Source organism: Medicago sativa, chromosome 4 (genome assembly GCF_051527215.1).
Source record: "Medicago sativa cultivar Bolivia chromosome 4, Bolivia_mono, whole genome shotgun sequence".
Lineage (NCBI taxonomy): Eukaryota > Viridiplantae > Streptophyta > Magnoliopsida > Fabales > Fabaceae > Medicago > Medicago sativa.
The window spans coordinates 6,972,891-7,025,060 of record NC_140752.1 but is presented as its reverse complement, the minus strand read 5'-3'; the positions used below and the strand labels follow the sequence as shown (position 1 = coordinate 7,025,060).

General features: G+C 32.2%; 3 protein-coding genes and 3 pseudogenes across 5 annotated transcripts; 2 read left to right on the top strand and 4 right to left on the bottom strand.

Annotated features, from left to right (window-relative positions):
• Nucleotides 1–468: 468 nt before the first annotated feature.
• LOC146925882 (F-box protein At5g51380-like) lies at nt 469–2,495 on the top strand. The gene has a single exon (XM_085758304.1). It carries the CDS (start codon nt 632–634, stop codon nt 2,303–2,305), a length of 1,674 nt encoding a protein of 557 aa, XP_085614430.1. The 5' UTR covers nt 469–631; the 3' UTR covers nt 2,306–2,495.
• LOC146925881 (cinnamoyl-CoA reductase 1-like) lies at nt 2,479–6,514 on the bottom strand (annotated as a pseudogene). Its single transcript, XR_015033968.1, has 6 exons — nt 6,278–6,514; nt 4,597–4,766; nt 4,257–4,442; nt 3,962–4,124; nt 3,365–3,549; nt 2,479–2,788 (listed from the first exon to the last, which is right to left on the bottom strand). The product of XR_015033968.1 is annotated as a cinnamoyl-CoA reductase 1-like (transcript).
• A 3,958-nt stretch (nt 6,515–10,472) lies between these two features.
• Nucleotides 10,473–12,070, top strand: LOC146925880 (uncharacterized; annotated as a pseudogene).
• A 7,982-nt stretch (nt 12,071–20,052) lies between these two features.
• LOC146925879 (ethylene-responsive transcription factor ERF003-like) lies at nt 20,053–22,077 on the bottom strand. Its single transcript, XM_085758303.1, has 2 exons — nt 21,751–22,077; nt 20,053–20,988 (listed from the first exon to the last, which is right to left on the bottom strand). Exons 1-2 carry the CDS (start codon nt 21,831–21,833, stop codon nt 20,484–20,486), a joined length of 588 nt encoding a protein of 195 aa, XP_085614429.1. The 5' UTR covers nt 21,834–22,077; the 3' UTR covers nt 20,053–20,483.
• A 5,836-nt stretch (nt 22,078–27,913) lies between these two features.
• LOC146925878 (uncharacterized) lies at nt 27,914–30,514 on the bottom strand (annotated as a pseudogene).
• A 10,617-nt stretch (nt 30,515–41,131) lies between these two features.
• Nucleotides 41,132–48,029, bottom strand: LOC146925877 (ribonucleases P/MRP protein subunit POP1-like). 2 transcript variants are annotated; one of them, XM_085758302.1, is made up of 12 exons: nt 47,859–48,029; nt 46,544–46,701; nt 45,715–46,181; nt 45,469–45,565; nt 45,275–45,388; nt 44,946–45,191; nt 44,268–44,386; nt 43,677–44,174; nt 43,261–43,369; nt 42,571–43,151; nt 41,630–41,797; nt 41,132–41,511 (listed from the first exon to the last, which is right to left on the bottom strand). In XM_085758302.1, the coding sequence occupies exons 3-12, from the start codon at nt 46,170–46,172 to the stop codon at nt 41,313–41,315; spliced, it is 2,589 nt and encodes an 862-aa protein (XP_085614428.1). In that variant the 5' UTR covers nt 46,173–46,181; nt 46,544–46,701; nt 47,859–48,029; the 3' UTR covers nt 41,132–41,312. The 2 variants fall into 2 exon arrangements, with proteins under 2 accessions (XP_085614428.1, XP_085614427.1); XM_085758301.1 differs by lacking the exon at nt 46,544–46,701.
• Nucleotides 48,030–52,170: the final 4,141 nt, after the last annotated feature.

The following is a 52,170-nucleotide window of genomic DNA, read 5'->3' as shown; positions in this document are numbered from 1 at the left end:
AATATTTATTATCGGGTATAATTGGAAGAAACACTATATTGAAAATTAAATGTGACACCATTTTTCATTTTTGTTAAGAGTCATGTAACCCTTATTTTGAGATAAAATGTTATTTTTAAAAAGGTTGCTCATTGTAGGACAGAGTAAGTATATAATGTCATTAAATGAATGAAACTACTTCCAAATGAATTTTTCTTTCTTGAAATTACTTTGTACATATGTTTTCTAAGTTTTAAATTACTTTATGGAAAGCATGACCAGTTTTAAAGTTCTAGATGAATTCAATATTGTCGCCCCCATAGAAATCATGTGTTGCACATTCATAGGGCTCCATGTAAAAAAAACACATTTAAATTATGATTGTTCATATAAAAAATAGGGCATGTGGGGTTGATGATTATTTCATGGCACCACACCACATTGCAAAAAGTCTCAAAAGTGAATAATACAGATCACCTTAACATATGATTGATGATGCCTACCTAACAAGCAAAAGACTTTCTAGAATCTCATCATAATCCAAAACTTTCACTCAATGTGATTGGTTTATTGAGTTAATAAATGATTAAGCCATTACATTTGTTGATCATTCTCATCTTAACTTTTTAGATCAATATTTATTATATCAAATATGTTAGTGAAAGATTTTCCTCAAGAATGTTGGGAATCAATCTTCAAATTCCTTGGCCAAGGACATGATTTGGAATCTGTTTCTTTGGTCTGCAAGAAATTCCTTTCCATTACAAACCGAGTTAAATTCTCTCTAACAGTACATGATCCCACTGCTCCATTCCTTCCTCGGCTACTCTTGAGATTTTTAAGGCTCAAAGTCATAGATTTTAGCCACTTCAATGGTGAACTACAAGGCTTGCTTCATCAAGTTTCACAATCTGGGTTGGACCTTGATTTGATTAATCTTTCCAACCAGAGATCACTTCCTGTTGATGGATTGCAAGAGCTCGGTTCAAACATGATAAACTTGAGGGTTTTAATTTGCTCAAACATTGGCTTTCTTCGCGATAGCCATCTGGTAGTGATAGCTTATTGCTTTCCATTTCTTGAAGAGCTTGACATTAGCTTTCCTTTGGATTCTCAAGCATCTGATTTTGGATTACTTAGGCTGTCTTCCATGCTTGAGAATCTGCGCAAGATCAATCTTTCCGGTAATCACTTGATCACTGATAAATCACTTTTGTCTCTTTGCCAGAACTGCAGATCATTGGAAGAAATTTCATTCTTCCAATGCTTCAAGATATCCCAAGTTGGAATTGCTTCTGCTATCCGAATGAGACCAAGTTTGTCTTCCATTTCTTTTAACATCGAAAAGAAAAGAATACATGGACCTGGTTTGACACCCCTACCTATTAACTTGGATTTGATCAATTCATTCGTGAGCTTGAAGAGATTAAAAGCTATTGATTTGTCAAATTCTTTTATATCAGATGAGTTTCTTATCTCAGTCGCAAACACTGCTGCTGATTGTCTGAAAAAACTTGTCTTGCAAGACTGTTGCAATTTTACATTTTCAGGAATCGTTTATGTTTTATCCAAATGTCAATATGTTCAATTCTTAGATCTTCGAAAAGCCGACTTTCTAACTGATCAATGTATCGACAAGTTATCGATATTTCTTATTAACTTGACCTCTATAAACCTTAGCGGTTGTTGCCAGCTAACGAACTCAACCTTTTTCATACTCACAAGAAATTGTCCCTTGCTCCATGAGATCAAAATGGAGAGAACGTATATCGGTGTAGAAGGTGAGGAAGATTCCAACTTCATCTCGGATTGTTTCATCAACCGTCAAGTAAAAGCGGTTTATTTTGGTGATAATATTTTACTGAATGATGCAAGTTTAATCAAATTTTCTTCCATTTGCTCTGGTTTACAACTTCTTGACTTAAATGCATGTGAAGGTATCTCTGGAGAATGTATTGCTGAGGTTATGAAGAGTTGCTATGAGATAAGACATTTAAACCTTGCATATACAGGAATTGAAAAGTTTGAGATAAACTTTGAAGTTTCTCAATTGAAGGTGTTAAACTTGTCAGGATCAAGAATTGAAGATGAATCACTCTCAATAATCTCAAAGTGGTGCACTGGACTAATGTTATTGGACATTAAAAATTGTTGGTATGTTACAGCTAAGGGAGTAAGGGAAATAATAGAAAATTGCATTGCATTGAAAGAGTTAAATTTGAGGAATTGCAGTTTGGTGGATGGTGATTTTGTTTGTGGACTAATACATACAAGACCTTCCTTGAGAAAGATAATCACACCTTCTGGTGTTGATTTTTATGGTTGATTTTTCAATGTGACATATAACATGTCTTGTTTGTTATATGTTCTATATTATACTAATAAGTACCTTGCATGTGTAGATAGCATTTTTGTGATAAAAGAAGTTGAAAGTTGTGTGTTTATCTTTGTTTATGTGTTTTTATGTAATCCAAATCATGGAAGTATAAACAAGGAACATTTTGTTAGCATAAAAATTGATGTTATTTGGTAACTTAATCAAGTTTCAAGCATTGGTTTGAGAAGCACAAGAAAGTACATAAACTAAAAGACATTCACAAATCCATTCTAATATGGAGATGCTAAACAAGTAATCACATTTATTTAGGTTTGATATGGGACAGACTAAAATTATTCTGATTGAAGTAGTCCAGCCTCCTTATAGCTCTCAACAGAGTCAATGAGTGTTTCCTCCAATGGCCTGAATTTCCAACCCAAACTTTGCAGTTTCTCTGAGCTCAGCATTTTGTAATCATCCATCTCAATATAGCTGCCAGCAAGGAAAACTATAACATAAGATTATATAGGCAAGTAGCTATGAAACACTGACACATTCACCGGACACGGTACTGACACACTAACACCAATGATAATTTGATAAAATGGAAGTATTGAATGTAAAAACATGTGTCAGTACCGAGTCAATGCCGGACACACGAGACACTTTTAACCTGAAGTTTCGATGCTACAAAGCAATGGTTAAGATTTACACTGCAAGTACTCCATCGCGCAACATTACTTGCAGTTGTTTTCTTCCTCATTCTCATGACTCGACAATTTTCCTGATACAGTTATTGATATCTCACAAGAACTTGCTTAACAGGTTATCTCCTTTACATATACTCCTCATTAATTAATTAATGACTTCTTTAGTTTTCTGTTAATATCAAATTCTTTTCACGTTTCTTACATATTTATTATATATCTTGATAATACTCCCTCCGTCCCTATATGTAAGCACCCTTTGTCTCTAATAAAAGGGTGCTTACATATAGGGACGGAGGGACTATTAATATTTAATTAAACAGGTTGAATTATGACTACTACTTTAGAAACTGAAGCTTACTTCGTAGGGTACTTGTAGTTGGGATATCTTTAATCTCTCCACCAAATCTCGTGTGTTGATAGTGTGTGAAGTGCAAATGTATCTCCCATCTGCCTTGTGATTCTCATAAGCCAAAAGTATTGCATCAACTACGTCTCGCACATCAACAATCCAACGAAGCTTATTCTCCAATGAGTCATGGCCCTCTAAGAAAGACAAGATGAATAACATGAAAAATGATTTTAATATTTATATGAAATCTATAATGTATGAAATTAGTTAAACTACAATGGCAGGAAAACAAGTTATGCAGAGAAAAACCCCCATGAAGGGCATATTCATAATTCATGATCTATCTAGTTAGCAGCAGATAGCGTAACATAGCAGCCGAATCCCAAAACACGACTGCGGTGAAGTGGGTAGTGGTATGGCCATACACTTATAAAGGCTAAAAAATAGAAGAATGCACAAAATCAAACACCACTGTTACCTGACCAAGGATTTTATAGAAGTTATGTGGTTATCATTATCATGTAAAACAAGGAATTTTAACTCGCATTGTACAGTTCATAAACATGTATTTTTAATAAGAATTTGATAAGGCATATTAGTAAGTACCTTTTAAAATTTTGATGAGAGCCAAGCTACTTGAATTTGTGGTTGACTGTAAAATTGGTCCCAAAACAAGAGTAGGACAAATGGTTACCACGTTAAGTCCAGTTCTTTTCGCGAAATTGAAGGCCAGTTCTTCTGCTTCTGTCTTGGCATAACAATACCAGTTCTGCGTCACGTGCGAAGTATAAGCTTATTTGCATAACACAAAATTCTTTGATGATTGAAACATAACATATTTTGAAACTTAAGGCTAATGATACATTTATGTCATGTACAAATATAATAAAATCTTTGTGACCTGAGTGTTTTTGCAGTAGTCTTTATCAGACCAACAAGATTCATCTATTGCTTTATCTTTTGGTAAATTAGGGTTGATAGCAACAGCAGCTGCAGATGATACAAATACGACACGCTCCACATTAGCTTTGAGACAAGCTTCAAGTACATTAGCAGTTCCCTTCACTGCAGGCTCAATCACTTCCACCTGCAGATTAAGCTTCGAATACATTATTTGTCACTTCAGACTTTTTCGTGGATGTCGAGTTTGCTAACATGAACAATTTCGATGAAGGCAAAACTAGAACCACGCGGTGACATATCAAATTAGTCTGCATATAAGAGAACATTAGAAACGTTACCTCGGGATTAGGTACAACTGTTGAAGGTACAGGGCTAGCAACATGGAAAACTGCACTGCATCCAACAATTGCAGAGTAAACGGATTCGTAATCCAAGATATCTGCTTTGAAGAGTTTAAGATTCTCAGAAGCTTTCTCCAGTTTCAGCAAGTGTTCATATTTCAGACTACCTGCAGTTGTTAGACATGCACTTCAAATGAATCGCCACAACACTCATACCTCAAGAATAAGAGAATAGAGACATAACAACATCCTCTTCAACAATTGTATGCAAAATAGTTTACTAAGTAATTTGAAATTTTGCTAAAAAGTAGGTAATATAGAAATATGGTATGCAGTTTTCTGAAATGAGTGATTCACCTTCTCAGACAAAGTAGATAATATGAAGTATTAACTAATGATGAAAAATCAACAATTTATATTACATATACAAGTATAAAATGTTGTCTGTTTAAGATGTTTTGGTCTGAGTTGAGCTTTACATAACAATTGCAAGAGTCACTACAATTTATAGGTCTACCAACCTGTATGCAGTGCTCTGGACTTTTTGGAATGCTAGAAAACTAGTCAAAATTCTCTCCCAAGTTTTTAACTAGTGAGCAGATTATGGAAAAGTTGAAAACAAAACACAGAGTTCTCACTTCATTAGGATATATGAAGCACAGACACCTTTGGGATTAAATGTCTCCGTCTCCTACATGCGTTGGTGTCCAACATTCATACGACAAGTGTTCCAAAAAAAAAACATTCTTTGCTTCGACACACCTTAAACACTAATTGGACACATCTCAGATATATTTACAGGGATTAAAAATTTCTTTGCTTCAACAATCATACGACTATTTGGAATGCTAGTAACCAGTCAAAATTCTCTTCAAAGTTTTTAACTGCTGAGCAGATTTTTCACAAGGTCATATACAGGTCATGGAGTTGGTTGAAAATAAAATGCAAACGGTTCTCGCTTCTCTTATGATCTATCAAGCAAAAATACATTTAGGATTAGGTGTCTCGGTGTTTGACACTCGTACGACAAGTGTCCCAAAAAAACTTTGTATTCTTTGCTTCGACATACCTTAGAGTACTTCTTGGACATACCTTAGAACACTTCTTGGACACACATCACAGTAATTAGTTGGAGTATGTTTCCATAAATTCGTTTAGACGTTCTCTTGATCTCTAGTTTGCATCAAAATCGATAGTCACATAACAACTAAATTTGTTGTCAGTCTTCCATTTCATGAACTAATTTGTCATTTTGTAAATTTAGATGACCAAATTGATTTAGCGTTACAAATTTAAGCACAACGATATTGCAAATCCACAGAAGCATTTATACACTGAACCATAATTTCTGCATATGTTGGGGGATTGATATAACAGTAAGATCTTGGATAATTTTTTTTTGCTGTCTTATGTACTGGTAATGAATAATGATATAACATTACATCATCTAAATGTATCATTTGCTTCTGCTTACACCTTGTCCTTAAGCCTAGTTTCTTTCCATATATAGTAATGAAATTCTTTGCTTATTAAAATAAACTTATACAATATATACATATATAACATTAACAACTAACGAATGTATTAGAATATTTTTCAATAATAATAAACTAAGATATTTTTAATTAATTCTAAAAAAATTGAAAATTAATAGGAATGATGAGATGAGAAATAGTACCAGGTTCTCTAACAGTTCCATGGACAACGTAACCTTTGGAAAGAAGAAGCTTAACAAGCCATGATGCTACAAACCCTCCTGCTCCAGTTACACACACCTTCTTCTTGTTATTAACACCCCCACTTGTTTCCATTATCACCTCCTCTTTTGTTACTATCGAAAAATCTCAGTGGAACAAACACAACTCTAAATCCTTAAAATAAATAATTCATTCATTAACTTAACTCACTTAACAATAATAGTATGGCGTCAAAGAAAGAACAATTATATTATTCAGGAAAATTCCACTCATGTCATGTGATTCAGTGGTCCATGTCCATCCATGTTACGTGTACATTTTTATTTCTGAGCCATGTTAGGATAATAAATGGACAATTGTTTATAGCAAATCTAAAACGGCACTTCAATTATTTTTACTATTCCTAGAGAACTCATAAATGCTGAATAATTTAATAGAAATTATATTTTTGGATCAACTTTGTTTATATTCTCATTATATTATTCTTACTTTCTCTGTTGCTTTGATTAGGTACAAATATGAAATTGAGGTGCCCATTTTACGATAAACTTTTATGTATTTTTAGTGGACTTTGTCTTAATTGAAATGTCTACTTTATTGGTTAATATTTCAAAATTTATTAGTTGGGGATTAGAAAATGACATATAAGCTACTAATACGTTTTTTTTTTCCCAAAGCGAGTACACGGCGCCAATGGTAGCAACATCATCTTCTAAAATTTGTCCTATTTTTACGCATTTACATTTACGAACCAAAGATTTTTTATATTTATATGTATTGTATATATGGTTGTCCAATAAGTTGTTTAAAAAATGGATATTCAAAAAGCATTCCTTATAATTTAATGGTGGTCGTGACTGTTTGAATGGAATAAATATATGAATTTAATTCAAGTAAACCACTATTGAGTCCTCAAATGGTAAGTGTCTAACAATTTGAAACTCTAAACTTATGAAATATTAAATTGATGTCCCATATCATCTAAGGTCAGTTAAAATGTTTTCTTTGTTAAATCAACGTATTTGTTTTAAAAAAAAATATATTACAAAAGGAGAAGCATGAATCATAGAAATCGTCCACTTAATTAATTCACTATATGTTATGTTTGGTACCAAGAGAATAAGAAAGTGAAAAACTGTGGAAGGCAAAAGCTACAATTTCTTTACTTACATCAAATCTTCATGTCAAATATCTGAATAGATATGAAATCCTTAATTATCCTTAGAGGCCAATGAAGCATGGAAATTGGTACAAGAAATATTGCAAATAGATTGGTTTAGTGATTTCACTAATTTTGAAATGATCTCAAATTATGGTGAAGTTTGGAATTAAATGAAAGGGGGTGTATATAGAATTCTAGTTGAGGTGTGTAAAATGGGGTGATGAGGAGTCATCAAATACTAAAATTAGCAAGAAAATCCTCGAAAAAACTCTAAAAAACATCACATGATGAGTCATCAAATACTCATGCAGATCATATTATACATCGGTATAGTATGAATGACCGACGGAGACAATGTAATACGCCAAACCAAAACCAATTTTTTCATCTGCAAACATAAGATAGGAGATATATGGTACCTCTGTACCTGGTTTCATCAGTTCATACAAAGAACAAACAAGTAAGGAGACATTGTGTCCCCTTGATAAATACCACATTTTGGCATGAAGAAATTGGATTTAGCACCACCCACAAGCCATTCATTTGCACTAATGTCACACAATTCATAATGAAATTCACCATAGTTGGGGGAGACCAATTTACGTTATGAATAAACGACCATTTGATACAATCATATACCTTAGTATGATAAACTTTTGATTGCAAAATAGCCAATATTTCTTCTCATTTTAGCCATACTATGAAGCATCTCCTGAACAATAACAATATTCTCACTTATATTCCTCCTCGGTACAAAATCGGTGCAACATAGACTTCTGAGAAGGACATTCTAATACTACTTTCGTCCAACAAACTTAACTGTGGAGTTCTGATAATATATTTTACTAGTATTGATACATAATATATGGAACTTGGTATGTATAGGATTTGGTTCAGTGCGTATCACATCGAATATAATCATTCATCACTATATTATTACATAATGTGCCTCACGTTTTCTAAGAATAGCACTTTTTACTAACAAGCATAAAATTTCTAGAATTAGACTTCGAAATTTTCTTCTCTTGACATGGAGTTGGGTAGAAAAGTAGTAAATTTTATCAACATAAAATATTGAAGGGAAACTTCTTGAGATTCAGTGATTGACCACACAAATATTTTAGTAAGTATTGTTGTGTAGCAAGTGTGAGTTAAAAATCTCATATTGTTTAGAAAAGTGGAGGTTGAACAATATACAAGTGAAAAGATTCAACGTCTTCCAGTTTTAGGTTAAGATATGGTCTCAATATGCATAACTGGATTTGAAGTATAATTTAGGATGTAAAAGGACGTAACATTCGCTTACATGATGAATAGATCAGAATTGGCTGAATTGCATTAAATATGGTTTCTAATTATTGCATAGTTATTGCAAATGAGTATGTTGGGGAGTCTTAGGAGCGTTAGAACCAACGAGTTAAACAATCAAAACCAAACATCGCATCTCCACCCAAAGCTTTATAGTATCGAATATATGATTCAACTCTTTTATATATTTCATCTAATTCTTGGTTGATATTTGACTAATCACTCGCACTTAAATTCCAACAAAGTACTCATATATAAGCGGCAATTACCTTTGTCACCTATGTTGTGTTAAGTAAGCTCATCCATTTTACTTTCTTATTTGAGATATTAGTCAATATCTTAGCATCTTAGTTAGCTAAATTAAGACAAATATGCAAATCATCCTTGCTACTACTAGCCAATGAAGTGATTACTCAACTAATGATCTGAATCTTTGGGTTTTTATGTCATGTCATTAGGCTTATCAAGTTTTTACTTTTAAATGAATGTGGGAGACAAAATGACTTACCATAAATAATCATTAAGCATGAGGATCGATATAATAGTACAATTCTTTGTGCTACACTGCCCACCTTTCCAAAGATTTAAACTTAAAAAAGAAAAGTTAAATCAACATTGTATTACCCCTCAAAATAAAAATCTACATCGTATTAGAAAATAATGAAGCACATTTTAATGATTATGACAACCGTTATATTTTAACCCATATATCTTTATACTAACATTTTAGAGTTTTTAGAAATGCACCATTCCAAGATTTCTCTCCTCTAAAGATGTCCACCTCATCATAATCTTATTTGGCATTTGTTCCAAAAATCTCTCCTAATTTTTAATGCAATCTAAATAATAATAACTATTATTAAAAACCGTTTTTTAATATAATTATTAAATAATTATTGTTTCGATTAAGATTTATATGTTACATTAAAAATTTGGTACGTTACAAACAAATAATTATTAATATAATTAGTGTATCGATTAAGATTCATACGTTACCTTATTACATTAAAAATTTGAAACGTTACAATCAAATAATTATTAATATAATTAGTATTTTGATTAACATTTATACGTTACATTAAAAAATTTGCTGGTTACAAAATTATAATTAATATAATAACTAATAATTTGTAAGTTACTATTAGATTTTAATTGTTTTTTTTAGGGATATTAAATTTCAATTGTTATATAATTAACGTTTTGTCGGTTACATGAATAAATTATATTTTAAATTTTGGTCCGTTACACAATTACAATAACATACTAATTAAATTTTTTGGTTGGCAGTGATACTAATTAAAAATTTAATTATAGTATCCTTCAAAAAAATTAATTATAGTAATTAGTTTTTGAGGTTGTATAATTAATTTTTATTCGTTACAAAATATATTACTTAAAAATTTGCAAGATATTATTAAATTTCAAATGTTATGAAGTTAATTTTTTTTGTATGTTACATGAAATATAATACAATCATTTAATACATATTTTATAAAATTAAAGACGTTGTTAATATTAATTTTAAAACGGTTAAATTAATAACTAATTGATATTAACTGTTATGGTACTATTTTTCTATATAAATAGTAGCGCCTTGGGATACGAGTAAACAACAATCACAAATTATAGCTATTCTTCATCTGTTATCTGCTTCTTTAATATCTATATTCTGGTTGTTTCTGTAATTTTTTCTATTGGAAAGAAAGATGTCTATGAAACACGACTTCATCTTTGATGTTTCGCCAAGAAAACAGTCGTGGACATTGGTTGTGAGGGTTGTTCGTGCTTGGTTTGTTCAAGACTACAAAAATAAAAAAAACTACCATTTTCCTTGGATGTCTATGAAACACGACTTCATCTCTGATGTTTCGCCAAGAAAACAATCGTGGACATTGGTTGTGAGGGTTGTTCGTGCTTGGTTTGTTCAAGACTACAAAAATAAAATAAAAAAACTACCATTTTCCTTGGATGTCTATGAAACACGTCTTCATCTCTGATGTTTAGCCAAGAAAACAATCGTGGACATTGGTTGTGAGGGTTGTTCGTGCTTGGTTTGTTCAAGACTACAAAAATAAAAAAACTACCATTTTCCTTGGAGTCGGTTCTAATGGATCGAAAGGTTCTTTTTCGTATCGTTTTAATTTTTTTTGTATTTTTTTGTTTAAAGTATAGTGTTTTAATCTTTGTTATCTAAGGTGATCGAATTGGTATGTCTATACGAAAAACATTGATCTACAAGTTCAAGGATCAGCTCCAAGAGGGAATTGTGTTCACGATTTTCTCATTTGACGTTGCTTGCAACAGTAGTTCGTATAGACCATCACGCATCGAATACAAACTGAATTTCATAATCGACACAAAAATCAAACTCTCTGCAATATAACATTTTTATATAACATTAGGAAAAGGTATGTTTTTTTTAATATAACATTTTTGCACGATTCATTTATTGAATACATTTTTTTTATTAAATTATAATATTATAATATTATTAACAAATATTTTTTATTACAGCTTTCTTAGTGCAAATACAAATTTTCTTGCATCGAGATTGATCCAGTTACCAGATTCATCTCGCATACCTGTATATGAGGAGTTTCTCAAACTTACTCCTAGGACCAGTATTGAGGAGTTGAAGAATGTTAATAAGGTTTTTTGTTTTATTAGCGATCTATCTTGATAAAGTTTGTACGTCTTTTAGTATAATGTTATTTTGTATGGTGATGCAGGGCACCTCTTTTATTGTGTTGGGAAAAATTATTGAGATTATTGACAACACAATATTTTTTTATGCAACTAAAAGGTATATGTTGATTCTAGCATGTACTTTTGTGAAAAGTGTGATCGTCATATTGTGCGCGTCACGCCTAGGTATATGCTAACTTAAATTTGTTGATATTTTTAATTAGCGTAAAGCACTATCCTTAAGTTTGTTATTAACACATCAAACCGTTTGATGCAGGTTCAAAATCAAGATTCGAGTAGTTGATGACAGCGTAAGTGCACTTTTTGGTTTATATTTGATCGAGATGTTTCTGGATTGCTTAATAAATAATGTTCTAACATTATTGAGTCCAACAACATTGTTGTATGTATTTGTTCAACCTTTTTACAATACAAAGCTCTAATATTATATTTATTTTGGAAATGTATAATTGTACACAAACAATAATAACTAATGTATGATACTTTTATTCTTATGATATTTTGGCAGGGTGATCCATCTCATGATTTACCCAATGAGATTGCACAATTGGTTGGTACCGAGTCATTGACAATGGAATTACTATTTTCAATTGAATAAATTAATATTGTTATATGTATTGACCCTAAAATGAAAAAATATTTTAATTTTCAGATTATCAATTTACAATTTACTTGTGTTTTAAAATTACATAAATTATAAAATACATATAAAAATTAAAGGCCGTTTTTTAATTCAAATAATTTTCTTCTATGAAAATGAATTATATAACCTTAAAAACTAATTACTACATTTAAAATTATAATTAGTAGGTGATTGTAATTGTGTAACGAATCAAAATTCAAAATATAATTTATTCAAGTTATTTATTATAATTTTGTAACCTACCAAATTTTTAATATACCGTATAAATGTTAATCGAAACACCTATTACATTAATAATTATCTGAATGTAACCGACTTAGTATTTTATGAAAAAAATTATTTGAAATTAAAAACGGCTTTTGTATAATAATTACAATTTAGCATGACTTAATAATTAGGAGAATTTTTTGGAATACATGTCACTATTTTATCGCTCTCACAAAAATAGTTATATCCTTATAAAGTGTAACTTTTTTGTTCTCAATAAACGGTGATTTATTATTTCAATTTTAAATATGAAGATAAAGTACCAAATAATATCAAAAATTTGAAAAACTTATTTATTTGTAAACCCCATTAAAGAATTTTAAATAAAATGTATCCCGTGCTTGGCACGGGTTGTTATACTAGTATTTTACATGCCAAAAGATCTATCCCAGAACATTGAGTCCAATCAAATTTTATCCTCCACAATTGGGTCTCAGTATCTTTCGATGGTTTCTCAATAGGCTCTGAAAAATTACAATTATGAAAAAAGTTGATCGAAAGTTATCAACTGATCATAGTTTATACACAAAAAAAAAAAAAAAAAACTTACCGAGAGTTATCACTCAATCGGTTGAACAATTTGAGGGATCTATTAAACAACCATAAACCAAAGTAAACCCAAATCCTTACAACTTGAGCCAACCTAAATACACATTCGGTAATTATCTGCCATATCTACGTTTGAACATCCGATAGATAACTTCCAGACGTGTCATTAGGGGGCCTTAGATATTTGGGAGCTAAAGAGACCCTCATCTTTTAGCTGTTAGATTAATACAACGACTGAATTTGAGTTGGACCAATTTAATTACATAGTTGTAGAGGATGAAAGTTCAAGTCCAATTTGGTTTATAGAAGACAAGAACAAACAAAAAAACATTTTGGAACCCAATTTTGTCCTTGGAGTTTTTAGATCAAAATTTTGTCTTGACTAGGCTTATGCTTTCAAACTAACCTCAAAAAATAAAAAATAATGAACCATATATGAGCTTCTATAACATTGATTTGATTCTCTAGTACTTAATCCACATATGCTTGGACAAAAATAAGAAGAAAAAAAAATTCATAAAGTTAGAAAACGTGCACTTTATCTTGATATATCTCCAGCCACAATATTTGACACATTTTTTTATCTTATCCTTGATATTCTCTGTATGCATTTGGTGTCAAGCAAATTATATATACTTGAGAAGGTTACAAAGCGAAGGGACATAAGGGTCCTCAATGTTGGAAAACATGATCGTGATTGTAAGCATGGTCATGGAAGACACTTCCCATGCACATTAATTAAAGTTGTTAAAACAACTGTATTACATTTCCAATGTGACATAAAGTTCCATGTTTATTTAATTTGGAGAAAAGGGAAGAAAAAAAATGTACTAAAAGACATCCTATGTGTTTGTACTGCAAGTTTAGGCTTATTCTAGTAAGAAAATGTGTTCTAACAATGGACTTGATATTTCAATATTTTAAGGAAAATGCTCCTAAAAAGAGTTAACATTGTGAACCAATCAATCCGTTGATATTTTCTCATTTAAGTGTCAGATGGAGATGTTTTTTTGCTTGAATTGGATAAAAATAAAGTAGGATCTATACAATTGATGAAGTATCATTTAACTTAATTTTCAACTTTATGTTGGTCATTTATATATTTCTTTTTAACAAATTAGCCTTACATGTTCTAAAATGCTTATATTGAGTGCAGACTAATGACACGGGTTGGAATAGGCGCTAGACCAAAAATGCCTGTTGGGCGGTCTGATCTATTCTAATGCTAGGGTTTTACTATTTGTATAAAAAAAATGGGCTTAGACACAATTCTATACAAAATTAGGCCTAATGTTGAGAAGGCCAATGTTGCTAAGATTTGAGAGTGCATGTGACACAAATATGTTACCAATAAGATTTTTTTTTTTTTGAAGAAATGTTACCAATAAGATAAAGAGTATTACTTTTCCCACCCTATGTCTTTACTCGCGCGCCCTATTTTTTTCCAATTTTACCCCTTGTCCGGATTACGTTTTTCGGTTAAAATTGTTAGAATTTTGCAGATGTATCCGGATTATAAAATCCGGAATAGTTTTTTATCAGAATTTTTGCAATTTTAAGCTCTGCAATTCGTAAAATAAAATGCAAAAAATAGAAATAATAAGAAACAAACATAAAAACAACTCATTTTATTAATATATGAACAATACATTACAATAATTTTCAAGCTTTTTAAACTTATTACATAAGAGCCTAAATCTATTTCTAATCCTATCCTATTACCTAAGCTATACCAGTGGCTCCAACTCTAACTCCAGTCACTGATGGAGAGGAAAGAGGGTGGGAGGAAAGAAGATGGCGGGGAAGAAGAAAAATTGTTGTTGGGGAGACAGATGGGGCACATGTGCCTATAGGGAACAAGAGACCATGATGGTCAACATGACACCCAGGCAAACCCACCTCAGATTCAGACTGACCCCTACCCTATTGACCGATCATATGACCCCTGATGTATTTCCAAAGAGACCTCTTTCTATGAAAGGTCATCGATGGAAACACATCGTTGTAGAAGAGGAGAAGAGAAGAAAGAAGAAGGTGTGAGAAAATGGAGAAGAGGAGCATATTTATAGGGGAGGGGGGATAAAAAAACGGTGGGGAAGCCATCAATACCGGTCAAAAAATGTGTTTTTACACTTGACCACCACCCAAAACGTTTGAAAAACGTTTTCTTTGTGGTGCAGACCACCGACCTAAACTTCTGGTGCAGTCCGGAAGATATAATCCGGAATTCACATGCACTCCGGATTACGTATTCCGGAAAAAGGAAATAATGGGGTGTCCCAAAGTGAAACTTGGGACGTTGTGTATGGTGAGGGTTGGTTCGGATTGTATAATCCGGATTGCTTCAACATTGGATTCTTCTGTGTGGCCCGCATTGCACCGACAATTTTTGTGGTCCACAGCGCCCAAATGCCTCTATAAATAGGGGTCCCTGATTTCATTACAAGTAAACTACACCAGGGAAAAAAAATCATGGAATTCCCTGGCTTTGATCCGAACACTAAGCTAGCGGCAGTCTACTACAACGGTGGAACACCACCACATCTGTTTAGGATTCGCGACGATGTCACCCTCTCCGGGCTGAAGAGGTTCTTATGAACTCGATCATGTCGGTCTGCCGATCGTAACATGTCAGTTGACAGGCCGGCAGGATCGAGTTTAAAAGCTCCTCTTCGAACACCTTCCCAAAAGATTCATCATTTATGTTATTATGGTTTTTTTTAACTGTTTATTTGTCTTATGTTGCTTTTATTTATGTTATGTATCTTTGATCTATTTTTTTCCAAGGCATTCGCAATGAAAACGATCCAAATAAAGGGTCAGGTGAAGTTCAGACTATATAATCCGGAAGAACTGCATACATTCTGGATTGTATTTTCCGGAAACCCTCAATAACATCTTGGCCGGTGACGTTTCACCAAAGGTTAGGCCGGTTAGTGGAGTTTGAATGCATTTTTTTACGGTTTTGAATGTGTAACACGTTTTATTTGACTGTAATTAAGACCTATGACTTATATAAGGCTATAAAGAGGCATGGATCTTCAACATTTTCCTTCATTCTTCTTCACCTCCTTTCTTACATTTTCTTCAATTTTTTTAAGTTTTTTAGGTAGCTTTTAGGAGTGTTTGTGGTGTCATGGTCATTGTTGACCGCTCATACGACCCCTGCAATTGCTTTGCAGCTTATGCGGGGGTCGTATAACGGTCAATAGAGACCCTTGACATCAAAGAAAGACACAAAATATGCATATCGAATTGGTCCGGATTTTATAATCCGGAAACACTAACAATCTGGTTCAGAAAATGTAATCCGGACTAGGGGTATTTTTGGAATTTTTGCTGGGCGCGCGAGAATGCCATAGGGTGGGAAAAGTAACACTCTAAGATAAATGAATAAACAAACTATAAAAAAAATGGAAAAGTCCAAAATAGTAAATTCATCCATTATGTTATACAAGTTGTGATTTTTTATAGTTTAAAACTAAAAAATGTCTTCCTTCAAAAAAACTAAAAAATGTCTTTGCTATAGACGTGGATCGTGAAAAAGATATGATTCTCGTTGAAATGTAATTCACAAAGATGAAAAACAAAAACAAAAAATGTTCATCGCTATTATAAAATTGATCATTTTAACTTCAATGTTAGGTAGGAAAAAGATTAAAATGACAAATGAGATAAAAAATCAAAGACTTGATGAAATTATCATAAAAAATAGAAAAAGTTGAAGAAAAAAAAAGAAATAAAAAAAGTTTGTCTGGTATGCTATCAAACCAGCAAAAAGCAAGTTAGAAAATTATAGGAACGGCTAAGAGTGTTTTTGGCTCACTTGGTGGACTTTTTATTGATGACATTCACATGAATGACAATGAGTTTGATTTTTTTAGTGAATGAGTTTGAATCTTGAATCTTCATATTGCATGGGCATCCATAATAGAACATACAAATCACGTATTTTATTTACAACTACTTTTTTGCACAAGCACTTAATTATTTATACAATTTAATAATGTTACTTCTTCCATCTTAAATTATAAATTCTTTGACCATTTCACAAAGATTGAGAAATGTAACCAATTGTGTATGAGAATTATAAATTATGAGTAATTTTACAAAATTATCCTTTATTAATGATATTGAAAATATGAATTAAAGAATTAAAAGAAGAAAAACTAATAAATTGTTAAGCCTGTAATAGAAAAATATTATTAATGTTTCATTGTTATTGTAAGACAGTTTATACTTTGAGACAAAAAAATTCTTCAAACCGATTTATAATTTAAGACAGAGGAAGTAGTACATAATAAACATTCAATTTCCAGAGTTAAAGAGTCTTACACTTGATTAAATATAACCCGCCATTTTTTTTTTGTGGGGGAATTCCTCACCCAAATTTGACGAGTCAATGAGGCACAACAGGAGCGGGGAGTACTTTTCCATTCTCTGCTCTCGTCCTCACCATTTAAAACGCTCTCCCTCCTCATTCCCACCTTGGGAGTATTCTCTCTCCCTCTACGTCCACGCGGGAACACATAAATGTAAAAAAAAAATGTATTAAATGTCTATTATTTTCAATCAAATTAGTGTAAACAACGTTTAATAATCAAACAAATAAAAAATTAAGACATTATTTTGAGCCTTGTGACAACAAATATGGGATATAAAGTACTTCATTATACACATAAAAGTTAATTTAATAATATGCTCAAAGACCGATCCCCGCAGGTAGGGGTAAGATAGATCACATCCTCGTCTTCACTCCCACATGGAAAAATTTCTCCGCCTTCAAGGCCTCAAACGAGACAGTTCCCCTAGAATCTCCATTTACAAATACAAATTAACATCCATAAGTTTAAATAGAATAATATAATTTTGGTCTCCCTCAAAAAAAAAAAAAAAATATATATATATATATATATATATATATATATATATATATAATTTTGGTTATTTAGGTGTTGGCGGTGTTGTTCGCAACTACAATGGAGATTGGATAGCTGGTTTCTCTTACTATGAAGCTGGAGGTGATGCATTATTAGCTGACGTGCTATCCAGATAGATCTTGATTTTTCTATTATAAAAACTTATGTCAACATTATTTGTGAGAGTGATTGTTTGGAAGCAGTTGACATGATTACTGCTGGTCGTGATCATACCTTGCACACTTATGCTACTGACATCATTCATATTAGAGATGTTTTACATGAAAATGGACATACAACATTAATGCATGTTCAGGGAACAAAATATGTGTGCATATATTATGTTTAAGGAAGGATCACATGCAAGGTGATCCGCTCGTTGAAACTGTCATCCGCCTGATATGGAATCTCTCATTCCGAGAGATAAGTTTGTAACTTAATTTTGACTCTCCATCCTTTTCTTTTTCTTTTTGCTTCGTTACTTTGTAACACTAAAAAAAATATAGAAGAATATAATTAAAATATACATTTTAATATTAAAAATATGTGGGTCTTTGGAGAGAGAGAATGCTTATTAAAAGCTATTTTCTCTAATAAGCACTCATTTTAAGTACCAATTTGATATTCATGCTTATCGTGCAAGATAGAGATAATCTTAGTACAAAATGACCCTATAATTAGTTAGTACTTTTTTTAGAGAAATTAGTTAGTACATATTGACCCTCTTGTTAGTATATAATATAAATTTTCAGTAAACATAGCTCAAATCCTCCTTAACTTTTTTTTTTTCTCTCTCTCTCTGAAGTCTTTTTGTTTGGGCTGTGGAATAGAGAAAACTTCCCTCTTTTTAAGATTCTATGTGAAGTATAAGAGCATCTACAATGAAAACATTCATTTTTGGTATTTGAATAGATTTTATGTGTATATATCATTAATTTATAATTTTTTAATAATAATATCTAATAAGCATTCAATCGCTTGAATTTAAAACCCCACACAAAACGAAATCGATTAATCATCTATCAATAATTTTATATCATTATATTTTATTTTTCAATATTAAAAATGTGTGAGACCCACTGATAAAGGGAATGCTTAATGGAAACCTTCTCTCCCTTAAGCATTCAATTTTTCCCTAATGCTTGTGAAGGTAAGTACTATACCTCCATTGTGGATGATGGTCCCTAAATTCCACACATTTAAGCATTTGATAATTTTGTACCGTTGATCTTGATGACATTATTTGATTACAAGAAATTTAGATCCAACTAAAAGGGGAAAAGAGAGATACAATAGCAATGTTTATTGTCAAAAAAGCAATGCTTTATCATTATCCCTTGAAATTGGCATACTTAGTCCTAATTGGCAGTTACTGTATGTATATTCCTTGATGCAAGACCAAAGTACTTTTATGCATGTTTGGACAATAAACTATTAAGTGATCATCTTTTTCAAATTGTTGCCTTCTATGTTTCCTTCTCATCATAGCAGCGCCTACTACAACCAAAGTGCTGGTAGTGGCTTTATTACAACAAAGTGCTAACCATATATATTAAATAATTTGCCTTTTTATAACAAATGTTTGATAAATTCAAAAAGGAAAATGTTAATTTGTGTCTTTAGGGCACATGTTAAGAATGGATTACCTGTTATAACTGCGTGATGTAGATACAAATTTTGACCGTCCTGTTTTAATTAAAGATCCAGTTCGCTTAAATTATGATAGAATTTACTATAGTGTAATTTGTTTGATCCATGTAGTCGACCATACTTAATGACAAATGTTTAATAAATTCAAAAATGGATTCTATGCTATAACTGTGTGACGTAGATACAAACCTTGACCGTCCTGTCTTAATTAAAGATCGTGTTCGTTTAAATTTAATTTACTAATTGTGTGATTTGTGATGTCCAATCTAAAATTAATAGCTAAACTTCATTATTGTATGAATCCGATGGCTAATTTGATTAGTCCTTTTTTCTTCTTTCCTTCTTCTTTTTCTCTTTTTTTTTTTAATTGTCTTTCTTGACATATAATCCAAAGTTTATCTCTATAATAATGGTAAGAAACAATGTATAATAAAGAAATAAAAGCTAGGGATATCATATCTAACAACAAACATTGACCCCGCCACCATCCAACACTTTGTGAAGAATTTCGGACACCTTTAAGTAATATCAAATGTGAACAAAAACAAAAGCTAGAAAATTGTACTCTTTTGATACTAATTTTATATATCAGAGTTCATAATATGCATTATTTGTTACATCTTGATTCCACATGATCGTCAACTAAACGAACGTTTGAAACCACGGTGGCAACACTCTAGACGTGCGAATATAATGAAGCTACACACCGTAACTTTTACTTCAACGCACGTGAGAGCCTTTCTGCCGTGGAAACAAACACACAATAACGAGTGAAGTGAATTTCCAAAATTACTAAACCTTATACATTTATTACAGGTGAATTAGTACCCCCATACTACCACACTCTCTCAAAAAGGTGTCATGGAGAAATGATACATTTTCTTTTGATATGAACTTTGTTTTAGGCGAGTTGGGTCTCAGTGACTCTTCGTACCAGGGAAAGGCTTAAATGCTATATTATATTATATTATATTAGAAGTAGTCTAAGATGAACCAACAGAACAAAGCTCAATTGAACCATAATCAAGCAACTCTTGAATCATTTGTTCAATGTGATCATCTTCAAGAACAGGTTGAAATTGTTGATGAGAAACTTCAACTTGACCTTCAAACCCAACACAATTATTCCCTTCATCAAGCCATCTAATTAAACTAGTTTCACCACTTGTTCCACCCATGTCATTGCCATAGACAAAAGTGTTACTATTAATTGAAGAATTGAAACTTTGTGTTGAAACTTTTTGTGGCTCTTTTTGTGGTGGTTGTTGTTGTTTGGTCATTTGAAGAGAAAGAGAAGCCATGTGACACTTATTTAACTTTGCAGTTAAAGTTGCTGAAAGAAGCTTAGATGAAGAAGATTGTGGTCCATTTGGGTTGTATGGGAAATTGGTACGTGCTTTTGGTCCACACATTAACCTTGCTGCTTCATCATATGCTCTTGCTGCATCTTCTGCTGTTTCAAATGTTCCTAACCATATTCTTGTCTTCCTATAGTCCAAAAAAAAATATTCATCAATTTTCATAAACACCCTTTGTAATAATCATATAATCAAGTCAAGTGCATAAAATAATGTAATTTCTCCTAACTCAATTATAAGAAAAAAAATAACACAAATTAAGAAAAAATATTAACCTTGTTCAATTTTCTTGATGTGATCAAAAGGATATTTAGATTTTCTCAACTTATTTCATTGAAGAGTATTTTGGAAATAATAAAATTAAATAGAGTGTTGTACCAAAAAAAAATTAAATAGAGTGAAATTAGTTATATTTTGGTCTATCAAATATGACGATTTTTTACTTACGCTAAGAATTAAGAAACACATGAAAGAATTTTCACAAGCAACACATTAAGGCAATGTTTGGTTCCGTGCCAGAATGTAAAATATCGCGTCTCAGTGCAATGTTTACTGTGATTTTGTGAAACTGGATTTCCTAACTTCTATTTCACCGCACGGCTACGTTAAACCAAAAGCCAGACCGAACACATACTAAGAGGGAGAATTTTGTTGTAAGAAAAAAAAATCAATTTCCATAAATACCATTTCTAATAATCAAGTGATCAAGTTAATTAAGTGCTTGTGTGTGTGTGTGTGTGTTTATGTGTTATATATAATATTGTAGTAAATTACATTAACAATTAACACACACGTGAAAGAGTTTTTCACAAGTAAAATGAATGAGAAAATGTTATATTTTGATAAAGAAAGTGAAATGAAAGTGTTGAAGAGTGAAGGGAAAGTGAATTACAATAAAGGGTGACGAATTTCAGAGACCCAAGAACCCCAATGTCTTTGGCGTACACCTCTATAACGTTGTTGTGGTCTTGCCATGATGATGAAACAAAAAAACGTGTTTGTGAAGTGTGTCTTTGAGAATGAGAAACAAAAAAACGAAGAAGAATCAAAGAAATGTGACTTAAGTGAAGTGAAGGTGAAGCAGCTTTGCACATATTTATATTATGCTCTTTTTGCAGTAGTATTGTCCTTTTGTCAATTTATAATTAAAGGAAAATAATATTGGCCCACATAGTTGTGTTTTCACCCCTTTGTTGCAAATCAAAAAATAAAAGTTCTTGGATCTATCGATTGATCACTTTACTTACTTTATAGTAAGAAATGTCAATTACTACCTCAGTTGTTTAAGAGTTGTGATTTTACTTTTACACAAACATAAGAAAGTAAATTTTACTATTGTTTTTCATGACACTTTTGAGTTTTCACTATTTTTACTTCAATTGTTTTTAAATAAGTTTGTAAAAGGATTTCCACATAAATCAAATAAGTAATGAATGAATAATGGTAGCAATGTTACAAAATTGCTCTCGTTAACTAACTCTCAAACAATTGTTATAACTGCATAAGGAGCCCGCCGGATCGACGCACATCATTTGGACAAATACTTTAACTCTGGTACACGTCACCCCACCTAAGCACGCTCCCGTGCAATCAGACACCGACACGTGTCCTCTAATGGCTACCTAATGAGGCACTACACTTAACGAAGGCAGTTGTTCTCACACACATATATAAGGGTGACTTAGCTTCACCCCCAAGATATCGATTCACTTTTCTCACACTTTTACACATTCTATCTCATTTCCTATAGTGACTTGAGCGTTGGAGTGGTAACGTGCCTGCAGACACCTTTTGTCCTACCGTGAAGACTTTGTCGCTACCGTACTGGAGCACTCTCCGCCACCGTTGCCTCCATCAGTTCCTCACCGGAGAGATCACTCACAATGTTAATTTGGGTGGCATTGAAACAAATTAATTAATATTATATTAAAAATAAAATTTGCACGGTTTTTTTTTTGTTGCTAAAATGATACTTTAGAACCAAGTGAGTTTTATATTGTATATATTTCTCTTTTAATATAAATAATTAAATATATTAGAGAGAAAATAATAGTTCATATTGTATTAAACTTTAAATATAGAAATAAACTTTTTTTCTAAAAATGATGGTTGATTGAAAACAAACAGATGGACACATGATTAGAATAATTAATTATGAGTATACATAAATATCTATCATTGTTTTTCTCTTTTTAATTTTATTGATCTCTACTTACCCAAGAAGAGTCAAACTTCTGGTGTCTAAAAAACATATACGTACATGTTTTTACTTCTTTAATCTACACTTCGTTGATTGCTTAAAAATTAGAATTTCCTTGGAGATAGGAATATGAAGCTTGGCAATTGGCATGTGTGGGCTTACAAAGCCTCGAGGGAGCAAGAGAATTCAGACGGCTACCGCACCATTCATAATGTATCATCTAAGTGGAAACTCGGATCTACTAAATTAGATCTGATAATAAAATTGTAGATAAAGGGAATATTTCATTATCAAAACTACGGTTGAATTTAGCAGAAGAGACTTAATTCTCTCAATGTGATGAATTAAGATTCGAATTTCATACGAGAAATGAACACATATTTAATGTCTCATATATTTCGAATAGGATTACTTAGGATAGATAAAATTTAAAGATTTTTTTTGATTTCATTAAAGATGGTAAACAAAGTTTTTGACGACAAAAAATTATTAATAAAATTGATGGATATATTTTGGTATGGACCGGGTATTCTTTGCATGCAATTATGAAGATTAATCTTTCGAGCTGAATAGAACTCCAAAATGAAGAGGAGAAAAACACGGGGGGGGGGGGGGGGGGGGGGTGTTGAATTGTGTTGAACGTTTCTTCGTTTTCTCTAAAACTCAGAACACTTAAGTTCAGAAACTTGAAGAACAGCTTCTGAATTGGGTGATCAGAAGCGTATGCAGCGGAATAAAAACAGAGAGAAGGAAAGAAGAAAGACACAAGCAATTATACAGGTTCCTTCCACAAACCGGAAGTAGTTCTGCCCCCCTTGCACTTCCAAGGAGAGTTCACTAAAAATGTAATATCTGATTACAACTGCTCAATGCTAAAACTAGCAAGAGACTTCAAATGCTCAAGCACAACTTGCAAGAGTCTTCTTATGCTCAAGAACACAATCAAGAGACTTCTATGCTCAACCACAACTGCAAGAGACTTCTAACCAAACAAGATTACAAAGAAAAATGTTTGAGATTGAACACTTGATATACAATCAATGGTGTTCACAATACAAATCAGATAAGACTCATAAGACTTAAGAATTTCTAAGATATGAACTTGAAAAACAGAAATTCTAAGTGAACTTTTGGATGTGGAATGATTTCAACAGAGTTTTGACGCTTTCAAATTGTTGTTGAGTCTTGTATTATTGTCTCTGTTCTTCAAGTATTCACTCCTATTTATAGAGGTGTGAAAATGAACGTTGTAAGTGCCAGCACATCCAAAAAGAGTCGTTGTTGAAGCTTGATCTTTCACCAATGATCCTTTGCCTGATTTAGTTATTGTCCTATGAAGGATCAATTTCAAATCGATTCCAGTTGAGAGGGAACATTTCTGCAGGCTTGGTTGTATATTCAGAGCTGTTATCTTGTCTTGTAGCAGAGACACAAAACAGAGTAGTGGAGAAGGTGGTTGTACAGTTCGTACATAGTACAATGTCAACGCTCTTGTTCCTTTTGCAAGCAAGTGCCTTCAAATACTTTTGAAATGACCGTTGCAAAGTTCCACTAGTCTTCTGCCATCTTTAGACGAGTTTTAATCCATGAAACAACTCTTGAATCCTTGAATTCTGCAAATTCAGTTGATCTTCAGCTTCTGGTGAAAATAGCTTCTGATAAGGCAGCTTCTGATGAAAATAGCTTCTGATGCCGTTGTTAAACACATTTTGTTCCAACACAAAACAACAACAACAACAACAACAACCAAGCCTTATCCCACTAAGTGTGGTCGGCTACATTGATCAAATGACGCCATAGTGTTCTATCAAAAACCATATTTGGATCCAACTCATTGACCTCTAAATCTTTTTTAATGGTTTCTCTAATGGTTTTCTTAGGTCTTCCTCTACCTCTTTTAACCTGACTCTCCTCCATTTGATCTACTCTTCTTACAACAGCATCTACGGGTCTTCTCTCTACATGTCCAAACCATCTAAGCCTATTTTCTACCAACTTTCCTACTATAGGTGCTACCCCCACTCTCTCTCTAATGGTGTCATTCCTAATCCTATCCTGTCTAGTCTTACCACTCATCCAACACAACATCCGCATCTCCGCTACGCTTACTTTACTCTCGTGTTGGCTCTTAACCGTCCAACACTCCGTACCATACAACATTGCTGCATTCTGAGAGTTGAATTTGAATTTATGACCTATGAATCAGCCGAAAGAAATCTCTTACTGTTTTATTCAATTGCTCTTCGATAATTGATGGATAATTTGTGTCAATAACAAAATTTTCGAAAACATTAATCAAAATTCTTTGTGCAAATCGAGAAATGCTCGATGTAGCAAAAAAAGCACTTCACAACATTTTCACGATTGAGGTGGCAATTTGAGATTGTCTTATTATCACAAACAACCACCATGATTTGCATAAAGTCAAAGTTAAGTCATTTTGCAGTTTAGTATGACCAGAATGGGTTTCGCTATACATTTCGCGAACAAAAAGTTTGCTTGATTTAGCATTTCTCTCGATCGATGATAGATTAGACGAATGCAAATGCAATTGAATGTAGTTTACTCAATTCTTTCTCAACTCCACTAAGGTATACGAAGATCGTGAAGACATCAGAGACTCAATAAAACTAGACAATTGGGCAACTAACTCGTGTTTCATGTTTATAAAACCATTAACCGAAAAAAGTTGTGAGCATGTGGCCACGTTTCGAGGAGAGTTATACACAAGTGGATAGTATCAACAAAATATGCCGTAAAATGATGATTTTAAGTCAAACATATGACACGACATATCCTTCATAGCAGGAAAAATCACGTATTAACCGATTAAACAACTGAGCAATGCTAATTTTTGTAGGTCATGACCTTTTAGGTAGTATGACTAGTGTTTTCCTATTAATAATAGACTTGTACATTTTTTTTTAACACACAAATAATCAAACAAGATATTTACACATTTTTATCTCTTTATCTTTCTGTCTTTGACGACATTAAGGCAACTCAAGATAAAGATACTCACATAAAAAAAGGTTATCGAGGATATCAAAATACGAAAAGTTTTTGAATTTAAAATTGATTCTGAAGGAGTTTTATGTTGTGACAGTCGTTTTTTCTTTTCAATATTTTACGTGAGACTTGGATGAATGTTTATTTTGATAAAACAAAACCAACATTAGTAGAGGATTCCCATCCTAATAAGTATATCTACTTTTTTTCCCTACCCCAATGATAAAATAAAACAATAAAAGACAAATAACAAGCCTTTTAGAAACTCCAAAAAGTACAATGTTACAAAATCATTTTTTTAATATAACTACACAGTTAACTTTTATGAAAATGCTATGAAGAACATATACACGTATCTTAAAAAAAAATAGATGCATTTGTTACCGTTTATATTGAGGTGATTTGTATGAATCGTAGAATAACTTAGTTTTTTTTCTTAATGCAGGAAAAGTCAATAGGTATAGTCCTTTTCAAAAACAAATATTAAAGGATTTTTTTCAAGGAAAAATAAAAAAGGAATTGATAAAAGATAATAAATATTCTAAGTTATTCCGCGTACACTTCTAAGATCGTGATGGGGTCTCTAGGAAGAATGAAAAGACATTATAATATAATTAATTGGATAAACTAGTTTAGGAGCCAAATATATTATAATTGAAGTCATCACTTCACTTATGTCTGTCTATCTCGTTGACATATGGTAAATACTGTTTTTGTCAAGTTTAGCTGAAAGCTTTGCATTGCAACTAATATAGTAAAATTTTAAATTACTTAGCAGTAAATACATTTATATATCATTTACTATCATTTTAATAAAACACTCTAAAACGATTAGGTTCACAAGATGGATAGAGACTAAAACAAACTGCCGGCACTCATTTAGCATGCAAATGCACACACATATATTTTCAGATGGGTTTATAGGTTACACAAGTGGAAGGGTTTTGGTACAATTATTTTTTTAAAGTAACAAGTGGTATGCCAATTAGGGATCAGAATAGGTTAGGTTGGCTTACAGCTGCCTACGACCTAGTCTACAATGTGATAGATTAGGTCTTTTAAATAGAGAAGACTTAGGCAATTCTTAAAATCTATTTAGCAAAAAAGATCAGGTTACGAGCCATGAAAAAAAAAACATCTTTAACCTTTTAAACCGGACTACTTAAAAAATTTAATATTGATACATCAAAACTCCGTTTAAGGGTGGCAATGTACATCTACTAACCCACCATCCATTCATTTAATCATCAAATCTATCCACCTAAAATTAGTTTATGATTTGGACAATCCATCCATTCAAATATATTTTTTAGATTATATAGTAAATTCATTAAATACAAAATTTAAAACGAATATTTTGGACCCCCAACATGTGGGGACCACCCTTGCTCGACCTTGTAACCCCTCCCCAACGGACATAAGTCCTCCCCATATTGACCTCAGCTTGTGCCTCGATTTTTCATTGCTCGTCACCATTTGCCCATGTTCAAACCAACCATGATCATCCTCGAATCAAGCCCTTCTCAGCCCAGTCTTTTTCGCTTGCCCTCGACCTTCTCTTGCTCGACTTTGGCATCAAACTTGTGTCAAGTGCGGGCAATCCATGGATGAGCGAGTCTAGAGTGGGTGTATGTGGGGGCAAGGGAGATCCTTGTTTTGAGTGGAGGCGCAGATTGAGATCGAGTGGGGGCAATTTTTTTTTGAAATAGATAAAATGGAATATATTACTGAAAGCCTGAAGATTTCTGCACAAGGAGTGTCAAAACCTCATCTAAAAAAGTATCAATTACATGCAAATACCAAACGGGAAACAAAATTAACAGGACCAAACGAGAAAGCTACCTTGTTACATATAAATTCTCAAGCAAGGTAAAGGATTCAACCACCACGAATGGTAGGAAAACGCAAAATTAGGACGATTCGCTTTCAGTCACCAGTAAGATTGAAGCTTAACTTTATCTAACAATTGATTAAACGAAACTTCTTTTTGGTGAAAGACCCGAGCATTCCATTCAAGCCAAATCACCCACACACAAGATAGCCATATAAGATTAAAAGATGAGTGGTTGCTTTTGGAGAAGCCGTCTAAGGTGCCAAATTGATATAAATGGTATGGACATGTTCAGGAAACACTATGTGGTAACTAAGCCAATGAGAAATATCGTACCGAAGTTTACCAAAAAAATCACAAGAGAGGAATAAGTGTTTTGCATCTTTCAGCATGCCGCATCCACCCAGGCATAACTGAGCATTTGGAAATAAAATGTGTCTTTTAATTAGATTGTCCGTTGTTGGTAATCTATCAGGCAACAAGCGCCAAGCAAAAAGACTGACTTTCAGGTGCACTTGCTTGTTCCAAATTTTTGTCATGTGAGCAGCTGCCAAGTTGTTGTTGGTTGATGTCAACAAATGGTTATAAGCGGTACTTGTGACATTATAAATGTTGGAGGCATGTATGTGCCAAATCCACCTAGAAGAATGATTAGGATGCAAAACAATATTAGTTAAAACATCACAACATTCCCGCACCTTCTCCTCCTCTCACGCTAACAAACGACGTTGCCACTTCCAAGCTTCACCCTCTTCCCCCCACCCAAGAGAATACATTTCAGCCACCGTTGCCATTTTATTAGTAGCAAGATCAAAAAGGCGACCAAAATTATTTTTCAAAACTAACTCATCAATCCAAGGATCCCACCAAAATAATGTTTGGGCACCATCTCCTACCTCCCGTCCAACATTATCATCGAACCACCGCCCACCTCCCACACAAGCCCCATTTTTTATATTTATTAAATTATTCCGCCAAACTGAGTTAATCCTCCCCTCCTCTACGATTATACCTCCTACCTTCCCCGTATCTTGCTGCTAAAACTCTATACCACAAACTCCTATTATCAACCCGCATCCGCCAACACCGTTTACCAAGTAATGCCAAATTAAACTTCCGAATCGTCCGCACCCCCAAACTTTCATTCTCCCCCCCCCCCCCCCCCAAAAAAAAAAAAAACTAGATTCAATAGAGGAAATGATGCATGCGGGAGCTTTGAAGAAGCAAAGAAAGTAGACCGGAAGAGAGGACAAGACAGACTTTAGAAGAACTAAGCGGCCACCCAAAGATAGTTTTTTACTCTTCCACCCCGATAATCTAACTGGGGATAATTATCATTATAATTATTAAATAATTTTATTTTTTAACACAATGAAAATTTAGTTTTTGATATAACTTAAGAATGGGTTGAATAGGTATTCAACTATTCATCCATTGAAAGACGATATTTGATAGGTCGGATGATTTTTATTAAGGTGGTAAGAAACAAGCCAGTAACTTGATAAACTTGAAGATTCAAACCAAATCAATTAAATCAAATTGTTGGAGTGTTTGATTGATGAGAGAGAAAATGAAGAAGATAAAATTCTGCATTTTTTTTATGAAGCCATAACTTTTGCGATAACTTTCTAAGTTTTTGATAAATGAGGAAAGTGTTATATAAAATTAAGTTAAATGATAAATTGTAAAATTTTGCCTAATAAAATAGATAAAATTAACAAAGGTCTTCTACTGGATTTAAAAAAAGTAAAAAACTTCTCAATAAATTTATGAAACTTCCTTTATTAGCTATCATAATCTATCATGGACTAACTTATAATAATGCAGATCTTAATAGTTCGTTGAATGAAAACATAAGATCAAGAAGATTTACTCAAATATTAAAATAGATGTAGACTTAAACAGGTTTAATGTAGGCAAGACCAACTGATTTGTGTTCTCTGTGAGACACATGTCTCTTAGTTTCTCAATCAAAATGCAGACACCAACATGTTATTAAAAAAAAAAACATCAAGGGCATGATCAATTATGTACGCAAAGCTAAGTGTTTGGTAGAAATGAGGCCAATTTGATGAGACATTCCATATAGAATTAATTTACTTTTTATAAAACATTCCATATAGAATTATGTTTTCCTAAATTTAGTCCTTTTGGTACAGTCACTAGCTACATAGGACATTTGTTTTGCATTAACAACACTATTAACTTTTTTTTTAACAAAACACTATTAACTAGTACTATTGTTTTTGTCTTTATCTTTTGCGTAATGTATCTTCTTACTAATATTTGATTATTTACTTGAGTTTTTTTTATATATATAACTAGTTACAAACCCGTGCTTCGCACGGGTTCAATAACGTATTCGATAAAAAAATTCTTCGAAAGAATAGATGTTAAAACGACGGAACATTGTGATTCATCATAAAATATGTATGGGCTGGTTAAGAGAGCATATAATCAGTTTATGAGATTAGGAATTGACATAATATTTAGGATGAAAACAATTGGAACCAATAAAGGAACCAATGATGTGTGAATTATGATTACATATTATCCAAAATTATAAAAAAAAGAGTGTTGTTGTTATAGAGTTACCAAAAAAGGATTGATACCCATATTTACATCACATGAAATCAAGCAAAGAAATAGCATCGGTGAGTGAAGCTAATCTAGTCTAGGATTAGAGTTAAGGTGATATGTTGAAAGTGCGGATCATGAACACCAAATCTTTATTTGGGAACGACTTGAACGTGCATATTTTTAGGTGGCTTCTCTAGATCAAAAATTAGCTTATCATCTACCTCTAACATATGTTCTCGGCAAAAGTTGAACCATTGGCCGCCTAAGTATTTTTCGTAACTTGCTCTCTTTACCGTTATCAAGCGACACTTATACCTTTTTTGAGCTTGTTTGTCGATGGGTGTGATTGTTTTCCGTGTTCCTTTTAGAAATGTCATTGATATCTCATTTGGGAAGTGCTATGTACAAAACAAATTGCAGTGTTAATTAGATGTTATATATATATAAATACATTTCTAAAACATTTACTAAAGCATTATAAAGATTTGCTGTAGAAAAAGAGCATGTTCTATTTTGTTCAAGAGATTAGGAAAACAACATTATAATTAACATGATACTAATTGGAACCAATGAAGGAACCAACAATGTGCAGATTAACGTTACATAATAGTTAGGTTTATAAAAGAGATTGCAAGTGTCAAAGACTAACTAAAAAGGGATTTTTGCCAATATTTACATCAGACAAAATGAAAACAACAAATGACATCCCAAAATTGAACCACTTCCCACGCAAGTAATTTTCATAGCTTGCTCTATCGGCGGTAATGAGGTGACAGTTATACTGTCTCTGTGTCTGGTCATCAATGAGAGTGATTGTTTTGCGCTTTCCTTTCAGAATTGTTCTTGACACCTCGTTTGGGAAATGCTAAACAGGAAAATAACTGCAATATTAGTCTAATGCATATTTACATGGATAAGATGTATGCGAATATAGTTACATATGATTTATAAAATAAAGGTAGCATAACTGATTTTAAGCTAAAGAAAATGTGGCATGACTTCTAATTTATCTTCCTATTATCTTCATGTAAGGTCTAGATAAATGCATGCATGTGCATTATATTAACCCCGTTGACCAATTAACATTGTTGAAACAAATGGAAATTAAGCATCACTTCCGCATGTGCATATATAGTTAGCACCATTTGACATTGATGTCTTCGAACATTTGGTGCAACTCTCATAATACAATCCAAACTGGTTAGGATTGAATTTAGTTGTTTTCCAAATAGTGATGCAGTATGTTTCCTAACACAAATTATGCACATGAAATAAAGAATAATGCAATATGTATTTTTAATTTGTGCATAAAAAAACTGAAAGCATGTTTGTGCATAAAAAAGCAGACATTGACTAAGTTTATAAATTCAGCAATTGGCCTAACCTGAGACAGTTTGGAAAAATCGTTGTACGAAGTACGTTGAGAAGAAGTCGAACTCTGATTTAAGTTCTAACTGAAGCTTTGACTCTGAGCTTGAGAACTGTTAAGGTCACGACAACAATTCAAGAAACATGGTCAAAAAACAATCAAATCGGATTGTAAAATAATAAGTTACTCTAACACTGTATTGTGAAATCATAATGCAAACTTACTAAGTCTTAAACTTCTCAACAACCGGATGATGTAGGTTGATGAGCAGCCTCGAACCTGACCAATTGTTACATATATTTGGGTTGCCATCGACTACAAAATGGAAGCAAAGAACTCAAGGTAAATAGATGGTAAATGATAATGCTACGGAGTATTTTTCCCATAGTGTTACATCAACAATATTCCCACTGCATAAGGAAAGACATCTTTCGGGTCATTATCAAACTTATACAAAATCCTATCATCTGATGCTGACAAAATAGAAAATAATATCTTTTATCTTTCAACACAATGTTCGTACACGGTTTCTTTCCAGTCCCAATTGGTGTTGTCTTAACAATCTCATGAAGAAGCCCGCTGATTTCTTAAAAAAATATTACATCTATAAGAACATTATAATCAGAGAAAACAAATAAATAAATTAAAGCCCATAACTATATCATATAAAACGTCAGTTTTGAATTTTCCATCTTGAATTTCCTTAAATGACTTAAAGCGAAATTCATGAGTAAGAACGTTAGTTAACATGTCATACTTTTGCACCTTTGTACCAGAACCAAAAACAACCTTAAAGAGTTTAAATGCAATGTCATTATCAAACACATGACAATTATACAAAGTATAAGTCTTGTTTTCCACGATCAAAGCCTTCCAATGCTCCAATTCTCGACATCGAGTTATTACATGAACTCGATCACCCTAAATCCGATAAAGAAACCAAAAAATATAAATAAATCAGAATGTACACTAATAAGTAACATTGATAAATCATAAAGGAAATTACAACAAATCTTAACTAACTTATCTAACCTTTGCATCACAAATAATGAGCTTGATATGTTGACTCTCATTACTATCATTCACAATCCAAGAATCCAGCACTCCAAATCCTATTTTCCAAATGTCCAAATCATTTTTGAGATCCTTAATGTAGTCATAATCCCTTGACATTGAAAGTCCTATATATAAATACAATAATACATCATTTAATTTTATTCCCTTTGTTCATTCTGATATCGAAAGAAGCTAACATATTTCTATGTGATCAATTTTTGTATCATCAAATCAACTTGATCTTAAATGCACAAATTTCTGTATCATCAACTTTTTGGACCACAATGATATGACCAAAACAAATTTACACCAATCAACTTCCGTACGGCTCAATCATATAGGAAAGAATAAACCAAATATGAAAATTGTTGTACGGCTCAATCATATAGGAAAGAATAAACCAAATATGAAAATTGTTACAACTTTATGATTACTCACAAAAACTAAAATAACCCACATGCATCAATTTTTTTTCAACTACAGTACCAGAAGCTAAAATAGTAATTGTGTCAAAACCTTACCATGAGCTAAAATTCAATCATCATGACCTCTACTATACTCCACATAGCAAAAACTAAAACAGTGTTGAAAAATGAACCCCTAAAGCCATAAAAATTAGTCAACTCAAGTCATGTATGGTCTCAGAAGCATGAAAAAAGGAAGGAAATGACCTCTAATGAAGAAGAAAGTGAAACAATGTTCCCAGCTGAACTTAGATACCGTTTGGCCAAGGTTTTTTACGGTCTAAAAGTTACTTCAAAACAAAGTTAAAATAAAGGCCTTTAAGAACGAAGCTAAAGTTATTTGATTTCTTTGTTTTTTTTAGTTTTAAAGCTATTTTTAAGTTAAATGTTGTTTGGCAAAATATTGTACAAACTTTGATTTTTTTTTATGGTGTCCGGGGTTCGAACCTCGGACTTGGCATATATTTATGCATTGTTCCAATCATCTGAGCTAAACTCACGAGGACAAAACTTTGAATTTATTATGAATTAACATAGTAAAAAAAATGTTTAAAATATTTTCTGAAGGCAAAAAATGTTAAAAAATAAAAGATATTTTTTTTTTTTACAAATACTATATTTACTCAATAACGTTTATTTTGTGTAACATGAATACAAATATGTATCATCATATAAATGACTTGTTAAATATTTGATTAGGAGAAACAATTTAAGGATCATGGAATAATAACATAAATAATATCAAAATAGTTGGTTTTTTCTATTTCAATTATACTCTATAACAAATTTCGTTATAAGAATACCATATTTTTGGTGTCTTTCAAAAAGATAAGAATTTATATTATATGATATTAAATTTGTTACATTGTTGGTGTCATGGAAACATACATGTTTAGTTTTTTTGAATAAGAAAAAGATATGCATAGTTTGTTACAATATAAAGGTGATATATATATATATATATATATATATATATATATATATATATAAAAGTATAATTTTTCTAGGCATCTAGACCTTTTTTGACGAAAAGACATCTACAATTTTACTTTTAATTAAAATCAAAATTTTATAAAAATAATCATACGCATTATGGAACGCCAAAAAAATTATACGCAATAGCGTAACAAAAAACAGACACACATAAAGTATTACTCTAAGCGCTAATGTGTGTGTGTGTATTTGTGAGGTTGAAGAAAGAAAATAAAAATATTTGGTATCATTAAATGACAGCGTGAATAAAAATATTTGTGAGGTTGTGATGATTAAACGATACTGAAGTTAAATATATAAGTGATAAAAAGATAATAAAATTCCTTTGAAAAAAAGGTAATAAAATTAAATGGGACCTCCTTAAAAAAATTAAATGGAACGATTCCAAAAAAAATTAAATATAAGAAAAAACATATTGAAATATGATATTAAAAAATAAAAGAAAATGTTCCCAACGTGAATTGAAGAGAGATGTTTGTGAAATAAATTGTCGAGAAGTAGTTTTTTGAAGTGACATTCAACAACTTTTGGTCAAAGTTCATTCCATTCAATTTTATGCATTAAAAAAAAGTACCTTTTTTACTAAGTACTTAATTGATATTGTATTTAGCCTAATTAACTTCTCCTTAAAAATGTAGAGAAGTTGAAAAAAAAACCGGGTCAAACGGTGATCTAAATCTCCCACAACGGCAGTGTAGAAGCAACTGAATTTGGGATAAAAAATTGAAAAATAGTTAAAAGTTTTTTAAAAATATAAAAATTGGAAAATAGTTAAAAAAAATCGGTGAGGTAGCACTCAACCAAGCAACACTAAAAAAAAATTTATGCATTAGCGTAACAAAAAAACAGACAGAGGGACATAAAATATTACTCTAAACGTTAATGTGTGTGTATATATTCGCGAGGTTGAAGAAAGGAAATAAAAATATTTTGCATCATTAAATGATAGCGTGAATAAAAATATTTGTGAGGTTGCGATGATTAAACGATATTGAAATTAAATATATAAGTGATAAAAAGATAATAAAATTTCTTTGAAAAAAGATAATAAAATTAAATGGAACCTCCTTAAAAAATTAAATGGAACGGTTCAAAAAAAAAGTTAAATGGAAGAAAAAAACATATTGAAATATAATATTAGAAAATAAAAGAAAAGGTTCCCAGCGTGAGTTGAAAAGAGGTGCTTGTGAAATAAATTGTCGAGAAGTAGTTTTTTAAAGTAACATTCAACAACTTTAGGCCAAAGCTCATTCCATTCAATTTTATGCATTCAAAAAAATTACTTTTTTTAGTAAGTACTTAATTGATATTGTGTTTGACCTAACTTCTCCTTAAAAATGTAGAGAAGTTGGAAAAAAGCCGGGTCAAGCGATACCTTAATCTCCTACAACGGCAATGTAGAAGCAATTGAATTTGGGAGAAAAATTTGAAAAATAGTTAAAAACATAAAAATTGGAAAATAGTTAAAAGTTATTAAAAATATAAAAATTATAAAATACTTAAAAAAATTGTGAGGGGCAAAAAGGTAAATTTCACCCATAAAAAGGTGAGGTGGCAAAACCAAATTCCACCAATTTGAAAATTACAAAAATGCCCCTCCCAAGGGCAAAATGGGAAATTCATAGGGCATCTATTTTAATAGAAGTATATAGATAATAAAAACATGGCTGTTGAGTGAACAGAACACGTGCACTGTCCGTTATTCAATTATTTCATGAATTCGTTTATCATAATACTAATAGTAACACTATATGCAATTGATTAATGAATTATTTTGTATATGGAATCGCATCAATACAAACAAAGATTTGGTAGTACTACTAATAATGCATGATAATATACAATTATGCTTGGTACCCAAAAAAAAAAAAATACAATATGATAATATCAAATGATGGAATTATGGTCACCAAGTTTTGATATGATGAGGTTTCCTAGGCAATCAATTGTGTGTGTATTTTTTATTTTATTTTTTGGTGGAAAATTGTGTGTGTATTTACTATCTATATTATGATAGCTAAAATAATAGCTAAATATTTTGTCAAAAAAAAAATAGCTAAATAAATTAAACAAATGACAAGTAGTTAGGAAATAGGAATGATGAGCATTTTAAAAATTCCATTGTCATGTGAATAAAAAACTATTACAACTTGCTTTGCAGTTTGTTTAACTTATAAGTCCATAATTTCAATCCAAATCATGCAATTGCAATCTGTCACTTTCACCTTCTTTCCCTACTTTCAATTTAATGGGAGAGGTAAAAAACTCAAATTAGTTTATCATATGAACTATGAAGATTAGAAGTTAGAACCTTGTCATGTCCTATGTTACCATAAAAAATATATTATGGTGACTCCTCATCGTAAATAAAACTAATAAAAACCATAACTTATAACGAAAAATCCTTAGTTAACTATTGTTCCAAGCATTTGCCTAGTTGGCTTGCAGTATAAAAAAAATAGTTTAGTTGAGTTGTCACTTAGTGTTTATACATTGAGGCAAATTCTTGTGATTAAATATTTTTTATTCCATTTGTTAGCTGTATAGAAACAAAAAAAAAAATCTACATTTTGCTGATTCTAAAGTACTAGGAAAGAAAATGTATTGGCATCAAAATTAGAAACGGAAAAAATTAAATTTCTCTCCATAATTAGACATATTTCATATTTTTCATTGTTTTTTTTCTTCTTCTTTTTCTAGTAATGTTATTGCAAGATATCGTATGATACGTTTTTTGATTACCTTATACATATTCCTTAAATTTTAGTTACTATGTTTGCTCAATTCTTCATCAAAGGCACATTCATGGAGGACCATATTCCTCACCAACTGATAATACATGATTAAACCTGGTGATCATATGCTAGTGAATCAATTTCAATTCATGAAAAGAGCTGCAAATTGCAGCAAAGAATCTTGAATTATTATATAATTATTATTATTATTATTATATATGTTGTATGTAGAATCTACAAAACTTATAATTCCATCTATGCCTAGTACATTTGTTTGTTGTAAACATGGGAATCGGGGAGTCAAAAATAGGTATCAGTCAATCAACAATAAGTTTCAACTTATCATGACTTCAATTTAGGATTTCACTTGCACTAAAAAAATCACTAGCGTTTGCCTTTAACAAATCTTATATATAAATAGCATGTAAAAGCATATATGCGAAACATCGACATATGCAAAATACTAAATGTGACTCTGACGTTGGTAACAATTTTAAAAAATAAAACGTGTTACATGTAATCACATGTATAAGTGTTTTATATAGACATATTCTGACATATATGTGTCAGACACCACGTATCTTCAATCTAAAGTGTTGGTGCTAAATTGAACCAAAGAAATAAAAATTTAGTTAAGAAGTTTAAGTTGATTGTTTGCATTTGGTTCAAAGAATAATAAGCATGCATTGGAAGATTCAATCGGTTTATGAGGGAATCTTAAAATACTAAACAGGTTCATCTTATTGACTATATTACACATTTTGTTAGTTAATAAACTTCTTAATGGATCATTTTCACTTTTAATATTATTGTTTTTGTGTTAACTCTTCGATTCTCATAGAAAAGGTGCGTTGATAAACCAAAGTTCAACCGTGAGGTAAGTATAGTCTAACAAAAGATTGTTTCACCTAAGAATAGAACCTAGATTCTCTCAAACGATTCATTATTTGTTAAAGTTCGTTAACACTTGAGCCTAATTGTTGATTACTTTCACTTTTAAGTTGTTTTATACTACTTCAGTTCAAGTTCTAGACAGCCATAAAGTAGTTTAAATGCTAGCATTCAGCGACCAAGAGAAAAAGTATAGATTACGCGTGCTTTCAGAATCATAGAAATCCAAAATTGTTATCATTTTCAACAAGTAGAAACTTTACTTGGCATTATATGTTCCTTTCTTCACAAACACTCAAAGATCAACAGTACAAACACTTTGATTATCTTCCATCCATGCACGCATTAAGAAGATTTTAGAAAGCCTTATAGAAGAATTTATTTATAGTATATCACTGAATCATCAACTTCTTGTGGGCCACACTCAACACAAAATCTGAATCAGTCATTTAACCTTTAGTGGGGTTCACCTTCACATGCTATACTTTTTCAAATATTGTAACAATAATAGGTGGCATGTATTGCATACTTTTGTTTAAATTCCCACTCATTTAAGCTTTTCAGAAGAACCAGAATTTAAATACAGTTTGGTCATAGTTTACTTGCATTCAGACCAAACTCCAAATTACTCCCTCTGATCTTATTCAGAAGAGAAATTTATATCAACCAAAGTTGATGCATCTGGTTAAAATTGGATCAGTTACATCAACTTTTATTGACTCAAATATCTTTTATAAATAGGACCGGAGGGAGTACTAAGGATTTTTTTCTTGAAAGTCGAGGAGTTAAAATGACCAACAAAATTTGATTTCTTTTCAGGAATGAAAGTATCCCAACATAAATTATTTGCTAAATTGAGATATTTTAATTGAAATTTTTTGTGTGCTTGTCAGTGTTAAATTTTACACCATCAACCAATCACAAATTATCTTTTGACTTTTCTTATTGTGGTGAAACATATACAAATAAAGCTTCAAAGTTGTTTTTGCTACAAATGAATACATAGTCCTCCTACGAACTAAACCTTTTTTATTTCCTATTCTAAACAATCAGAATGTTAGGATAACAATTAAAATGGATAAAAATATAAACATGTTAAGGCCATAAAGATAAATATGATGAACATGATATCATATTATAATAAGGATCATGACATAAGGATTTATAAATGAAGAGGCAAGGCCTCTAGATTGTATCTTTGTGTATAAAAGGAAGAATAATGTGTCATGATACATTCACGTAAATTGTAATTAAAGACACCAGCATCATTTGAATATGTACATGTGATAAAAGAGTAGCAATGTAGCCCTAAAGGGTGATAAAAGTACAAAGGCACAAGAAAATGGGCAAACATAAGGATGGAAAAATTAGATGAAAAACCAAAGTATGTGTTTATTGCACTTTCAAAGATCTTTTAAGAATGCTTCCATAACATTAACAAAGAACCTAGATAAAATTGTTACTTCTAATGTTCTCATACAGACACAAATACACAAACAATATGAAATAATATCATTACTTCACACAATGTTTCATTCCTTTATGTTCTTTCAGTTTCGTTCATCGAATGCTAAATGTCCATAGGAAGATTCCATAAACACGTGTATGCGTGTATATATGTATGCCTACATACACAAGTGTACCTATTGTAACAAGTGAATAAAAATGTAGCTCTTTGCTATTTCTAGATTGTTAATTTTTGCACCTTAGCTCCAATCATAAAAACTGTTTGAAATGACAGTATTATTTCTTTTACATATCACAATGATAGTATGTAATTATCACGAATTCAAAATGCCTAATGGATTCAATCCTTTGTCTTAGGTTTGATAATCGGGTTGTGAGTGTTTATGACGCCATCTCCATGATTATGGCCTCAGTCCCTCTTACTGGGACTCATTCAAACAACTTTATGTCCTATGATTTGATTGAGTTTGCAAAATTCTATGGGACCCTCGATGGTCTTTGAATGAAGTTAGACCATCGAGGGACCCATAGAAGTTTGCAAACTCAATCAAATCATAGGACATAAAGACCATCGAGGAAAGTCCCCTCACTTTCATCGAGAAATAACAAGTGAGACATATATATAGAGAAAAGAAGGTACCTTTAGCTTTTGTGTACTGTCTTTATTCTTTATCCAACAAAATTAGAAGCGCCATCAAATCCAGCAGTTGCAAAAGTGTAATGAACAACAATGCAAATAGTGTAATGAATATCAAAGCAAAGGCATCAAATAGGTTCTCACACGAGTTATAAATCCACAACTTATTCAAATCATCATAAGTGGTCTCTTCTTTTCTAAAATTGATCACAGAAAGTATACTGTATACCACGGATAGTAATGCTTGTCTCTGCCGTATTTGTAGCAAGTACTATTTTGCTTACATTTGGAGGCAGTTTCTATAAAGAATATAAAAGCAAAAGAGTAAATGATTTATCTAAATGCAATAAGATAGATTCAAAATCGAAGTTCAAAAAAGGTTCTACAAGCATAATGATATTTTCTACCATCAACTACATATTGAAGAAAATGTTTATGAAAAGAGAATTTTTTAGTAAGAGAGCATGAGAAGGAAAAAAAAGAGTTATCATAGAATACCCTAGATTTGTAAGTACCAAAATTAGGGAATACCCTTCACAATAAGTAGGCAAACATAATTGACGATGAATGTGCAGAATTTATTATGATATACAATACATGAAGTTTTCACATCCATTCAGAATCTTTGTTATAACATGATGCAAACAAACTTCACACAATGAATGCTCTTCCCATTAACACATAATTGTTCAAAATGAAGTAGAGATTCAGAGTCTATATCAGCTCATACAGGTTCAGATTATTCAAACCAAACACATTAAACCAACCAATCACAAAACAATTCTTAGAGCATTAAAGCACAAACCTCAATTATTCAGTGCAATCCTTCTCAACCATCAATTCCTTTAAAGAAAACAGAAGCTGTAAACAGGAGGCATTGAGGATGATCAGGTAAAAGCTGTTCCCCGCCAAGATTAAGGAGAAATGGAAGAAACACATGAAGAAAAGGTTAAATTGCCCAAACCAAAAAACTAATGCAGCAAAAGTAGGATGGACTAGAAAAAGCAACAGGCTCAAATTTAAAGTAATTGCAAGTATGGATAACTAAAAAAAATATTTATATAATTTCAAATGTTTTGATCGTACAAATATTTATAAAAATAAAAGTAAGCTATGTTTCTCTATGTTGTTGATTTCCCCTTTTTCTAAGGAGGAATATTTACCAACATGGCCCTATTTGTAGCAATGTAACTTCCGTAGTTTAATCCAACATAAAATCAATTTACAAGAACTCAGTGTCATTTTCCTGATATTCTAGGACTATAGAAGCAAGAGCTAGCCTATAAGCAACAGATCTTAAATTCCTGACAAATACGTATATTTCGCTCCTCCTCTGCTTCACGGGCATCTCCTTCCACTGTTCCTCTCTTAAATGAGATAGTAAAACTGCCTCACAAAATCCCTCGGCTGCAAGCCTCTTGCTGCAATGACATTGCACACAGTTAGATTCTCTACAATGAGGTGTGTATATTTTCTGTACATAGTTTATGCTCAGACTAATAGCAAAGGATTAGAATCTAAAAAGATATGATCTCATACCTTCCTTGAACACAAGCTGACGTAACAAAGCCAATAGGCCACCGGTGAGACTCTCTACCAACTGAATCATCTGGTATCTGCATTCCCCATTCACCGGAGGAATTCTCTTTGAAATATGATCGCATAGCAGACTCAGACAGTTTAAGTCCCACTTCACTTTTCACTGAACTGCAAGACATGCAACATATAGAATAAAATACTCCAACCAACCCATATTGTCACTTCTATTTCAAAAAGCTATGCCAAACCCCTCACATTTTATAATTACCCTATACTTATGTCCAATATGTTGTGTTTATACTTACGAGTCGTATATCATAATTACTATGTGGAAATGACTAACAATTGACCAATCAACTAGCAGCCCTGTCAAAGTGTTCTATAAAATAAAATGGACTTAAGTCCAGGAAAATATGAAGGATTTTATGTAGAATCTAAAAACAAAGGGGAAGCCGGAATAATTTAGTCTAAAAGTTCAATATCTATTCCAAGCAAGAAGAGATGAATCTATGTTCATCCTGAATGCATCGCATGAATGATGAAAAGAATAGAAGAAAATCAAATTTGTTTGTGTTCACTGCAATCCTTCCCCACATTTACAACCTAACTTTTTTTTTTCTTTTTTGGTGGGGTGTGCCAAGCAATTGTAAGTTTCTGTGGTAGACTCTCCCCCTTGAGAAATAAATTTAATATCGTGTAGACCATTGGCTCATATATCAGACATTACAACCTAATTAATTGAGAAACACACAGAACAATGAATCCTAGGATAAAACACTAGCAGCTATATCTTGTTATCTCATAGCTAAAGAAAGCATACATGTTTGACAAATAACAAACAAATTTCACAAAAATAATGGTCAATTCTTAATTCCCAATCAGAAAAAAAGAAAATATAATTATCAATAGAACGGGAACTCATAATTTAACTGTTAAATTACCTTAAAGTCCATAAAGATATATCAGAAGGATGTGGCGCACAAATAACTGCACCCTCTTCAAAAAAGCCTTCCTTGAATGGCTGAAGATGAACTCTTATAAAACATAACTTACGGTCATAAATGATAGAACTTTTATGCCTTGTATCAAGCATTATTTCTCCCTTAATAAACTTAGAGATTCTGGCCTTTCCATCTGCTGCATGAGGAAATAACAGCAGTCGACCAGTTTTGGTTTCGTCGAGTAAAGTAGTCAGCATACAACCTGTCCTTGCTACAGTTCCATTAAATGCATTCTCAGAGTCGAAATTTGAAATTTTAGAGTTGCCAGGGCAAGAATTGGACAGGGAATTAGCATTGGTCAAATCTTCCCTAGCAGAAAGGTCAAGAGTCTCCATATTGTCAATCTCTTTGTTGAAAGTATTGTGAACAATACGCCATGGAGGCAGGATGGGAACTCTCAAATTTCTTACAGAAGGAGGACGAAGTTCTTCCTTTTGATCACATTCGGCAGCTTTAGCAGCCATGAAGCGTGAGTATGCCTTGCAATCCGGGAAATCATGAGGGAAAAATGGTATCCCTGTCTGGATAAAGAGAAACATTTTCAAGTAATATTCAATACTAAATAGTAAATACAAAACAAAACAAAAAATGCATTTGTTGTGGTGTATGTAGTGTAGTGTAAATACTTACATCAGATGCAATCCATTGCTTCTCTCGCAAACCTATTGCATGTGCCCCATTAGAGACGAGTGGAATCCAAAAGGCTTTGACCCAACTTAAGGGAAGTATAATAGACCATCTACAAGATAATCATAAAAGCATTCATTATATAGTTATATAGTACACAATATAAAAGGTTTTAACGTCAATATTCAGGCAATGCAAGGAGCTTGTTTGATCAATTGATCTTTTTAGCTCATCAAACTTATTACAAGTTATCTCTTTTTTTTTTTCTAATGTATCGTAACTTCGTAAGCAGGTGATCACAAATATCTATACTTTGCTTTCAAACAGAGAAAAAAAACAATAGTAGTTGAAATATATTCATAAACAACATGGTCATTTCAAAAAAATTAAAAGGAAAAATATATTGAAGAATAATTTACCCCATGGTCAATTCCTTCATATCATTTTTTAACAGCAGAATAGGGCAAGATCTTGAGCACTGCACTTTGGAAGAGTTCGCCACCCCAAAATTCATGTCATCAAGGCAGAATTTAACCATGCGTTCACGGTGCTTCTCCATAGAAAGGACACTGTCTTCCACAGGAGGCTTCAAGCCTCTCGTTGTAGCATACCATAGATAATCAACATCAGACTGGTTGTCTCCAAAATCTTTATTCTTTTCCAACATTCCTCCCAAATCAGCAAGCTCTTTGCAGCTAGTTTCTTGTGCATCACTTAGAACCTTAGTTGAAATTGGCTCTATTGGAACAACAGTTTTTTTCACAGGTAAGTCCCGAGGATCCTTAACAGTAAGAGATAACATTGCATGACAAGAAAAATCCTCCTCATTTTTCAGTATGGAAGACTCTGTATTTTGAGAAACATGGTTTTCTTCTGTAGTAACGTGTTTCTTTAACTGCCAATGATTTTCGGAAATACTGTCAAGCAAACATCAGCCATTTTGGATCATTAATGACAGTTAAACAAGTAAAAACTAAGACAGAATTACTTTACAAATTTAAACAACAAACCTTCTAACAGGATACAATATCTTCTGAAGAAGTCGAAATGTCCCTGATCCAATTAATTCCAATTTTGCAAGTTGACCCTCAAGAGAAGAACAATTGATCGAGATGCCTTTCTTTTCCAACTGAATAACGGTAAAATAAAAAACCATATAATGTGAGTTCATATACGGTTTACAATTATTGGTTCTTTAACAGTTTAACTTCAACAGGGAAATTAAAACCTTGGACAAATAAATCTAACTTGCATAGTGATCCATCTGACTAATTTATTCACATTTTACATTTTTTAAAATTGATTTTGAACTGCCACCCAGAAGGAATGATTGTTATTGAATTTTAAGAAAAAACTTTCTTATCATGATACAACATTTGATGAGTAATTAATGACAAGCTAGTTACATGCACGGATCTATAATCATCTGAATCTTTACATGTTGTCAACTCAGACATAAATGCATTTTTGTCCCACCTCCCAATCATGCTTATGTTGGGATGAAATGAGCCAAAAGGCTTCAAAGAGGCAAAATTTTTGTCCCACCTACCAATCATGCTTATGTTGGGTTGAAATGAGCCAAAAGCCTTCAAAGAGGCAAAGTGATCAGTGAATAGCAACACAAGAAAAATAATAGAAACAAAATACAATTGAGATGTCCATAGATGAAATTAAAGAAGAGAGTGAACCTCTTTCTGGCAGGCCAGTTTTAGATTAGCATATCCTTCTTCAAAGGCAGAAGCATGTATCCACACCCAAAGGTGTCTACAAGAACAACTACACTCCATTCTTTCTGATTTCTCACATAAATCAACATCAGGAATAATTTTTTCATCGCTGACACCTAGGTCTGTGATATTTTCTTGGAAAGTTGGTTGCCACATATAAGTTACAGGAGCAATTGCCTGAGAAACTGGTGCTCCAACTTGATGAAGCTGTCAAGATAGAAAAATTAATTTTGTTTGACAGAAACAACATGGCTCTTTCACCTACAAGAAACAGCAAAAGGAACACTCACCATTGCTGTTCCATAGGTTGTGCCAGAAAGAACAGAATCATCGTGATTTCTGGGATGTGTTACTTCTATGGGAGAAGGCACAAGTACCATTCTTAATATTGAAAGTAACGAATCCTGTAAACAGAATAACTTAAATAAAGCTATGAACCAAAGCATTATTTTCAGAGGCGGAGCCTATAATATTTATAAATTACCTCTGGACCCTCCAATTGAACGGCAGAGTAATAGCTTGCATCGTGTGCCAGCACTCCTTGTTTGAGCTTTCTCAACAACGCCCTTGACCCTTTCCCTCTGAATAAACACAAAACCCCGGTTAGTACTTAGTGCTACCAAAACTGTAAAACATATATATACTTGTAGCATTAGGTTACCATAATCCAGTTCAAATACATCACAACAAGGTAAATCAACCCTGCATAATGTAATCAACAAAGACCTACCTTCCTTGAAGACCCAGAGGAAGGTGGTAACCCCACAGCTTGGTCATGGAAAATCGCTTTGCATGCCAAACATGTGTTCTCAGTCTCTTGGTTCCATCCCCAGAAGTGCAAAAGCCATTCTCAGGGTTACTCTTGAGTTCATATCTTCGACGAACATGTCGAGGAAGCTGTGTTATATTGTCCTTCAAAACTGATTCAGCATTGACTTTATCAACTTTTCCTAGTTTTTGCCTCTTTCTCCTGTGCCCCTTTCTTGCAATTTGGTCATTAAATGATGTTGTTCTTCTTCTCTTGTTCCTTTGAGACTTATAATCATTGCTTAATCTATTTTCAACGATACGTTGAAGGCTTTGAAGCTCAGGGGCACGGGATTCTGCAAACTTCGGCACATTGATTTTGCGAGGTGGCGCTGCTATGGGTGCTGAACCTTTAGGCTTTTTAGTTACGTCAGTAACCATCGTTGAGAACTAAGTAGAAAAAATAAAAAAGATAGACTTAGTTTACGTCGTACAAACACAAACTACACTGTATAACATGGAAAAAAAAATACACATGGCTTGATTTAATGATTGAAATAGAATTTAATTAACACAACCATGGTCCAAAAGCAACTAAATAGTACATAAAGCCAGATTAGACTGTATCACTTGTCATTAGGGAAACCAAATTTGTCAAAACTAACCGTATCCTTGGTTTCCCATACAAATTTGTGTAATATCATAAGAAATTCCTCAGTCACCTATTTTACAGATTTCTAAATTGCCTAACCAACCAGAGATTAGTCACACACATCACACACATTAATAAAAAAGAAACATAAATACATAACTATGAGAATTATAAAGGAGCCTCCAATGGCATGTCTACGTCATAGTTCTATATTGTCGTCCCAACAGCAATTGCGGCCGCAATATGAAAGTTTTAGAATTGCGGCCTCATTGACCTCATTTGCTTGTATTTTTCCTCAGTATCAAGATCCATAGCTAACTGCAACCACAATTCAGAATCATGGTCATGGAGCTTCCGTAAACCTGAACACTCCTTAGAGTTTACCTAATATAAAAAGAACCTAGAAATACACACACATGATGTAATACTATCCATCATCAACAACAAACTAATTCAACATCCCAACTCCATTATAAAGTGAAATTCAAAGAATAAAATGTTAAATGGAGACTCAGATTAAATGGTGAAACTAAAAAAATACAGTTCAAAGAGAATATAATCAAATGGAGAGACCAAAAAACAAATCAGTTAATTATCAAAGCAGAGAAGCTCCAAACTATGAGCCTAACAAACAATGCAAGTATCACAACGAATATGTGAAAGACTAGTCAAACTAAAGACATGGCTTCTAACTTAATTGATTGAGTAACAGGCAATTATTAAAATGAGTCACAAAATGAAAATCTATACCACAGTATAATGATAAGTTCATGTTAAGCTATTCCGCTGGACATTAACTTTTACACTATAACTATACAACATCCCATCAATATCAAAATAAATTTTCCTTACTATCCCACCCACCAATGCCATTCTTAACATCTTCTATTGATTTTCATTTGGCCAAAACATGCTTTTGTGGATTTCATTATGATAGTTTTAAACATCCTCTTCCTTGTCACAGAATCCAAATTCCTCCACCAATTCACACAACCCTTCTTCCTCCAATACACATTAGCAGCAATCCCAGCCACATTCAGCTTATCCTTCAATTTCATAATGACTAGTTCAACTATCTTAGGGTATGTTTGGATGGAGGGTTATTTCAAAATATAGACTTAGCCCTCCAAAACAGATCCTAGGGCCTCTGTTATTCCAAACAGTCATAAGTTTCATTCCTAGAGGCTTGTTTGGATTGACTTATTTGAGCTTATCTACTTACATGAGTTTTATGAGACTGTTTGCGAGAACTTTCGAAAAGAGCTTATGACATTGTTCATAAGCTATTTCCAACTTATTTTCATAAGCTGTCCAAGATAGTTGATGAAAACAGCTTATAGCTTAAACGAAAACAATTGAACATTATTTTAACTTTTGCTATAAAAATAGCTTATGCATAACATAAGCACTTATCATGACAAGTGATTTTGCTATAAGGAACAAGAAACTGAGAACAAAAACCAGACCAAAAATACCTGAGTTGCAGAACGAAGAGGACAACGATACGGTGGGAGAATGGACGGTAATTAGCTGCCGGCAGTGTGGCGGTTGGTTGAGCTGCCGGCGGCTGTGAGGGGTGAGAGTGAGAGTGGAGAGACGATGAAGTTTGTTTCAAATTCAGGGCATATAGTTCAAATTTTAGTTTTGAAAGTAAAATTAAAATCAGATGAAATTAAATTGAATAAGAATCTTTTTTATTTTTTTTAATTTCAGTTGGCAGGGACATTGCATAATTTATGCAGAGGTGGGGTTCGAACCCCAAATACCCCACTTCTCCATGTTTAATTGTGTAAGTTCTAGCCACTAGGCTACTAGACCAGAAAAAAAAGATTTTTTTTATTTAATTTGATTTTAAATTTAAAATAGGACTAGATTATTCATCAAAAATAAAATAAAATAAAATATGACTAGATTAAATTGGATTTGATTATGTACCAAAAAAATTGATTTGATTCAAATTAAAATTAAAAATTAGGACTAAACTTAGTTATTAGATTAAGGGTCTGTTAAACAGTAAGCAGCAAGCACATAACACAGCAGAATATCATATGACAAAGTCTTATGGTATTTAATAATTTTTTATCTTATATGATTTTTTATGGACAAAAATTGGTATTGTGGTTTAACGAGGGACAAAAATTTCAATTTGTGTCCTACCCTTGTCTCTATTTTGTCATGTCCGTGAAATAGTTTTACTAATCAAACGATGTACAGTCAGAGTTATCATGTTATGTTCTTCATTTTTTAGCAGATCAAACACACTCTAATTAAAAAATATTATATTAATGGTAAATTTTTCTATATATATCTATTGTTAGAAGATCTAATCGAAAGACGTCATGGTGATGATAACACTAACAGCTAATTTGGTGCACATGATATGATAAAGATATGATAAGATTATAAAATGGATAAAGATACGATGTGATGGTGACGTGATAGACGCTTGTCATGTCATACATTTAGTGCACACATATGATAAGAAAAATGATAGCATTATTTTATCCTATGTGTTTGATGTACATTTGTTATTGACATGTTAGAAAAGATTAACAACACTGCTGCAACATGTTCATCTCCTTCGACATTCTATCATACCATATTCATTGTTTTTAAACACCGTCGTCGAGCCTCCATCTTCGGCCGACGAAGCACCTCACCCTAAACTCCTAACTCCACCAACTGTGAAGCCACCACCGTCGCCAATTCATGTGCAGCAGCCAATTGGAATTGATTGGGGAAAACAAATCATATCCTTCAAATTTTTTTATGGCCAAAATATGAAATTACATTAAAATTGGGAGCTATACACCAGGCAGCATATAATTCTAATCTCAAGATAACAATAAATTCATTCCATGAAGTGTCATAGCTGAACCACATAACATTAATATGCCTTGGTAAAATTCCATCGATTTGCTCAATTATTCATCGTTGTTAGTATTATGAAGAGAAGAAATGAATGGAGTAAACTATCATTAATGTAAACATAGTAGCATTAGAGCTTATATAGGAGATCCTAGATAATTAGAATAACTACAATAAACCAACTGTACCCTATGATAATTAGTTACAACAAACTAACTAGATAACTTGTGGAACAAGCTATCTTATTTATAAAAGGTCTTAAGTCTTTTGGACAACTTTTTGGAGCCAAAAATGTTGTTGCACTTTTCCTTCCTAATTTTTTGCTGTTTATTTATATTTTTAAAAAATGATCGCGTATCTTATCTTATCTTATTTATAAAAGGTCTTAAGTCACTTAGACAACTTTTTGGAGCCAAAAATATTGTTGCACTTTTCCTTCCTAATTTTTTGTTGTTTATTTATATTTTTAGAAAATGATCGTGTATCTTATTTATCTTATTTATAAAAGGTCTTAAGTCTTTTGGACAACTTTTTGGAGCCAAAAATGTTGTTGCACTTTTCCTTCCTAATTTTTTGCTGTTTATTTATATTTTTAAAAAATGATCGCGTATCTTATCTTATCTTATTTATAAAAGGTCTTAAGTCTCTTCGACAACTTTTTGGAGCCAAAAATGTTGTTGCACTTTTCCTTCCTAATTTTTTGCTGTTTATTTATATTTTTAAAAAATGATCGCGTATCTTATCTGATCTTATTTATAAAAGGTCTTAAGTCTCTTAAACAACTTTTTGGAGCCAAAAATGTTGTTGCACTTTTCCTTCCTAATTTTTTGCTGTTTATTTATATTTTTAAAAAATGATCGCGTATCTTATCTTATTTATAAAAGTTCTTAAGTCTCTTCGACAACTTTTTTGGAGCCAAAAAAGCTGTTTCACATTTCATTCCTAATTTTGTTGCTGTTTTTCTATATTTTTAAAAAATGATCGCGTATCTTATCTTATCTTATTTATAAAAGGTCTTAAGTCTCTTAGACAATTTTTTGGGGCCAAAAATGTTGTTGCACTTTTCCTTCCTAATTTTTTGCTGTTTATTTATATTTTTAAAAACTGATCGCGTATCTTATCTTATTTATAATAGTTGTTAAGTCTCTTCGACAACTTTTTTGGAGCCAAAAAAGTTGTTTCACATTTCATTCCTGATTTTGTTGCTGATTTTCTATATTTTTAGAAAATGATCGCGTATCTTATCTTATTTATAAAAGTTCTTAAGTTTATTAGACAACTTTTTTGGAGCCAAAAAAGTTGTTTCGTGAGAAAACATGTAGATTCTATAGTAAGAAGAGTAGATCAAATAGAGGATAGTCATATTACAAGAGGTATATGAAGACCTAGAAGAACGATAAGGGGGTGTTTGTTTCAAGGTTAAGGATGATATTCCCGGGAAAACATGGCTAGAGAATGATTATACCCATGTTTGTTATGAGGTTGAGAAAAAAATATTCCTGGGTATAAAGGTTCCTGGGAATGAAGTAACTTTGCATTCCCATGATATTCTGCATTGATTTGAAAAAAAAATTATAACTTCCAATTTTCCCAGGAATGTCAAGTTATTTGCCAAACACTTTTTTTTAACCAATTCCCAGGAATCAAATTTTCATATTTTCATTCCCGGGTATGTTAATCCTAGGAATACTTATTTATAAAAGTTCTTAAGTCTCTTCGACAACTTTTTTGGAGCCGAAAAAGCTGTTTCACATTTCGTTCCTAATTTTGTTGCTGTTTTTCTATATTTTTAGAAAATGATCGCGTATCTTATCTTATTTATAAAAGTTCTTAAGTTTATTAGACAACTTTTTTGGAGCCAAAAAAGTTGTTTCGTGAGAAAACATGTAGATTCTATAGTAAGAAGAGTAGATCAACTAGAGGATAGTCATATTACAAGAGGTATAGGAAGACCTAGAAGAACGATAAGGGGGTGTTTGTTTCAAGGTTAAGGATGATATTCCCGGGGAAACATGGCTAGAGAATGATTATACCCATGTTTGTTATGAGGTTGAGAAAAAAATATTCCTGGGTATAAAGGTTCCTGGGAATGATGTAACTTCTCATAACTTCCATTATTCTCATGTAAAGAGATGAGAATGTGCATTCCCATGATATTCTGCATTGATTTGAAAAAAAAAATTATAACTTCCAATTTTCCCAGGAATGTGAAGTTATTTGCCAAACATTTTTTTTTAACTAATTCCCAGGAATCAAATTTTCATATGTTCATTCCCGGGTATGTTAATCCTAGGAATAATTTGTGTTTCCCTAAAACAAACGTCCCCTAAGAGAAACTATTTGGAAAGATTTATAGATTAATGAGTTGGATTTAAATATTGTTTATGATAAAACAATATGACATATTTCGATCCATGTAGTCAACCCCATTTAGTGGGATAATGTTTGGTTGTTGTTGTTATCTTCTTTGAAAGTATTAACTCATGCTCAACAACAACTATTATTTCATTTCATGATCAACTACCGCATTTATTCGTCAATGAGATAATCAACTTCCCGTGCATCGCACGGGTCTAAATTCTAGTTCGTATAATTAACTAATAGTTTCCTTTATTTCTTCACTAGTGAAAAGACGGGCACTCACATGCCCGTCTTTCAGCTCTTTATATTGCGCTAATGTTTGAAAATAATTAACGATGTTTTTATTTATGAAATTTTGATTTGGATTAAAACTAAAAATATAAATGTTTGTTGCTTTCAAGTTATAACAAACCAAAAATGACATCAACAATATAACAAAAAAAATATAATCTAAGTTCTTTTTTTTAATGCCACCAACAACGATCTTTATTATAGAAAAAATTGTTTCAGGGTATAATTGGGATAATGAAAAAGTAAGTATAAATATACTCATTTAGT

Excerpts from the sequence above, each read along its gene's own strand:
- LOC146925877 (XM_085758302.1), bottom strand. The coding sequence starts at position 46,172 with ATGGTTACTGACGTAACTAAAAAGCCTAAAGGTTCAGCACCCATAGCA. Across the intron at positions 45,566-45,714 it reads CCTCTGGGTCTTCAAGGAAG|AGGGAAAGGGTCAAGGGCGT; the intron begins GTAGGTCTTTGT and ends GTGTTTATTCAG. Across the intron at positions 43,152-43,260 it reads AGCAATGGATTGCATCTGAT|ACAGGGATACCATTTTTCCC; the intron begins GTAAGTATTTAC and ends CTCTTTATCCAG.
- LOC146925879 (XM_085758303.1), bottom strand. The coding sequence starts at position 21,833 with ATGGCAAGACCACAACAACGTTATAGAGGTGTACGCCAAAGACATTGG. Across the intron at positions 20,989-21,750 it reads GAAATTCGTCACCCTTTATT|GAAGACAAGAATATGGTTAG; the intron begins GTAATTCACTTT and ends TTTGGACTATAG.
- LOC146925882 (XM_085758304.1), top strand. The coding sequence starts at position 632 with ATGTTAGTGAAAGATTTTCCTCAAGAATGTTGGGAATCAATCTTCAAA.